The 72089-nt window shown below is 35.6% G+C and overlaps 1 long non-coding RNA gene across 1 annotated transcript; it reads right to left on the bottom strand.

The window, feature by feature from the left end:
* Positions 1-6231: 6231 nt before the first annotated feature.
* Positions 6232-24680, bottom strand: LOC134270380 (uncharacterized). The gene is made up of 3 exons (XR_009992794.1): positions 24409-24680; positions 24029-24159; positions 6232-6351 (listed from the first exon to the last, which is right to left on the bottom strand). It is a non-coding gene; the product is annotated as an uncharacterized LOC134270380 (long non-coding RNA).
* Positions 24681-72089: the final 47409 nt, after the last annotated feature.

Here is a 72089-nt window from a genome sequence, read left to right on the forward strand (position 1 = left end):
CTTAATATTTTGCTTACAGTAATGCAGCTATCCCAAGAATAGTGTTCTAACAAAATGAAGTTCTTAAATCATTGTATTTTAAAATTTCAACTAGTAAAATACATTAAAATTTAATTATACAGTGTTAATGAAAAATAATCACGTTAAGAATGCTTGAACTGATCACAATTTTCATAAGACACTATACCATGCATAACTGATAAATTTTATTCTCATTCTAAGAACTATAGTGTCATATCATTTTATACCTATACACTGCAACTCTTTAATGACATTTTTGTAACCGTTACATGTATATATGTATGATTGAGTTCTTAACAGCTTAATATCTAAATTGGAAGAAGAATATCATTTAATCTATTACTCCTCTATGGTTAGCATAAACATTGTAAACATCTATATCTGTATATATAGGCATAATATATAGTCTAAATCTGCAGCCTTCAGCTGATCACTCACATCCCAACATCACTGAGCATGAGTTAAATGAACCAATTAACCGATTAAGTGTGCCTTGTTTAATTTTCCCTTTGAAAATATAAGAATTGTAATTTAAAAATCAATAACTTTATTGTGTAAACAACAGGTTGGGACCAATCACCCAAATGGGCTATAAATTTACAGTGCAAAAATTGAAAATTTTTATTTTGGAAATAAATATCATAAATCCGAATCAGGACACTTAAAAAGGAATAACTTTTAGTTGACAAGTTTTTCTGTATGCCTATTGTTTAGGAGATTGATCTCTCGAAAATTCCTTAACTTCTTGGGGATCAATCTTACAAACGGTAGGGTTGCAGAAAAAAAATTGCTTACCAAAAGTTATGACCTTTTAAGTGTTTTGATGCGGATTTATGATATTTATTGCCAAAATAAAAAATTTCAATTTTTGCACTGTAAATTTATAGCCCATTTGGGATATTATATCCCAAACGGACTATTATATCCCATTTGGGCGATTGGTCCCAACCTGAACAAACGGTGTCATACCATGCATTGCATACAGATAGTACACAATGGTATATACACGATAAATTTAAACAATTAACTCGATAATCATGATAAAACGGAATTGAACTTTAACAAATTTCGTTCTGATCGTAATCGGTTTACTCAAAACTTACCGAAAATGATAGTTTCGCTCTATATTTCAGTTATTATTGCCACGTTTTTTTCGTACAAGTCAATGTTTACTATAGCGCAAACACCCGGATGTAAAATCTATCCCCGATTGACCTTTGACACGACGTGACGTCGGAGAGTGCAATAGGACTATTATCAATCTAAATTTTTACATCCTCTTTAACCCTTTCGCTGCCAACGTAAATTTTTAAATTGCCAAAAACGTAACGTCACACGTAAATATATACATTTGTGGTATCTCTCCATTATATAAACATACAGAGAGAAAATATCTTCAATTCTGTATGAAGTTTGTCAGAGGTCAGAGGTCAATACATTACCTAATCACACGGCGCAATAATATCTACCGGTACAAAAATTATAAAATGACCTGCTCTACTTGCTTTTCATGTATAAAAATGAACAAAATAAGCAAGTAAAATGATAATTATTTTATTAACAATGTAAACTACTATTTCATACAGTTTGTTGGCTACCGATTCAACCTGTGTACATAGAGAAAACTGGGGCCTAGCGTTTGTTTACATTTTTTTCACTTTTGTCAGCTGCACAGTCTCTAACGTTCATCATTATTTTTGGTAGACCTTTCGTTAAATTTTCTTGATAAACTATTATTTTATCTTTAAATTCTACTCACGATAAAAGTGTAAATCTGTTGGAAAATATCATTGCAATCATGCCATGAACAGCTGCCAAACACCTCGGCGTTTTCGTAGTTCAATGTAAAGTTAAGTTGTCGCCAGTGTCCATGTTAATAAGTATTTTACGATAAGTTTGTCTTTAGTTACTGAAATCGTAGAATGTTTTGGATCAAATTGCAAATTAACTGGCTCGGACAAGTGTCTCAATTCATCGGATCCATCCATCCCTTTCCAGCGACCGAAATTCCTCCAACTTTTTATCATCAAACCTCGGACGTGTTTCTTGTGAATTTTCAGCATCGATTATCAATTTTCACGAATAATTATATTCCCAAACAACAATCTGTTCACTATTACTGATCACAAGTAGCCTTTCACAAAATATTCCCTTCGAAATAGATTCCTTAGCCTAATGAATTTGAAGCGTAACCGCCATGCAAGCCGATTTACACCTTGCGTCATTTTTCAAAATGTACGACGGACGGTTAGTGCAATAATCAAATTCGAATATATTCAATTGTCTGTCTCAAATGTATATATAAGTAATAAATTACAAGTTTATAAACTTCAATGGGAATTGAAGTGGGTCGGTACGTGATCAAATCTTCTGAGAAGGCCTTCGGCCTTCACAGGATTTGATCACGTGACCGACCCACTTCAATTCCCATTGAAGTTTATAAACTTGTTATTTATTTCTTAAATGACGTTACAATAGTTGTGACGTTATCAAAAAATTGCGGGTTTACGTTGTATCAATGTCGTAAATCGCACCTGCGGTATGTGTTATTTTAACAAATTTTAACAAGACGAGGAAGATCCTGTTTCAGCGCATAATGTGAGACAAAGTATTTTTTTTAAAAGAAAGAGACATTTGTTGCCTGAAAGAGAATTGTTGTCTGAACATAACGTCATCTCCGACACGTACATGTACACGCCTGCACGCTCGATTCTTTATTTTTATTTTTAGTTAGATTACGCACTGATTGATAATATTAGTAAATTCACTGTAAAGTATATGTAGTGGAAAATGGGGTGTATTATAGCCATTAGAATTATCTGGGAAGATGAATTGGTAAACTTCCCATTATGTATACTGCTTCGTATTTACAATGTACGGAAAATAAATAAATTGTTTAAAAATACTTGAACGCATTCTGTATGAAATTTAATTTTTTTTCCTAAAGAAAAAAAAACTGATATAGCCCAACAAACTCGTTTACTTATAAAAACCTGCTAGTCTGAAATTCTACACTGATAAGAAGACCGTGTAATATAGAAGTTAACGCTTTTATCAAGAAATTAAAAACCTAAAACAAATCGCCCGTATTTTATTGCAATACCTTGTTGTTTAGAGAATTCAAATATACTGTTAGGATATTTTTGTCTTCCTGGCACCCTATACCTTTATAGTCCTCACTTTGTATGCCTCTATTGTTTTCCCAAGTAAATTGTGAATGATTTACAACAACCCTTATAAAGAGTACATATTAAACCTAAATAAATGAATATACATGTATTCGCTTTTTGCTAGAATTGCTAATATTTGAAGCATTATGCAAAAATTACATAGTTATAGGAAGTGGATGCACATTCTAGATTTAACGTGTGCAGTGACGGATATTCTTTCGTTTAAGTTAAAAAAAAATTAATAATGATAAAAGTTCATTTTTTTTCATTTTTCAAACATTTAACACCCTCTCCGGCCTCAAATCGTGGTCTGCTCTTGTATGCATTTACAATATTTTCAGAAATCGGTGGCGAGTTAAGATTTTTTTTAGTCGGATACGAGTCAGAAGCAACCAGCTCAAACGTGAAAAACATTTTTGTGTACCGGGTATACTGTAAACATATTATATTTGGCGGTGTATTCTTTTTAGCGGCTTTGGCGGAACGCAACAACAATGACAATGATTTATTCTCTTAAATGTACAAACATACATTGTAGAGAGGAGGTAGGAAAATGTACAAACACAATACAAAAAATATAATACATGCATTATAAACAGTACAAAGTATCATGTTCATGTCAATTATTTTCATCTATAATTTGTTTGACAATCAATAAAAATTTACATAATTTTTTCAATGCTGAACAATTTGTTGTTGGAAAAAGTTGCTTAAATTTCTCTATATTTGGTCTACATGTGAAAGAGTTTGAAATATATTTTAAGTACCTAGCTTCTTTAATTTCTTTTTGTGTGCATTCAAAAACATAATGGAATTCATCACCAATCTTATGAAAATCACATAAAGTACAAATTCTTTGTTCTCTAAAATCAATCACCGCTAAATCAAGTACAACGCTAAATGTCTCGCATATAAATACATACATAAGAATATGAAGAAATGCGCTAAATCAAATCTACGCTAACTTATTCAAAATTCAATTTCCGCCAAATATCGTACACGCTAAATATAATACATTTACACTACATGTACATGAATGGATGGGAAAGGGGGTGGGGGCTTGGTTAATTTTTTCTTCAAATACACGACTCTCTTCTTATACTTATTAAGTGGACTTTGCATTTCCTAAGGTTGGTTTTTCGTTTCGTTTATATATATAGATATATAATAAGTTAATAACTCAAATAGAACATTTCAAAATTAGGGACCCCCCTAAACTTGCCTCATGAATCGTACATATAGTTTTTAAAACTTAACACCCCAGGTTAGCTGCAGTCCGTCAGCTTTGTTTCCGATTCCATGCATCTTTTGATACAAGATTAAACAAAAACTGCAAATTTTGATGGATGGTCTACTCAAGCAAAGGTCAACCATAAATTATAAAAATCACCCTCGATGAGATCACTAAAGTTAAAGATTCACATACTAATATATCGCCTTAATTTTTGGTAATTACCGGGTAATCCTTCCTGTTGATTTATTATCAAATTGCAATACTCGATCGAGGCCCATATATATTTTTCAGTTTCACCAGTCCACTTGCGATCTTTTTTAGGAAAGAAAAAAAAAACATACAGTGTATTATTTTTTTTACCCGTTTCTTCGCTGCTCAACCCTCTTCCGAGTGTCCGATTATCGGGCGTTATCAAAATTTTAAATAAATGTACCGATTTCTAAGATAGCAAGATTTAAGGGTACAAAACACAAGCAAAAATTTAATGCATGGATTGATTGATTGATTTGAAATGATATAAATAATAAATCCGGGTTATCCCTAAAATATAAAGGAATCGTAGGATTTCTTTGGTGATAAGATACGAGACTTCGTTTCGCTTTTTATATAATCCTATACAAAATTTTGCACAATTATTTTACCTTATGATAAAGTTTTATAAAATTTCCCAATATACCTGGATAACATTATACTTGTCATCAATTTACATTAATCTATGAGAAATGTTGTTGATTTCTGGAAAAAAGTTTATTTGTGTTATTTATCCTTTTGATATTTTAAACATACATAAATTCACCCTGGTAAAATTTGATTTTGTATACTTTTGTCTTCACCAGAGGGAGGTGCAGTTTTACTTCCTTTGAAAAAAATATAAATAATCAGTACTTCCGGTCAAACTGACACACTAGTGTAAGGAATATATTTAGGAAATATCCTACACGATGAAAATAGAAAGATCAATAGCCTTTTAAGTTATAACAAAATAAAAATTTCAATAATTAAAAAAAAAAGCAAACAATCTTTTTCGAAAATAGATTGTCATACAAACAATTTCATTCATTCGCCGTACGTTTATATTTCATCATTAGAGATTTCAATAAAATTGCATATTCATTATTTTCCATTAAAATTCTGGATCATATCAAACATTTCAAACTGGTCATGATTACCCCTTTCACTGCATGACACTGAATTCATGCGTCTTCTTAAAAAAATTATATGAAAAATTAATAGTTTATATGTAATAAAAAATGTCAATATGAAAAAAAGCATTATTAAAAATTAAAAATTTGGAATACAATTAAAGCAAAAACAAATTTGAACTTATTAGCTTTGAATATCTTTTCAATATAGGGGGGGTGAACACAGCCCCTAGAAAATATGGGGGGATAGTAAACTTGACAATATTATATCACGGGGTCAACTGAGTGCAGCCCCTGGATGGGGGATAGGTGGGTCAATAGAGTGCAGAGTGCAGCCCCTGTGGGGGATAGCAGCCCCTGTAGGGGATAGGTGGGTCAAGGGAGTGCAGCCCCTGTGGGGGATAGGTGGGTCAAGAATTCAGTACATATAATCCCCCTAAATATAGGGGTGTGTGTTTACATTACACTACTACTACGTGTTTACATTATACATATACGCTGCTGCTACTACGATTTTGGCAGCGACTTTTATACCTGTTGCATCATCTGTAAGGGCCCTGTGCAAAAAATACGATAACCTACTACATCTTTTTTTTTATGCTGACTACACAGGTAAATACTTGGCAGCAATTCAAGTTTGTTTAGGGTCGTGTGCAAAAAAAAAAAAAATATGCTTACCTATGCATTGTGACGTCATCCACTGTATAAATACGGCTTTTCTCCTACTTTCAGCTCATTCTACAGTCAGATCCAGCTCCCTGCCTGTGGGGGGTCATGGATTCTACTAGAGAAAAACAGTTACATGCTCAACGATTATTAGAATGGAAAAAAAGGGAAAGAGAATTAGAACGAATTCTTTATGAGAAAAGAGAGCAAGAGTTAAAGCTCCGGGAAAAAAATGCTAAAATATTACAGAGAAGAGCTCAATTAGAACAACAACGACAACAACAACTACAACGACAACGACAATTACGGGAAAGAGAATTAGATCAAATTCTTGATGAAAATAAAGAGCGAGAATTAAAGCTTCGGAAAAGAAATGCCAGACTATTACAGAGAAGAGCTCAACTAGAAAAACAACGACAGCAACAGCAAAGGACTAGGGCGCATGAGGGGTCAAAGTTACCTATTCATTCACCACCCAAACCCAAGGCCATATCCCAGTATTATCGAGTCACAGTGAATGAAAGGGTGCACTCTAGAAAATTTAAAGCTCAAGAGGATTTTTACACTGTGATTTTTAAGGAGTTTCCAGAGGAAGAAAACAGAGGATTCGTTCGGCGATTATTCAGACACATGTTACAAACTTTCAAATCGAAAATGCAGTGTAATCCTAACGATTACCTCCGCCTGAACATACGCCACAAATCTCTGGAATCAGAGATTTGGTACGAGTTTACTCAATGTAAACATTTTAACGAGGACGTCATTTTAGACAAGATTGAAGCCGTGCAACAATCCAGAAAGGGGTTCAAACTGGGCGACGGGGGCATGGAATTTGATATGTTTCGGGTCAAGTATCCCGAGGGAAGTGGTGGCCAGAAAACCAAACATCTACAAGTGAATAAGGAGACTTTTAAGAACAATAAAAGAGCCATCGTTCGGATCGTCAATCCCTGGGATAAATTTTGTTTAGCTAGAGCCATCGTCGTGACTCGATTACACAGTCAAAAACCCGAACATCCAGACCCCGAATGGGAAAAACAATGGAAACGCATGAGATTAGGAGATGTAAATCCTTGACCAGAAGAACCAAGCCATAGCCCTCATGGAACAGGCCGAGTGTGATATCACTCAAGCTTGTGGATATGCAGAGTGGACGAAATTACAACAGGTATTAGCTCCTCAGTATCGACTGAAAATATTTCAGTTCAAGTCTACTTCGACTAAACTCACCTTAGAGCGCATCTTCAAAGGCTGGGGAGACGGAACTTGTTTGAACATTTTGTTAGACGACCATCATTACGATGCCATCATATCCATGCCGGGAGTAACGGGGAACCAATATTACTGTGATCATTGCGACGTGGGGTACAGTCATGTCACAGACCATCGCTCCAAGTGTCCTCATCGCTGTACCTTTTGTTTAGGACAACACCCTAATTGTCCCGATGAAGGGATCGAGATTAAATGCCAGGAATGCCATGGAATGTTTAAGAACAGGACCTGCTACGAAAATCATTTAAGACCCCATAGTAAGAAGACCACCACTACTGTCTGCAATTTAATGGAACAATGCGAGAAGTGTCAGTCCTGGATACCTAAGAAATTATTCCCTCATCACAAATGCGGAGGACAGAAACAGTGTAAGATCTAGAAAATCGTCTATACCGATCATCAGTGCTACGTACAACAGAAGCCCCAGAAGAAGAAGAAGAAGGGGAAAGGGACCTTAGAGTTTTACATCTATTTCGATTTCGAATGCACTCAGGAAACCGGCATTCACATCCCTAATCTGTGTGTGGCACACCGCGTCTGTCAACATTGCAGTCACTTACCCATAGACCAACCCTGTCCTCATTGTCAACACATGGGACCCCGTCAGCACCTATTTCAAGGACCAGACACCTTAAAGAAGTTCATGGACTGGTTATTACAACCCACTACAGGTACTAAGAATTCCACTTTAGTACACGACGAGGCCATCATCATCGCCCATAACTTCAAAGGCTACGACGGACAGTTCATTTTGAATCACCTGGTGCATTCCTCTTGCCTGAAACCTAACGTCATCATGAACGGCAGTAAGATCTTATACATGGAAATATGCGGACTGAAATTCATCGACTCGTATAATTTCTTACCGTTTGCTTTAGCCAAGATGCCCTCCGCTTTCGGATTCGACGAATTGAAGAAAGGCTATTTCCCCCACTTTTTCAATACGGAACAGAACCAGAATTACGTAGGACCTTATCCACCGGCAGCTTTCTACAATCCGGACGAAATGTCTATCAGTGGACGACGGGCTTTTTTTGAATGGTACGAACAACAGAGGGGGAAAGTATTTAATTTCCAGAAAGAGTTTGTAGAGTATTGTGTCTCGGACGTCGACATTTTACGCCGATGCTGTGCAAAGTTTAGAGCCACCCTCAAGAGTTTGGTCAATGTGGACCCTTTCCAGGAATCCATCACTTTTGCCAGTGCTGCTAATTTAGCCTACCGTCGACAATTCATGCCTGAAGACACCATTGCCATCATTCCGAACCTCGGGTATCAACCGGCACGACAATATTCGGCTAAAGCCTGTCGGTGGCTCACCTGGATGAGTCAACAGACTGGATGTCACATACAACATGCCAGAAACGGGGGCGAAGTCCAGATCGGAAATTATACCGTCGACGGATACCAGGAAGCGACTCGCACCGTCTACGAATTTTACGGGTGCTATTGGCACGGATGCCCCACCTGCTATCCCAGTTTACAGACCGAAACTCATCCTCATCGGACCCAATTTACTTACCAGCAATTACACGAAGAAACCCTCAGAAGGACTGGCGATTTAGAAAACATGGGGTATACCGTCCGTGGTATCTGGGAGCACGATTTCGATCAGCAAGTGCAAAAAGATGAGAGTTTACAGCAATTTGTAGGAAACCTGGACATTCCGGATCCTTTGAAACCTCGAGAAGCCCTGTACGGAGGTCGGACCAATGCCACCCGATTATATTGTGAGGAAGGGGACATGAGATACGTGGACGTTTGTTCCCTATACCCTTACGTGTTGAAACACCGACCTTTTCCCGTAGGGCATCCCGAGATCATCACAGACGAGTTCCAGGACGTGAGAAGTTATTTCGGTCTCATTCACTGTCGGGTCTTACCTCCCCGAGACCTCTATCACCCCGTATTACCTTATCGGACGGGAGGCAAGTTATTATTTCCCTTATGTCGCACGTGTGCCGAACGACAGGACTCTACGTCTCAAGATCGATGTCCACACACCGACCAGGAACGTAGTCTCACGGGTACTTGGGTGACGACCGAATTACATAAAGCCCTAGACATGGGATATACCTTAGATCGAATCTACGAAGTATGGCATTTTAAAGAAAGCAGTCAAGAGTTATTCAGATCTTACATCGATACCTTCCTCAAGATCAAACAGGAAGCCTCCGGATTTCCCCTCGACTGTAAGACCTCAGAACAAGAACAAGATTACATTCGAGAAGTCTTATACAAAACAGGCATCCGAATGGACATTCTCAGTATCGAGAAGAATCCAGTGAGAAGAACCATTGCTAAACTCTTTTTAAATTGTCTGTGGGGAAAATTTGCTCAACGCTTGTTATTACCCAAAACCAGATACTTGGACGAAGAGGAATTACAGCAACTCTTACAAGATTCGACTCTCGACATCAAGGGCATGCAACTCTTAGACAATAAAGAGAACCCCAATGAAGACAAGATGTTAGTGAATTATCAAGACAAACAGGAATTCGTCGAAGAATGTCCCTTTGGAAACGTGGTCCTGGCTTGTTTTACTACCGCGCATGCCCGCTTACACCTCTACGAGACTTTACAACCTTTAGGAGATCGGGTCCTTTATTTCGATACGGACAGTATCATTTACCAACATCGGGAAGGAGCCTTTAATCCTACCTTGGGCAATAGTTTAGGAGAATGGACCGACGAATTAGACGGGGATCACATCATCAAATTCATGTCGGCAGGCCCTAAAAATTATGGTTACCGGACGGCCAAAGGAACCGAGGTTCATAAAGTCAAAGGAATCACTCTCAACTATCGTACCTCCCAGATCGTGTCCCTAGAGACTTTAGAAAAAATGCTGAAAGAAGAAATAGAGGAAGTGACAGTAACTTATCCCAACAAAATCCAGAGGACTCGTGATCATGAGCTCGTGACCAAACCATTAGAGAAAAAGTATAGAATTGTGTATGACAAGAGACAAATTGTAGAGAATTATAACACTTTACCTTATGGTTATTGATATGTTGATATGTTTGACTTTTTGAATTAAAAAAAATTGAATTGTTGTTTTATGTGTTGTTATTTTTCTTCTTCCCTATAAAAAGGGGAGCAATACAAATCAAAAGTTCAGTCATGACTGAGAAATTGCTAGATCAACCCATGCGTTATCCCCAGTATGCTCGGCTCTCAAAGAGAGAAGCTACTTTTGAGCAGGGATGGCCAGAACCTCTCTTAGGAAAAATACCAGACCTAGCTCGAGCCGGGCTTTACTACAGGGGAGTGAAAGATAACGCTACCTGTTTTCATTGTGGAATGATTTTTAGTAATTGGGATCCCGAGGACGATCCTTGTGTAGAACATGCTTATTGGAACCCCAATTGTCCTTACATCAATCTGTATAAAGGACGAGGGTGGGTGATGAATGTGTTTATTGCGGGTTTAGATCAGCAGGGATATAAACCTTTACCTGAGATCAAACCTCTACTGAACCCAGAACCAGACGTCCAGGCTCGAGGAAAATGTCACATTTGTTTAGACGAGGAATTACAAATCGTTTTTCTACCTTGCGGACACGTATGCTGCTGTGCTTTGTGTGCTCCTTCCTTTCAGTTTTGCCCCATCTGTCGAGGCGAGATTCAACAGTCCAAACGCCTATTTCTGTGTTAACTATAAATAAGACCCTGAACCCAACTTTTCCTTCATTGATCAACATGTATTCCGAGGAGACACCCCTCCCTTCTTTTCAATTGAAACACGAGTTTACCATGGTGGTTGCTGGACCCTCGAAATCGGGCAAAACAGAATTCGTCAAGACATTAGTGAACAATAGAGACTGGATCACCCCCATGCCCGAAAAAATCGTCTGGTGTTATCGGGAATGGCAACCCGCTTACACTTCTTTAAAAGAGAAGGTATCTTTCATCCGAAATATTCCAGAAGACGACGAGAAATTAGTAGCCAATTTGAGTGTGCCCCATTTACTCATTTTTGACGACATGATGGGAGGAAAAGCCATCGAATCTATTGTGGATTGGTTTACCCGTAAAGCGCATCATCGGAATACCAGTGTGATTTACATCACTCAGAATTTATTTGATCGAGCCGCCTCTCATCGCACCATTAGTTTGAATGCTCATTATTTAGTCTTATTCAAAAATCCCAGAGACAAATCTCAGATCAGTGTGTTGAGTCGTCAGCTAGCTTTACCTCATTTGATGTCTGCTTATCAAGAAGCCACCCAGGTACCTCACGGATATCTTCTCGTGGACTTGAGTCCCCAGACCCCAGACCAATACCGATTGAGAAGTCGAATGTTTGAAATGTTGACTGTACACATGCCTCAAGAGTATAAATAAAAGTGTTTCACACTCTTCTGAGTCATTGTTCATTTCAATCTCATCATGGCTCCATCAGCCAAGAGTAAATTAGTGAGAACCTTACGACGTTTACAGCGGGAACGAGATCCCGCGAAGCGAGCCCATTTAATCGAATTAGGGCGTAAAGCCTTATTGAATTGGTTTGCCATGGGAGCTCGCAATTTAATGAAAGGGGTCTTACCTATCAATAAACAGACCCAAAAGTTTATTAATAATCATCGTCAAGATTTAAAGATCATAGCCGATCAATCGGCCAGTGATCAAGACAGAAAAACAGCTATTTTAAAACGCGGAGGTGCTGGATTTCTAGGTGGAGTCATCATTCGTCATTTATTCAAATGGAATAGTCCTAAAAAACGGCGGGTTCGTCGTTTAAAGAGTGTAGTGGTAAGAGTCGATAATAAGAAACAAAGAGTGTTTCCGGATTGGATGGTCCGTGTCGGAGGAGCAGCTCAAAAGAAGAAAAAAGAAGAAAGAAAAGAAGAAGAAAAAAGCCCCTCCCAAGAAGAAAAAAGCCCCACCCAAGAAAACAGCGAAAAGGCGAAAATCTGCTCCTCAAACTCTAGCTCAACGTAAAGCCATGCCCGAAAGTTTAAAAAACGAAATCAATCAGTATTATAAGGAACAAAGACAAAAGACCATAGGAGAATTGCTCAAGAAACAAGCAGAACTGAGAATGGATCGTGCTATGGGACCCATAGGTAGTCAAAGAGCCAGCGATTTAGAAGTGTTTCCTCGAGTGAATGTGGGCATTCCCTCCTCCTCCTCTACCCCTGGAATTAAAGTTCCCATTCATGTCCCTAAAATCACACGTTTTCAACCCTTGACGGCCTCCACCCCTCAACTACCTAAAGGCCTGAGATATAAATGTCGATATTGTGGGAAAATTTATGTCAGGGAGAAAGCGAGAGATAAACACGAGAGCGACAAACACGGAGGATATGCCCCTCCTTAACACTATAAAAGGGAGTGACATGAGAGACTTCTCTTCATTGTTTTCAAAGATGGCCAAGAAGAAAAAGGGATGTTGTACGCGATTAAGAGCGCATGCCCCTCTTTTAAGAGTGTTATCGGACCCTCACTATTCCTCGTCTTTAAAAACGGGGATTTTAAAACATTGTTCTGGAGATTGTATTCTGAAAATTTGTGAGATCGTCTACAACCTATTAAAAGGGGTGTTACCTCTCAATTCGGCTCAGAAACGAAAACTAGCTCCTAAGAAACACATCTTAAGGAGACTGGTCCGACCCCAATCCATACAGAAACGACGAGCTTTATTAGTACAACAAAAAGGAGGAGGTATTTTACCCCTTTTAATCTCAGCAGCACCTTTACTGTTGGATGCCGGACATTCTGTCTATAAAGCCATTAAAAAGAAGAGGAACAACAAGATACAAAAATGAGTCGTAAAATGGTGTTAGTACCTGAAGTTCTGTTGAATGAACTCAAAGGTAAACTCCCCAAACCTCCGGAATTTCAATCTACTCTGAGTATAGGTCAAGAATTGGACCAGATTACCAGACGTGAAGATTTAACTCCAGAAGAAAAAGTGGCTTTATACGGTCAAGAACTTCATCGGTATAGGAATTATTTACAACAAGCGAGAGAGCCAACGACTACCAAAAAAACCCCTGCACCCTTAGCCCCAGCAGCACCAGCAGCCCCAGCCCCCGCAGCAGCAGCAGCAGCAGCTCCAGCAGTAGCAGCAGCACCACTAGCAGCCTCAGACCCCGAGATCGATCAACAAATCATTCAAAGTGTGAATAAACCCATGCAAAGGAAAGCTGAATTATTATTAAATCATTTAAAGAAAACCAACGTCTTGACTTGGGATAAAGACGGAGAAATCAGTTATCGAGGTCAAAAAGTGCCCGATTCTAACATTGTGGATATAATGGCCGAAAACATGAGAACCAGATCCTTGAAAAATCGTCCGGTGCCTAAAGGATTAGATGAATTTGCTCAAGCTTTAAAAGAGACCCGTACTCCCATGACTTACTTGCAAAATCGAGACCTTATAAAAGCCATGCAGAAACCAGGAAAAATCAGTACTCCTAAAGGGGCTTTGAGTGACGACGACGACGAAGAGGAAGAGAGCGGATTTCAGGATGCTTCCTCTTCTTTTTTGACCCCTATTAGTCGACCTGTAGAGGCAAGATCAAGGGTGTTAAAAAAATTCACACCTAAATATAGTCCCTATCGAGCCCAAAAGCAATTAAAAGCCCAAGAAGAAGAAGCCAATAAGAAATTAGAACAAATCGAGGAAAATTGGCTATCATTGCCTAAGAAAAGAAGAAGAAGAAGAAGAAGAAGGGAGTAGAAGACATTTTAACAGAGATTTATTACGATCCTAAGAGAGGGTATGGAGGCATACAGACTTTGTATCGTCAGGTCAAAAGTCTGGGACATAAGATTTCTTTAAACACCATACGAGAATGGTTAAAAGAGCAAGATACCTATACCTTACATAAACCCATTCACCGAAAATTCCGGAGACAACAGACCAGAGTGACGGATATAGACGAACAATGGCAATTAGATTTAGCGGATGTGTCCAGTTTAAAGAAACATAATGACGGTTATACCTTTTTATTGTGTGCCATTGACGTCTTATCTAAATATGCATGGGTGGTGCCTTTAAAACAGAAAACGGGGAAAGAAATGATTCGAGGATTACAAGAGATTTTCCGACAAGACGGTCGACGTCCCGTCCGCATTCAATCGGATCAAGGCAAAGAATTTACCAATCGAGAATTCTTACAGGCGTTTAAATCCATTCATTTCTTTACCACTCGCAATACGGACACCAAAGCCAGTATCGTGGAACGATTTCAGAGAACCCTCAAAGCACGCATGTGGCGATATTTCACTCGGAATAAAACCAGACGGTATTTAGAGATCTTACCGGATTTAGTGTATGCTTACAATCATACCTATCATCGCAGTATCCAAAGAACCCCAGCTCAAGTGAAGCCCTCCAATGTGTTAAAAGTCTGGAAAACTTTATATGGGGAAGAATCATCACCTAAAACCAAAAAACCCCCCAAGTTTAAAACAGGAGATAAAGTGCGCATCAGTAAAGCTAAACGCACTTTTGAAAAAGGATATTTACCGAACTGGACCACGGAAATATTTACCATTGCTCGACGAGTCCCCGGTCGGTATCCTTACGTGTATCGAGTACAAGATTACAACCAGGAGGAATTAGAAGGGACTTTTTACGAGAAAGAATTACAACAGATCATTAAAAAAGACGACGTGTACGAAGTAGAGGAAATCTTGGGGTATAAAAAGCGACGAGTCGGGAAGAAAATCATTCAAGAAGTCAAAGTCCGGTGGAAAGGATATCCCCCTAGTTTCGATTCATGGATTCCCCAAACGGATCTCATCAAATAACACCTCATTGGAAATGTTGTGGAGAGAATATTCCTCGAGAAGAAATTGTGTATTTTGCACAATTATTCATTTGTATTTCCCTCATCATCACCAGTGTGGTCATGTTAGCTTTACACGATTCTAATCGAGAATATTGGATGGTCTGTGTGAGTTCTTCGGTCGGTTACATCATGCCTAGTCCTACCATGATACATCATACCCCTAGGGTCAAGAAGACCAATTCACCCAGTTAATCCCGGAATCTAAAAATAGATACACCCCTCTATATAAAAAGGAGACACCATAAGCCTAAGAAGATCATTTCTGATCTGAGTGAGGGACAGAGCACACATCATGGATTTTTTAAGCTCAGAGTATCGTTGGAAAATAGTAGAACCTGAAGGGACTAGTCACAAAGGAGAATGGATGAAAAACAAAGAGACATGTATTCAAGATTTCTTTGATAAGAATCCAGGACAAACAGGTCTCAATGAAATCTACCTGTATAAGAGATTCAAGTTACCGCACCGCAAAAGAAGCAAACACATGGTCTTATTAGGACCCAGATCACCTAAATATGGAGAATTTAAATGGAAAGTCAATTACGTCTTGGCTCACCGAACACAGGGACCCGAGAAGACTTGGATTCATGGGAAATGGATGAAAAAAGCTGGAGATTGTATGAAAGACTATTTGGAAGAAGTGGTCGTAAAAGGATACGATATCATGGACTGTGCTTGTGAAACAGACTATTTGTACATGAGGAGACCTTTTCCCATACAAAAAGAACTGAACAGAAGTTTTGAATGTTTGTTATTATGATGTTCTTGTTGTTGTTGTTGTTATGAATAAAAAAATAAAAAGAAAAAACCAAAAAAATTCTAGTGTTGTTAGTTATTTTTTTCCCCTATATACACACATACAACTAAACGCTCTATATACACATAACAGAGCGCTCTATATACACTAGCTTTGTCATGATGACGTCACAATCACGGATTTGAATCGCTGCCAAGTATTTACCTGTGTAGTCAGCATAAAAAACGTAGGTCTATCGTATTGATGCACACGCCCCCTAATTTTTTGCACACGGTCCTTACAGGTATAAAAAGGTAGGTCAAAGGTGCACACGGCTCACAGCAGGTATATAAAGCGGAGCTGGGAGTACCCTGCACTCATTATTTAGCCATCATGTCTTTTGTGTGGAGAATTATCTATTGGATTGATGTAGAAAAAACAATATGCTATCACTGCAATGAGAAGACGAAAGAGATACATAAATACGTCGGCTACAACGATGCGGGAGAAGTTGTTGATTGGTACTGGGGATGTAGTAAATGTAGAGAACCTATGCCACACTGGATGGTAGATGACCCCCCTTCCATGGAGACTTGTGGTTGTAGCTGGTGCCTGAAATATTTCATCTGGAAGAAAGGAATTGAGAACATACCGCCTCCCCGATGGGTGAAAATGACCAGGAACAGACCTTTGAAAGAATGTATGATGTGCTACCAGGAAAAGACTCGAGGAAAATGGAAATGCGGACAATGCCGGCAATATCCGTGTTGTGAAAAGTGTGTGAAGAAACTCTTTGAGACTTCCTACAAGAAATGCCCCTTATGCCGATATGAAGGACAATAAAATTCTTTTTTTTTTGTATTTTTTACTTGAATAAAAATTTGTGTTTAAAAATTCTTTGTTGTTTTGTTGTTTGTTTTAAAAATAAAATATAATTTAAAAAATAAAAATTTAAAAAATAAAATAAAAATAGATGAAAGGTTTTATCAAGAGGTATATAACAAACCCTCTCTCATTCTGAAAAAGGACACTGAACAAGTCAGACGTGTTTTTTTTTGTTTCAAAGATGCAGTATCGTTGGTATTGTGAGAGTCCCATTAGTCAGTGTATGTACATGCAAGGAGGGTGGATGAAAACTAAAATAGGAGCCATCATGGATTTCTTTGAAAATCATCCAGGCTATTACCTGGAGAATGTGTGGTTGGAAAAAAGAATGAAAATTCCCTATCCTCTAACAGGATCTAGAGTGAGGGTGAAAATCAACCAACATTATCAGCAATTCAAATGGGTTACTTGTACTCAAAGGAATCGACTGACACCCATCAACACCATTCAGAATGAAAGTTCATGGTACTCGGACATTGGAGATTGTCTGAAATATTATTTCAAGATGGAGAAAAAAGGACTGATGTTTCCACCTCATTATTGTCCTACAGAGTACTTGTATTGTCGCATCCCCTTTTCCCAGATTAAAGACTCGGTGGAAAAGAAAGGACATTTGTTGACTCGAGTGATTGAGGACCGATCATCATCATCAGAAGAAGAAGAAATAGATGTGTAAATTTTTTGAATAAATGTTTTGAATTTTTTTTAAAAAAGTGTTGTTATAAATACAAAGGTCTTAAGGTCTAGAGTCTCAGTCTTAGATTGAACATGGCCGAGAGCAGTGGGTTTTACATGACTTTACCCAGTGATGGGTCTATGGCCTCTTTTTCTAGCAATACGACTGCTCAATTTAAAACCTTATTACCACAATCCCTAGATTTAACCGACGGAGAATGGGAAGTGGCTTTAACAGAAATGATGTATCCCAATTCATTGAAAAACATTACAGAAAAGGAGGCTTATTTTGACATCCTGGTTCCTCAGTCTTATGCTCGCCATATCAAAAACCCCAATGTTTATGGCAGATTTAAAATGAAAACCTTAGACCCAATGCCATTACGTCAATGTCCTGTACTGCTCGATTGGGCCCATACTAAACGGCCTGCACTCGTTGAACTAGATAGCAAGATGGAAATTAGACGAATTCACTTCAGACCCGGGCCTTACACTCACCCCAAGGCCTTAACAGAGGAAATAAGTCTAGGACTAGAGAGATCATTGAAAAAAATATGGAAAACCCTTGGTGATGGAAATGAAGAAAAATCTATGAAATTAGTATATTACGAGACCTATGATCGAGTGATGTATCAAATCAATGAAAAAATGCTTACTCCCTTATGCATTCGTTTCCCCACATCCCTAGCTTATAAGCTAGGCATGGACGGTCAGAAGGTCATTCTTCAGAACGATACAGAAAACATGACCAAATGGATCAACATTAGTTACTTGGGAAACAGTACTGTGGATTTATATGAAAATCTGAAATCCATGTATGTCTATTGTGACTTGATTCAACCCCAGACGGTAGGCTCCAATGCCTTGAAACTCTTAAGAGTGGTGCCTTGTACATTTCATTTGGAGGATTCAAAACAAGCCAAATGGGAACCCATTCGAGCGGAATATTTGAAACTAAGTAAAAAACATTTCGATACCATTGAGATTCACATCATGACTCCTTTAGGGACTCCCATGCCCTTTGTAAGTGGTAAATCAGTGGTGAAACTTCATTTCAGAAAAGTATACTGAGATGAATGTACCGTTATTGTGTTCCATCTTATTGGGCGTGGTGGCTTGTCTGGTCTGCTGTCTGTATTGTATTCAGCCGTAAAGGGTATAAAAGGAAGTCCCCCGAGGATATAAAGGTCAGTTGAACAAGCGACATGAACCATGCAGTATCATCCCGGATTACTGAGACAAAGAGGACACAGTTGGACTTATCATAAAGGTTTATTACGTCAAAAAGGCGGAGCAGTAGGTTCTATCATCTCTGGATTGGTGGGAGCCCTTCCCTTGGATAATCTATCGGGAACTCCTCTTACAGGATTACTCAAATTGGGTAGGCTTTTAACTCACATGAAACCTCAAAAAGGAGGAAATTTTTTAAACTTCCTCTCGGCAGCAGTCCCTAACATACCCCTACCGGGCATAGGCTCAGGTTTGACTCTCAAAGAAGCGACCAAGTTAGCCATGGGGCCACAAAAAGGTCGAGGATTTGTCAAAGATTTACTCAAACATGGGAAACAACAAGCCATCATGGCCGGAGTGAAGATAGGCAGGGATGTGGTGGGAAAAAGAAAAAACATCAGAAATGCTCTTTTAACCCACGGACTCAATGCGGCCAAAAATACAGGTCTATTTGCTTTCAATCGAGGAGTCTCTTTACCCTTTAGAAAGAAGAAGAAGAAAAAAGGACAAACAGGTCAAGGAAGAAGAAGAAAAAGAAGAAAGCAGACAGGGAGAGGAAGAATCCTGTTAGCCCGAGGGGGTCCTAAGAGAAAAAGGAAAAAACAAGGAGGAATTCCTAAAAGAAAACGTCATTTAGATGTGTTTGACTGAGTGAGAGAGAGAGTATAAATAGACCAGTCCAGGGAACAGAAGGTTCATTTGTGAAAACTGAATCCTAGTAGACACATCATGTTACAGCCCGATTCCTGTGCGTGTGGGATGAACAATTTACAATTGTTTCAAGTCCCTCCGACTAATATTGCTTTAGAAGACTCGAAATGGGAAGAATATTACCCCATTTCCAGTACTTTAGATTCCGACACCGCTCCCATCGAATTTGAAATCAAAGGACAAGGAGATCACTATCTGGATTTATCTCAAACTTATGTTCAAATGGTATGTAAATTTACCAAAGACGATGGAAGTAATCTGACTGGGGCAAACAGCACTTCCAGTCCCGTGAATAATATCTTACATTCCATGTTTACGGAAATCGATGTCAGTCTGAATGGAAAAATAGTGACTCCAGGGACGGATACCTATCCTTACAAAGCTTATCTGGAGAAATTATTGTCTTACCGACCCAGAACTTTAAAGACACAGACGAGGGCCTGTAGTCTGTGGGAAAAAGATACGGCAGGACACATGGACGAAGTGGGGTTAGAGGCTCTTGGTGTAGCTCAAAATAAAACCTTTGATGTAACTCCGGGTCAAGATGGTGGTGCCGACACGGTGACCATTAACCAACCCATCCTCACAGCGTTACCGGCCAATTCTAAAAACGAAGGATTCCGAAAAAGACACCAAGCTATTGCTGACAGTAAGAAAATCAGTTTGCTGGATACTTTACATTTGGATTTGTTTCAACAAGATCGATTTCTACCTAATGGAGTGGACGTCCGTTTGCGATTTAATCGAGCTAGACCCTCTTTCTACATGATGATCAAAGGAGGAAGTACAGGAAAAGTGAAAATATTGAGTATGATCTTGTGGGTGAGAAAAGTCAAACCCACAGCAGTCATGATGAATACCATTAATCAGAGTTTGAATACCCACAGAGCCAAATATCCCTTGAGAAGAGTGGAAGTGAAAACCTTTACCATTGGCCCAGGACCCAGTCTAAGATTACGGATCATCTGTTTCAAGGCCAGATGCCTAAACGTCTCATTTTAGGCTTTGTGGAGAATGCGGCCTTTAACGGAGATAAAACTAAAAATCCCTTTCATTTCCAAAACTTTGGGATCAAGAAATTAGATGTCAGTATCAACGGAGAGACCATGAGTACTCGTTGTTTTGAGCCTAATTTCAACGACGATTTATATCTGAGATCATATCTCAGTCTGTATCAAGCTCTGGGAAAATTAGGAGAAGATTGGGCTCCGGACATCACCCTAGAAGAGTATAAAAGCGGCTACACTCTATGGGGCTGGGATTTCACTAAAGATCAAGAAGCGCAATCGGATAAATTCCACATCATAGAAACAGGAAATCTGAGAGTAGAAGTGCAGTTTACCAACAATACGGTTAACACCATCAATTGTGTGGTGTATGCAGAATTCGATAACTTATTAGAAATTAACAAACAGAGAGAAGTGAGCATTGATTACAAAAAAAAAAATGGATACGGGACAATTGAGAGAAGTCTTATCCAGAGAATTCAAGAGTTCTTTTGGAGGCGTGTATCCTGTAGATTTATTACCGGATCAATTAAGACCTGGAGAAAAAGCTGTCGTGGTCAATACGGATCCTCAAGATCGACCTGGAGAACATTGGGTGTGTCTATATGTGAGCAATCCCGTGGTGGAATATTTCGATTCTTATGGATTTCCTCCCTTACAAAAAGAAATTCAAGATTTTATCCAGCGTCATGCTCAACAATGGATTTATAATCCGTATCGCTATCAAGACTGGAATACCGATGTGTGTGGACAATATTGCGTGTATTATTTACATCAAAGAGACAAGAAAAGAAAGAAAACCGACGAGTGGCTATTCCCCTTTGACCAGAGTACGGCTTTACAAAGGGACAGATACGTAGCGAATTGGTTTAAAAACACTTATCATAAATTACCTACGGGTCATGGACAAAAGTGTCAATGTTTTTATCAAAATGTATTGTAAATGAGTTGTTTGTTGTTTGTTGTTTGTTGTTTGTTGTTACAAAATAAAGAATGAAAAAAAAATCAAAATCTGTGTTCTTTGTCTTGTGTTAGTGTTTTCAGAAAAAAATCCAGTTTGAACTGGTTAGGCTAGACTGAGCTTTTGACTGTGAAGCGTGACGTCATAATCTTGAATCGGTGCCAAGTATTTACCTATGTAGTCAGCATAAAAAAAAAAAAACGTAGGTAAAACGCATGTTTTGCACACGGCCCTTATCTTTCAAGGTGAGGGGGTATAAAAACAAGGTGTTAAAGACGATCCTCCTCAGTTGGGGGGCATGTGGTTGAGTAAACGACAGTTTGGCAAACGAATTCCTAGAATATTAGAAGACATGGAGATGGATAAAGATAAATTTGCCTTATTAGAAAAGAGAATGACGGAACCTATGGAGGGGGATCACGAAGCTCCTCAAACAAAAAGAAGAATAGAGTTGAAAACCCTGGATCCGGAACCTAAGAATGAATATATACCCCTGCATGAGCCTATCAATGATCCTAAATGTCCAGACAGATTTTACAGGACAGCCATTAATTGGACTTTCACCATTAAAGAGCCTAAAGAAGAAGAAGATATAGACATGTTTCTGAGCAACCAAGATGATTTCTTCTTCGGTTTCCAGTATTTGATTATACAAAAGGAAAGACATCCCTGGACAGGAGAACTGCATCAAATCAGGGGATTCATTCAAATGAAGGAACCAGAAGGAGGACTGACTATGTGCAGACTTCATATCACTGCTGATTTTGCCATGTCTCACAGTACCCCAGAATTGGAAAGTATGTTTTACAAACAAGGAGGTGACTATGAAGAATATGGGGTTCTGAAACCTGAGGAGAGAAATAAGGAATTGGAGCCCAGAGATTGGATAGAATGGGAGATAGGAGCTTGGAAGAAACCTGAAGCTATTGCAGCCAGAGAAGCTAGGAAGAAAAAGTTCTTAAAGAATGTGAGCTGGTCAAGATGTGAATAAAAAAAAAAGATTTGAACTGTTATTTATTGTTAGATCTCAATAAAAGAAAAAAAAAATTGTGGGTTTTTTGTCATTTTTGAAAAAAATAGGTTATCTCCCTTTAACCATAGATTTTTTTCAAAACACCAAAACAAAAAAAAGTGTTGAGGGGTTTTTAAAGATTGGTAAAAATAAATACAATTTTAAAAAAGGTATAAATAGTAAACATGGTATAAAACACACCTCAGTTGTGGACTGGCTTCATTAATTATGGGTAACACCTCCAGTAAAGAACACTAGATTAAAGGAAACTGAATGGTTACTTATACAGGAGGGAGGAAAAGATATCATACCACCTCCCTTGATGGTAGAACATCCTGCAGTATTTATACCACCTCCCTTGATGGAAGAACATCCTGTAGAATATAAACCTCAGGAGGAGGAGGAAAAAGAAAACATAAGACCAAACAACAAACTCTTGGAGGATATTAAGGCTCATTATCAAAACAAACAGAAAGAAAATACAGGCAATGGATATATTGCTTACTTAAAACAAGACAGAGGTAGAATAGCCAATAATTGGATATTTAATTTAACTGGGTGCCGACAGGAAGATGTAGATCAAATCATTGGAAGTGATTATCAATACTTGATCTTACAAAAAGAAAGGCATCCAGAAACTGGAAAACTTCATCATGTGAGAGGATTCATTCAAATGAAAAACATGGTTCAAGGGAGATACATGTACAGAAAGATTCATAAATTAACCTGTTTTTGAGATGTCTTACAGCACCCCAGAATTGGAAAGAACTTTTTATAGACAAGGTGACTATGAAGAATATGGAGTTCTAAAACCTGATGTGAGAAACAAAGAATTAGTTCCAAGAGATTGTAGATTTACCTGAATAATAAAAAAAAAAAAATCTTGTTTTATTGTGTTGTTGTTGTTGTTCTATAAAAACAAGGGTGTTTTAAAAAATAGATTCATTTTACATCATGAGTCTCCAGGAGATACAAGGTGATTTACTCAACTGTGAGGTAGAAGCTATTGTTCATCAATGTAATTGTTTAACTGTAAAAGCTCATGGATTGAGTCAAAGTATTGCAGAGAAATTCCCACAAGCTAATCTCTATGCCACTCGCAGACCTCTAGGGACTAGAAATTTAGCCGTAGAAGAAGATAGAGGAATTCCAGGCACTATTAAGGTGTTTCCCTCACAAACCCCTGTGGTCATTTGTTTACTAGCTCAATGGGATTATGGAAAAGCAAGTCACCGACCTAAAAGAATTTCCACTTATCAGGATACCCCACAAAACAGAGAGCAATGGTTTCAAGCCTGTTTACAAGAAATGGGGGAAAGTTTACCTTACCAGACTTATGCTTTTCCTTACAAGATTGGGTGTGGACTAGCCCAAGGAAATTGGATTCATTATAGACATTATATTGAACAATTTGTACACACTTATGAAAAACATGTGTACATTCTTCATCATCATCATTAATTGTGTGTTTTCATGTGATGTAAAAAAAAAAAAAAAAGTACCTTTTTATCTGTCATACTCTAATGTCTGTTTTAAACAGGAGATGAAGGTCCACCGCAATCCCCATGCACTCATAAGCAGATCTCTGGTGGGGGGTCAGTAGAAACACTCAAGTAGTTTTTTTTCTTTTCCCCTGTGATATAATGTCAATATTTTAATGGAAAATTCAGAAATTTATTAGCACTTAAAGATTAAAAACTTGCTATCTTTATAGTATTGATTTCCATTATCAGATTTTATTTTTTTTATCCATTTTAAAAATATAAACATTTAAAATAATTATCTTAATAATAATAATTAAATAAATTAAAATGATATCTCATTGAAACTTTTTTTTTTTAGATTCAAGTTTTTGTTTTTGTTTTTATGTTAGTTATTTCACTGTATATTTCCCAAAGGAAGACCAACAGCCAGGCTTCACTTCACTTAGAGAATGGATTGGTTAGGAACAAAACATATCTTCCAGGTTTGAGGACTGTATAGAAAAATAAAACCCATTTTTTGTTATTATGATTTAAATTACATGAGACAATGCCTCTTATAAATGTAATACAAAAATAATATCTCTTATATATATATGGATTCCTATACTCTAATCATATTAAATGTCATTTGTAAAATGTATTTTTTAAAGACAGATTTTATTTAGGATTGACTTTTTAAATGATGACATGAATAGCAGGCCATACTTTAAGCACATGACAAAAACATTTTCTCAAATTACACAGAAATGGGCTTATTTAGCATAGCTGACATTAAACATATAGGTGAGGGATAACATAATCACAATTATAAACAATTACAAGCCTTTTTCACTGGGGTAAAATCTTGCGGAGATTCGACAACATGAATAGCAGGCCATACTTTAAGCACATGACAAAAACATTTTCTCAAATTACACAGAAATGGGCTATTTAGCATAGCTGACATTAAACATATGTGAGGGATAACATAATCACAATTATAAACAATGTGAAACAACTTTAAACGACCTACAAGGTAGATTACAAGCCTTTTTCACTGGGGTAAAATCTTGCGGAGATTCATAAATTTTTTTTTTTAAAACAATGGCGGCCTAATTTACATAAAAAATTACGGCGTACTTGGAGACATAAATTTTTTTTTAAAAAGTGACCTGGTGTTATAACTTGAGAGAAACACAATGTTTCTTTTTTTTTTTTTATTGACTGTTTAAGTAGGCATCTTTTCGAAACAATTGGGTAGCCCTTAAAAGGGCTGTTTGTTGTTTTTTTTTTTTGCTTTTTTTTTCTGGTTTTTTACTGGCTAATGTTCGTTTCTGACTGTATTTTGAAAATAAGCTCCTCCATGATCTTCCTCCTAAGACGTCGGAACTTTTAAATCTGTTTCTTCTAGTCATCCACAATTGGGTGCCCTGCGCTAAAGGGCTGGCTGAGTTCCTACATAAGGGGGCAGGTTTATTCAATCAATGTGCAGCAGCACATAACAAGCAGGCCTCTTTCAAGACCGGCTGCATACAGAAGTTATTTTCCTCAGGTCTCAGACAAAGTGCAAAGGATCCTCTGGTGGGGACGGAAAACCCCCAGCGGGGAACTCTCCCCCCCTTGGAATTCCTGGCCTGGGCCTGGGGGGCGCAGGTCGTGGGTGGTGGGTATCAAGGTGCTGCACAAAAGACGGGGGTCGCTGTAAACAGCGACCGCACACTGGTTGCCTCTGTTTCAATATAAAATTTATTTATTTATACTATTCATCGTCACTTAAACAAAGAGTGCACACAATACGTTGAGTGGTGATATTCTGGGGGGAACCCGCCCCTGGTTCCTGGCTTGGTTCTGGGGGCCAATGCATTCTGTGGTGGTCGGTGATCAGTGGCCTCTCCTGACCGTGCGGACCCTCGACGATTATTAACTTGAATCCTACAACATGTTCAGGAATAATTTCCCGATCATTGTCTAATCTTCCGGACGACGATTAAACTCTCCACTTCAATTCTTCTTCTTCTTCTTGATCTTCTCGATGAATACTGGAATCAGCTACAGAGCAGAATGACACGAGAGCTCGGAGGGTCTGTATTTATACACAATAGCAGACGATTGTGCAATCGCGGCAAAACATCAACAATCCAATCATGTGATCAAATGTGATTGGCTAACACAAAAAAATCGCTTTTGATCATGTGATCAAAAAAACGCCCCATCACAGTGACAAAGCAAAATTGAAGGGGGGAAAGGCCGAACCCGAGTGCATATAGACGTCATACAATAACATAACACTGATGTAGTATTTTTTTAAAAAAAATTTTATTTCTTATAAACTAACAAAGCTTCTAACTGTCGAATTCTCCTCCGAAATCGTATTCGATCCGCTACTAATTGCATCCAGGGACTTCTCCGGTCTTCGGGGGGTAATTCGTAGATTTGATTGAGGCTGGTATTAAAAGTCACGGATTTCCTAGCCTGTGTGAAATTTCCAGGTATTTCATTCCGTATTGAATACATACTTTCTCCATCGCATCTATGTCCTGCCACAATAAAATCACTTTGCCCGCTTGGGGATGGGTCAGGAAACTGTAAGGCTTTCCGAAATAACGGGTCAGGTTCAGTCCGTACCATTTCTGGGGCAGAATTGTTTTCATATGTCGACATAGAAAATGTATGGTAGCTAGTCTCCCCATGGTCGTCGCATGATGTGATAAGGTTAGGCATTGTAACCATAAATCCTGAAGGGTTTCCATGATAGTGCTGGCTTCCTGAAATACTTGTTCTGCCTCCGGGGGTAGAGCTTCTTGGTGATTTTGTGCCCATCGTACTAAACAATCATACCCATCTAAAATCAGAGAGTGAGTGTGTATCAGGGTTGACATGATAGTCGATTGTGAAGAAAGGACCAGATTTTTCTTCTCATTTATACCCCCAGTATAAAACGTAGGTCTATCGTATATTTTTTTTTTGCACACGGCCCCCCTCACAGGTGATGCAACAGGTATAAAAAGGTAGGTCAAAGGTGCACACGGCCCCCCTGACTTGAATCGCTGCCAAGTATTTACCTGTGTAGTCAGCATATTTTTTGCACACGGCCCTTAACAAACTTGACTCGCTGCCAAGTATTTACCTGTGTAGTCAGCAAAAAAACGTAGGTAAAACGTATTGATGCACACGCCCCACAGCAGGTATATAAAGCGGAGCTGGGATTTGACGATCAGTCTTGCTTGACATTTCGAACTTGACAGACGTGAAAAAAAAAATAGTATGGCAGAAGCAATGATGAATACTCCAGACAACCCCAACTATGTGACACCTGAAGGTTATGTAGGAGCCCCCATGCCAGAGTCACAGGATGCAGTGGGATTAGATTTGGGCATGTATAATCTTCCAGAATATGCGAATAAAGAAGATATGGGCCTATTAAATACAACTCTGGATGGGATTGTTAACATGCTGTCCGCTCTTGACAACAAGATGAATGATATGAACAACAAGGTGAGTGATCTTAACAACAAGCTGAATTATATTGGTGAGAAAGTGCGACATCATGACAACACGCTGAAATATATTGCTGAGAAGGTGGGTGATCATGAAAACAAGCTGACTGATCTGAAAACTTACAACGCCAGTGAATTTTGTTTGATTCGTGCCAAATTATCCAAATTAGAAGTAAAAGTTACTAACATGCAAGACAAAATGAGAGGAGGAGGAAGCACTTACCAGAAAAAAGAAGGACAAGGGGAATCGGGAGAAAAAAAGAAAACTAGACAGACGGATCCATGCTACAGGTGCAAAGAGTTAGGGCATTGGGCCCCAGATTGCCCCAAGAAAGATTTGTGCTACAAGTGCGGGAAATTTGGCCATTGGGCTAATCAGTGTACAGAGGATGAGGAGGATCAACAATTCGTCAAAGAAGTACAAAAACTGGAGAAAAAGCCTCAGGAACCCAAGATCTCAGGGACCCACCAGACCAAACCTCCAGTGAAAGAAGGAGACAAAAAAGAGAAAAAGGAACACAACAGAGAGAATCCAGGACCCAGCACTACTCACAAGAGGAAACTATCCCTGATGACCGATAAGGCCCAGAAGAAGAAAAAGTAAATTGTTGTATTTTTTTACTTGAATAAAATCTGTGTTCTTGTTTCTATTGTGTGTTATTGTTTTTTTTTTTCAGTTTTCGGAAAATCACTGTGGATGAGTGACGTCATAATCAAATTCTTGAGTATTTGCCAAAATCGTAGTAGCAGCGTTATGAATGGTAGTAGCAGCAGCGTAGTGTATAAGTGTATAATGTAAACACAGTGTAAACACACCCCCGTATTTAGGGGGATTATATGTACTGAATTGAACCGGCTATCCCCCACAGGGGCTGCACTCAGTTGACCCAGCTATCCCCTCCAGGGGCTGCACTCCCTTGACCCACCTATCCCCCCCAGGGGCTGCCAGTTGACCCAGCTATCCCCCCCCCCCCAGGGGCTGCACTCAGTTGACCCAAGGTGAGTCTCTAAAATATAATGATATTCTAGGGAAAATCGGCAAAATCTGCATTTTTTTTTCTGTCTGAAATTTTGTATTGCTGAGCATAAAAATTAATTAAAGCCCGTATTGGCTATTTTTGCAATTTTTGTTAATATCATTCGATTCTCCTGCTCTATTACGACATTTTAATACCAGGTACTCTTGCTTTCTTTAGTGTATGGAATTTATTACAATTTTATTTGGATTTAATATTAATAGAATGAATCTTGTTTTCATTTGAAATTTGATTTTTTTTCTAGAATAACACAATCCCAAGAAATAGCGACTTTCAGCATAGTAAAAAGAAATACACGTTTCTTCCCTGTGTTTCCCATCTAGAATTACATTTTTGGAATTATTTTATTTATGCTTCTTACATTGAATTTCATGCCTATTTCGGTCAGGAATGTTAAAACCCGAACCCGATTCTCTGTTTTCCTTTTCCATAATTACAAACTGCTTTGCGTCTCTCGCTCATGTTTCTCACCATCGTCGGAAACCCACGGGTGATCTCGTCTATACTTATCACCCGTGGGCAAACTGGCTGAAATATCGCCGTAAAATATGCTAATTTGTTGTTCTTAGTCAACCAATCAGAAAGTCGGAACTCTTCAATTTTGAAAAATAAGTTTATAACCTTGCTATTTATGGTAAATATTTTGAAGCTCGTTAAAACGTGCGAAGTTTGATTTAAAACAATGAAAGTCAATTCGTACAGGTCACTGACATTAATATCCGTCAGATATAACATAGGAGTACCTGTTTCTAACTGCAAAATGCACCGGTGACTGGATTTATCAGCTGTGTTAGTTTTTCATGTTTTTGGCAATGCCGATCATTGCATACGCAATGTAAACTGTGATTCGTTGTTTCGCATCGCGACTCTGTGATGCGGCCAATCAAATGACCCATGCATATTTAATTACATACGACGATTTTTCGGTGAGTTTGCCCACGGGTGATAAGTAAAGACGAGATCACCCGTGGGTTTCCGACGATGGTTTCTCACATGCTCTTAAATAATTTATCGCCATCCATTTCAAAAATAAAACAACTCAAATCGGATATTTTCAAACATCTCTTTAATACATGTATAATGCACATATGATGCAGGTACACATGGGACATTTCACAACGTTTTCACTTACGCTTCCGTCTTGATGCGCAGATCAAATGCATGTTATTCATATTATTAAGTATATCGTAATTTTAATCAGACCCTACCCCTTACATCTTAACTCGAAAACAATCTCATTCAAGCTCATATATACACCTAGGAGCGTATTACAATGTTTTGAACGTGCTCTCTTTGCGTGATCAATGAATTCGTGGTTATCCCCGAGTCGACTCGTATAATCGTGGTTATCCCCGAGTCGACTCGTATAATCTAGGAAGTCTGTTTAGAGCATATTTATACCAACTGCGAGCCCGATCTAAAATCCTTGTAGAGAAATGAGAATTTTGCTGTTTTATTTATTTTTTTGCTTTTTTTTTTCTACTTTTTTCAGCCCAAATGATATTGAAATGCTTAAAAAGGTGGAAAGGCCGATAATTGTTCACTGAACAATTAGTCTACTACTTTATGATATGTCTGTCTTTTTTAAAATAGAAAAAAAACATCCTGCAAACAGATTAATAGAGGAGAACGGAAGACCTTCTTTGTTGCTGTAGCAACAAGAGTTTCTAGTTATTATTATTATTTTTTTCCCTTTTTGTTTTCGACGATTTCTCAGAGATGACTGGATGGATTCTCATGAAATTTTCAGAGATGATAGAGAGTAAAAATATCTTTCAAATGCAGTTTTCAGTTTTTCAAAACCCACTTCCGGTCGTCAGTTATGTCCGATTTCCGCTTTTTTCAAAAAAGTTTTGTCCGAGTCATATCTCAGAAACGGTAAGAGATTAAGACACCAAACTTATATGAGTAATAGATCTTGATAAGTAGGCAAAACCAATCGGGTTAACATTGTCCGCCGTCACTTCCGGTCGTCACAGGAAGTGATCAAAGAAATCGAAAATTTCAACTTTTCTTTAATGAAATTTTTTTTCTATCAGATTATAGCATCTTATTTGTAGTTTCGAAATATATCAGTTTGACCGGAAACAAAAACGACAACTTCCGGTTATGAGAGAAAAACTGCATATTTTCAGTATTTTTCTTTCGCATAAATATTTTTTATAGCTAAAGTATTTGTAATGATTTTTGAATATTTTATTCAGACTGCAAATGACTACAGTAACGTCAAATATCTTTGTAAAATTCACTTCCGGTCGCGTGATTTCCTGTCCTCAAAATGAAAAGTTATCATAGCTAGATCTCGTAAACGGTAAGAGATTAAGACACCAAACTTATATCAATGGTAGATCATGATAAGTAGGCAAAATCAGTTGGGATAATATCGTCAGCCGTCACTTCCGGTCGTCACAGGAAGTGATAAAAAAAATCAAAATTTTTAACTTTTCTTTCATGAAACTTTTTTTGCATCACATTGTAACATCTTATTTGTATTTTTGAAATATATCAGTCCCACCGGAAACTAAAAACGACAATTTCCGGTTATAAGAGAAAAACTACATAATTTGAGTATTTTTCTTTCCCATAAATATTTCTAATAGTTAAAGTATTTGTAATGATTTTTGGATATGTAATTCAGACTGCAAATGTCTACAGTAATATTTAATATCTCAGTAAAATTCACTTCCGGTCGCGTGACTTCCTGTCCTCAAGATGAAAAATTATCATAGCTAGATCTCGTTAACGGTAAGAGATTAAGACACCAAACTATTAGGGATGGTAGACCTTGATGAGTAGACAAATCCTTTGAGTTTAAGATCGTCCGCCGTCACTTCTGGTTGTCACAGGAAGTGATCAAATAAATCAAAAATTTCAACTTTTCTTTAAGGAATCTTTCTTAGTATTACCCTATAGCATCTTACTAGTAGTTTCGAAATATGTCAGTCCCATTGGAAACAAAAACGACGACTTCCGGTTATGAGAGAAAAACTGCATAAATTGAGTTTCTCACTATCCCATAAATATCTTTTATAAAAAGAGTATTTGAAATGATTTTGGGACATGTTATTCAGACTGCAAATGTCTAGAGAAACCTCAAAATTAGACCTTTGAACCTTACTCAAAAAGTAATAAAGAAATATTCATTGCCTTTATCTAGATTCAGCTTCAAGTGTTTATCTCAAGTTTACCCTCTCTCTCTCTCTCTCTCTCTTTGATGACCTTGACCTTTGACCTTGATAAATGACCTTGTACTTTGGCCCCAAAGGTCACGATCAAGCTTAAGGTCGTGGAGGTATTTGCAACTCTTACTCTAACAAATGCTTATAAAATATCCCCTCTCTTCTCTAAAAAAAAACAAAACAAAAAACAAAACAATCAACAGCAACGTAGAGAAAACGTCTTCAAGCCAAACGGCACGAAATATTAACATAAGATTCGGAATAAAAACAAGAAGAGACCTGAAAGAAAGTGTCCTGAGAGTTTTAAGGTGAGTCTCTAAACTATAATAAACTGCATTTTTTTTCTGTCTGAAATTTAGTTATTGCTGAGCATAAACATTCATTAAAGCTCGCATCGGCTATTTCTACAATTGTTGTTAATATCATTCGATTCTTCTGCTCTACTACGACTTTTTAATACCAAGTATTCTTGCTTTCTTGGGGGTATGGAATTTATTTATTATTTTTATTTAGATTAAAATATGAATCCACCGAATCTTGGAAATGGCGATTTTTCACATCAATTAAATTTCCACGCAATTTAGATAGGTTAAATCAATTGCAGTTACCCCGCTTGATACGATAGGGTGTTGAAAAAATGCCCATGACTCACTGTTTTTCCGGGATTTTGAATTTCCTCTGCAACTGACCACGTGTATTACTTTCGCTTTTACAACTCTGTATATGCTAAGTGTCATTACTTCACTGCAAATGTGTCCCATAATTATTCTAATCATTGTCCTACATACAATATTACATCAAACAGCCAATATCTCAGTTTGTTAAGAAATTTGAACGGGACTTTACTACGAAACTATTTCTTTCACTTCGAAACTATTTCCTTCAACCTTAAAATAATAAGCTTACAAAATACTTGAAATGTTGTGGAAGTTGGTAGCTCAGTGGTTAGCGTGTCCGACTTTCATACTAATGGTTTTGGGATCGAGCCCAGATGGAGGAATTATTTTTTTTTTTGCATTTTGTTTTTTTTTTTAAATAGAAAAATATCCTTCCTACAAATAAATAGAGAAGAACGGAAGACCTTATTTGTTGCTGTAGCAACAAGAGTTTCTAGTTATTATTATTATTCTTTTTTCATAGTACAGCCGATATCTCAGCTATGCGTGGACAGATTTCAAAGATTTTTTCAGGGAAGATGTATCATAAAAATATCTCCAGACGTGTTTTTCATTTTTTCAAAATTTACTTCCGTTCGCGATTTTTGGGGATTTTTGTATTTTTTAAAAGGCATTTTGTCCAGCAGTTTTCTCGAGAACGGCTAAAGATATGAAAGTGAAACTCACTGAGGTGATAGAACATCGAACTCTATTATGGGGAACGACCTTTATTTTTCGTCATCGGCACTTCCGGTCGTAAACGGAAGTGAATTCAAAAAGTCACATTTCTCAACTTTTTTGTTTTTCAATATTTTTCTTTAGTATTTACAGGGTTTGTAGTGTGTCTAATGAGAATTCTAAATATGTGTTTAGTATCTTGATGCGTGCATATATTGAAAAGATATGACCAAACCAAACTTTGTCCCACTGTCGGGGGTTCGAATCCCGCTGTGGGCGTTGAAATTTTTTTTCTTTGTTTCTGTTTTTTTTCAGTTGCAAATAACTTTTCTATCTTTTTTAACATGTATGGAAGATTTTGCCGATTTTTAAAAGCTATTTTTGAGATATTTTGAGGAATACATGCAATAATCATGAGATATGTTAAGAGGCTGCTGTAAATGAACGTAAACGAAAAAAAAATACATTCTGAAATTTTATGGGATGACGCAACATAGAATTCTAACGAAAATCGGTCGGAAGACCTGCTTGTTGCACCAGCAACAAGAACGCATCTAGTTATTATTATTATTATTAAGGTCTTCCGACTTCCTTCGGAAGACATTGTTTTCCTTCTGTTTTTTATCATTATTCCACTTTCCATAGTACAGGTGATATCTCAGCTATGCGTGGACAAATTTCAACGATTTTTTCAGGGATGATGCATCTTATTAATATCTCCAGGGGTGTCCCTCACTTTTTTGAAATTTTTCTCCGTTCGCGATTTTTGGGGAAATTTGTATTTTTTAAATGGAATTTTGTCGCAAAAAATTCTCGAGAACGGCAAAAGATATGAAACTGAAACTTGCTGAGGTGATAGAACATCGATTGTAGATGTGTTGATCGACCTTCATTTTTCGTCGTTTTGACTTCCGGTCGCAAACGGAAGTGAATTCAAAAAGTCCAAATTTTCAACTTTTTTGTTTTTCAATATTTTTCTGTAGGATTCATAGGGTTGATAGATAGGGGTGTGCAATATTACCGGTATATCGGTATATTGCGATATTACCCACCACGTTAATATATCGCGGTATGAAAATCAGATACCGGTATTTCACGATATTTATAAAAAAAATATAAAAACCTCCTTTATTGTAGAAACTGTTAAAATAAAACTGGAAACTTCTAAGTCTTTTTCTTTCTCGTTGAAAGAATTCTTCGTTAGTTTCGTTCGAGAGAGAGAAAGAGAGGAGAGAGAGGGGGGTGGAAGCTTTTAATTCACTGTTGCAGTTTTGAATATCTTACTTTGAAATAACATTACTAATTAATAAGACTTTAAAATAAAATTTATAAGAAAGAAAATATACAAAACATTTTTACAGGGTGTATACCATATGCATTGCAGTTCTCAAAATCTCACATTGAATCTACACGATCGACATCGCGGTGAAATGTCAAGTTCAATATACATGTACATATTACAAGTAAATGGTCATCCATGTTTTCACTTGCAGCAGTGTTGTTTTAATTATTTTTAATAACTTTCATCCCATTTTAAACACCTTATGCTATAGCAGGAGCATGTATATATTAAATCAGGCCATTTCCTGATTGTACGTCTTGATGTGAAATTAGGTCGGGTTAGACTAAATTACCAAAACGCATGAAAACAGGTCACAATTTCTTTCTGTTTTTTTAATTTTATTTTGTAACCACAATAAAATTATTTTCATATAGGCCTAAAATGTATATTGTTTTAATCTTTAATAACATTTTATGCTTCTTCATTAACCCCCCCCCCCCCCCCTCAAAAAAAAAAAGAATTCAATGAAAAAAGAATTATATAATCTGTAAAAATTTTTATTTCAATGTGAAAATTCTCCAAGAGAGTTCATCTTGTTTTTACTATTTTACCTGGAATTTGATTAAAAGTAAAGTGTTAATTTGGTGTGCAATCAATGTCTTATCCCTCCTCCCCCTTTTAAACTTAAAGATAAATTCAAATAGTCTTTGAACTTGACAAGCTTAACTGATAAAGATTAACTGATTAAGCTTAACAATCTACAACTATACATAATGATTTTCATGTCGTATGGTACATAATTAGGGGCCACAAGGGGCCAGAATGCTAAATCTTTGATGCTTTATATCTCGAAAGGGAGAAATATTTTGATAAGCAATATTGAACAAAAGATGTTCAAAATAATGTTCTGAACAATATGCAACCTTTCATTTTTTGCTAAACGTCCCCATTAAGGAGTTGAAGGGTTGGCCCCTAAATATTTCTTTTGCTAATACCTCAAAAACGAAAAAGAATTTCTGAACAGTTGTTGAACACAAAATGTTCAAAATCTTAAGATCTTTAAGATGAGATCCCGAAAAGGGGGCTGGTCACTCGAATTAGGGGCCAAAAGTCTTCAATCGATAACTCTTTATCAGTTAATATTTTGTAATACATTACTGAAGCAAAGATCTTTATCTCAACCATCTACAACTATATATTATGATTTTCATGTCGCATGGTACATAATTAGGGGCCACAAGGGGCCAGAATGCTAAATCTTTGATGCTCTATATCTCGAAAGGGAGAAATATTTTGATAAGCAATATTGAACAGAAGTTGTTCAAAATAATGTTCTGAACAATATGCAACCTTTCATTTTTTGCTAAACGTCCCCATTAAGGAGTTGAAGGGTTGGCCCCTAATTATATCTTTTGCTTATAGCTCAAAAACGAATAAGAATTTCTGAACAGTTGTTGAACACAAAATCTTCAAAACCTTAAGATCTTTCAAATGAGATTCTGAAAAAAGGGCTGGGCTCTCGAATTAGGGGCCAATAGGGGCCAAAAGTCTTCAATCAATAACTCTTTATCAGTTAATATTTTGTAATACATTACTGAAGCAAAGATCTTTATCTCAACCGTCTACAACTATATATTATGATTTTCATGTCGCACGGTACATAATTAGGGGCCACAAGGGGCCAGAATATTAAATCTTTGATGCTTTATATCTCGAAAGGTAGAAATATTTTGAAAAGCAATATTGAACAAAAGTTGTCCAAAATAATGGTTTGAACAATATGCAACCTTTCATTTTTTGCTAAACGTCCCCGTTAAGGAGTTGAAGGGTTGGCCCCTAAATATTTCTTTTTTTTAATATCTCAAAAACGAAAAAGAATTTCTGAACAATTGTTGAATACAAAATGTTCAAAATCTTTAGATCTTTAAGATGAGATCCCGAAAAAGGGGCTGGGCACTCGAATAAGGGGCCAAGAGGGGCCAAAAGTCTTCAATTGATAACTCTTTTATCAGTTAATATTTTGTGATACATTACTGAAGCAAAGATCTTTATCTCAACCGTCTACAACTTTATATTATGATTTTCATGTCGCATGGTACATAATTAGGGGCCACAAGGGGCCAGAATGCTATATCTTTGATGCTTTATATCTCGAAAGGGAGAAATATTTTGATAAGCAATATTGAATAAAAGATGTTCAAAATAATGTTCTGAACAATATGCAACATTTTATTTTTTGCTTAACGTCCCCATTAAGGAGTTGAAGGGTTGGCCCATAAATATTTCTTTTTTTAATATCTCAAATACAAATAAGAATTTCTGAACAATTGTTAAACACAAAATGTTCAAAATCTTAAGATCTTTAAGATGAGATCCCGAAAGAGGGACTGGGCACTCGAATAAGGGGCCAAGAGGGGCAAAAAGTCATCAATTGATGACTCTTTATCAGTTAATATTTTGTAATACATTACTGAAGCAAAGATGTTCATCTCAACCATCTACAACTATATATTATGATTTTCATGTCGCATGGTACATAATTAGGGGCACAAGGGGCCAGAATACTAAATCTTTGATGCTTTATATCTCAAAAGGGAGAAATATTTTGATAAGCAATATTGAACAAAAGATGTTCAAAATAATATTCTGAACAATATGCAACCTTTCATTTTTTTTGCTTAACGTCCCCATTAGGGAGTTGAAGGGTTGCCCCTTAAATATTTCTTTTGTTAATATCTCAAAAACGAAAAAGAATTTCTGAATAGTTGTTGAACAAAAAATCTTCAAAATCTTAAGAGCTTTAAGATGATATGAATAAAGAGGGCCAATTCCTAAAATTAGGGGCCGTTAGGGGCAAAAGGCCGATTTTTTAAAGTCTTTAATGTTCAATGTCTTTTTACAGATAGTGGTAAATCATTATTTTAGAGTGAAAATCGCAATCAAAATCTTATCTCATCTCATCAAGAATTGGACGGAAGACCCACTCGTTGCTCGCAACGAGATCTCATCTAGTTATTATTATTTTTCTATTTTTTCCTTACCGATTTTGTGCAGAAGATTTCTCAAAGATGGCTCGATCGATTTGGTTCAAATTTTCAGAGTTGATGTCTTTCTATCTGAAGTTTGTACCGGCCCTTCGATTTTGAAAAAATCACTTCCGGTCGGAAGTTATCGCCCTTTGATCAAAATTAAGATGACCTTCATGTCTGTGATGGAACTCAATAACGGCTCAAGGTAGAAAGCTGAAATTTTCAGGGATGATAGAGGACATGTTCCCATATTGCACCTGGGTCAGGATATTTTCCGGAGGTGCCTAGTATGGAAGCTCGGTAGGGGTCAAAATTTAGGACACGACTCATGACTGATTTTTTGAGACATTTCGCATCATATCTTTTAAATTATAATTATTTTGTAAGGACATACTGAACATTATTTGTGCAGAACTACAAGATCTTTCATATGATACCAAGAAAAAAGTGCTGACTCATCACATTAAGGGCAAAAAGGGGCCAAAAGTCTTTAATCGATAACTCTTTAACAATCAATATTTTGTTATACATTACTGAAGCAAAAATGTTCATCTTAACCATCTACAACTATATATTATGATTTTCATGTCGTATGGTACATAATTAGGGGCCACAAGGGGCCAGGACGCTAAATCTTTGACGCTTTATATCTCGAAAGTGAGAAATATTTTGATAAGTGGTATTGAACAAAAGATGTTCAAAATAATGTTCTTAACAATATGCAACCTTTCATTTTTCGCTAAACGTCCCCATTAGGGAGTTGAAGGGTTGGCCCCTAAATATTTCTTTTGCAAATAACTCAAAAACGAACAAGAATCTCTGTATAGTTGTTGAACAAAAAGTGTTCAAAATCCTAAGAGCTTTAAAATGACATCAAGAAAAAGGGGCTGGGCGCTCAAATTAGGGGCCAAGAGGGGCCAAAGGTCTTCATTTGATTACTCTTTATGAGTAAATAATTTGTAATACATTACTGAAGCAAAGATGTTTATCTCAAGCATCTACAACTATATATTATGATTTTCATGTCGTATTGTACATAATTAGGGGCCACAAGGGGCCAGAAGGCTAAATCTTTGACACTTTTATATCTGGAAAGTGAGAAATATTTTGATAAGTGGTATTGAACAAAAGATGTTCAAAATAATGTTCTAAACAATATGCAACCTTTCATTTTTCGCTAAACGTCCCCATTAGGGAGTTGAAGGGTTGGCCCCTAAATATTTCTTTTGCAAATAACTCAAAAACGAACAAGAATCTCTGTATAGTTGTTGAACAAAAAATGTTCAAAATCCTAAGAGCTTTAAAATGACATCAAGAAAAAGGGGCTGGGCGCTCAAATTAGGGGCCAAGAGGGGCCAAAAGTCTTCATTTGATTACTCTTTATGAGTAAATAATTTGTAATACATTACTGAAGCAAAGATGTTTATCTCAAGCATCTACAACTATATATTATGATTTTCATGTCGTATGGTACATAATTAGGGGCCACAAGGGGCCAGAACGCTAAATCTTTGACGCTTTATATCTCGAAAGTGAGAAATATTTTGATAAGTAATATTGAACAAAAGTTGTTCAAAATAATGTTCTAAACAATATGCAACCTTTCGTTTTTCGCTAAACGTCCCCATTAGGGAGTTGAAGGGTTGGCCCCTAAATATTTCTTTTGCAAATAACCCGAAAACGAACAAAAATCTCTGAATAGTTGTTGAAGAAAAAGTGTTCAAAATTCTAAGTGTTTTCAGAAAAAATCACAGAAAGGGGCTGGGCGCTCAAATTAGGGGCCAAGAGGGGCCAAAAGTCTTCAATGGATTACTCTTTATGAGTAAATAATTTGTAATACATTACTGAAGCAAAGATGTTTATCTCAAGCATCTACAACTATATATTATGATTTTCATGTCGTATTGTACATAATTAGGGGCCACAAGGGGCCAGAAGGCTAAATCTTTGACACTTTTATATCTGGAAAGTGAGAAATATTTTGATAAGTGATATTGAACAAAAGTTGTTTAAAATAATGTTCTAAACAATATGCAACCTTTCGTTTTTCGCTAAACGTCCCCATTAGGGAGTTGAAGGGTTGCCCCCTAAATATTTCTTTTGCAAATAACTCAAAAACGAACAAGAATCTCTGTATAGTTGTTGAACAAAAAGTGTTCAAAATCCTAAGAGCTTTAAAATGACATCAAGAAAAAGGGGCTGGGCGCTCAAATTAGGGGCCAAGAGGGCCAAAAGTCTTCAATGGATTACTCTTTATGAGTAAATAATTTGTAATACATTACTGAAGCAAAGATGTTTATCTCAAGCATCTACAACTATATATTATGATTTTCATGTCGTATTGTACATAATTAGGGGCCACAAGGGGCCAGAAGGCTAAATCTTTGACACTTTTATATCTGGAAAGTGAGAAATATTTTGATAAGTGATATTGAACAAAAGTTGTTTAAAATAATGTTCTAAACAATATGCAACCTTTCATTTTTCGCTAAACGTCCCCATTAGGGAGTTGAAGGGTTGGCCCCTAAATATTTCTTTTGCAAATAACTCAAAAACGAACAAGAATCTCTGTATAGTTGTTGAACAAAAAGTGTTCAAAATCCTAAGAGCTTTAAAATGACATCAAGAAAAAGGGGCTGGGCGCTCAAATTAGGGGCCAAGAGGGGCCAAAAGTCTTCATTTGATTACTCTTTACGAGTAAATAATTTGTAATACATTACTGAAGCAAAGATGTTTATCTCAAGCATCTACAACTATATATTATGATTTTCATGTCGTATGGTACATAATTAGGGGCCACAAGGGGCCAGAACGCTAAATCTTTGACGCTTTATATCTCGAAAGTGAGAAATATTTTGATAAGTAATATTGAACAAAAGATGTTCAAAATAATGTTCTAAACAATATGCAACCTTTCGTTTTTCGCTAAACGTCCCCATTAGGGAGTTGAAGGGTTGGCCCCTAAATATTTCTTTTGCAAATAACTCAAAAACGAACAAGAATCTCTGTATAGTTGTTGAACAAAAAGTGTTCAAAATCCTAAGAGCTTTAGAATGACATCAAGAAAAAGGGGCTGGGCGCTCAAATTAGGGGCCAAGAGGGGCCAAAATTCTTCATTGGATTACTCTTCATGAGTAAATAATTTGTAATACATTTCTGAAGCAAAGATGTTTATCTCAAGCATCTACAACTATATATTATGATTTTCATGTCGTATGGTACATAATTAGGGGCCACAGCACGAACTTACGCGCATGCACGTGCGCTTCGCTCTGATTGGCTGAAACAAAAATCTCAATATCTTTTCTGTTTTTTGACGAAATGCTTTGAAATTTAAAACATAGGCATACTTTAGGATGTCCTACAAAATGATATATAACAATTGTCATGAAAGCACACGCATGCACGTGCGCTGCAATCTGATTGGCTAAAACTTTAAATAGCGATAACTCCCTTGTTTTTAAACCAAACAGGATGGGATTCAGAACATAGATAGACATTATGGACTCCTACAAGAGGGTATGGTCATTATGCACATGCATGCACGTGCACGAACGTGCGCTTTGCTCTGATTGGCTGAAACAAAATTTTCAATATCTTTATTGTTTTTTGAAGAAATGCTTTGAAATTTAAATCATAGGCATGCTTTAGGATGTCCTACAATATGATATATAAAAATTTTCAGGAAATCACGCGCATGCACGTTCGCTGCAATTTGATTGGCTGAAACTTTAAATGGCTATAATTCCCTTATTTTTCAACCAAAAAGGATGGGATTCAGAACATAGATAGACATTATGGGCTCCTACAATAGTGTATGATCATGATGCACATGCATGCACGTGCGTGCACGTGAAATGAGTAAAATTACAAATACACCGGATTAAACATATTTTTAAATACGTATGGAATAAATGTTGTAATATTTAGTATATTAAAATATACGAATAGTGTAGACAAGATGATATGGTCATTACGCACATGCATTCAAATGCGCATGTGTGCAATGCTGAAATTTGAATAAACTTGATATACTTCTGGGTAAATAATGTTAAAGTCTAAAATGCATCGTGTTTGTCTTATCTAATGGAGCGTACAGAGAATATGCCACAATAGGAAGTTGGGGAGCGTTTGGGGAACATCTGTAACGGTTCCCGTTACAATTAGCCCTAGTTATGTTCCCCAAACGGAGTTTGGGAACATATTGTTTTTACTCGGTTTCTTATTATTATTAAGGTCTTCCGTCTTCACGGAAGACCTTATAGTGATTCTATTGTTTCTTATTATTATTATTATTCTTTTTTCTTCTGACCAAATTTTGTGCAGGCGATTTTTCGAAAACTATTCAGCGTATTTCAATGAAATTTTCAGGATTTATAGGTCATTATATGAATTTTTATATAAAATTCCGTTTGTTGGAAAATTCGGCACCAGTGCCAAGTTATGGGCAATTTCCTGATTTTAAAATGCAATTTTGTCTTCGAATGTTCTCGAAAACGGCTCGACATATTAACTGGAGACTTGTTAGAGATGATAGACCATGAGATATAGATGTGCAATTTTGCCTTCGTTTGCGTCGTCATTACTTCCGGTCGCTACAGGAAGTGAATTTCAAATGTGCACTTTTTTCAACTTTTTTGTTTTTCAATATTTTTCTTTGATATAATTAACAGTAATGAAGACCCTACAGGAAAGGCCTAATATATGATTTATTTTTGAATTGATAAATCCACACACTAGATATTTGCATTTAAAAATCTGAAGCGTGTCCAAGATGGCGGCGGTCTCCGTAAACTCCACCATTAAGCAAGTCGGGTTCTAGAAGGTCAGCTGAGCGTTTGGATGAAAGAAACTTCTACCAAAAAGATTAATGAAATGTAAAGGATTCTTTGGATTGCCACGTCGCAATTACGTAGCATTGATTATAGTTTTAATATAAGGTTTCTTCAAACGTCTATTAAAATTGCTTTTGCCTGCATCTCAAAGTAGAATACAACATTACAAGTGGAAATACGATAACTACAACCTTTTCTTTTGCACCAGGGAAAACTTATCCTAAACCATGGTTATAAGTAATAGCTTTTCAAGAAACTTGCTTGACTTAACATTCACCATGTTTCTGAAGTATTACTTGACTTCTGTTTATTTTTCCACGCAGGCTTGTGACATATTGAATGAATAGAAAAGACAAAAATAAGAAAAACATTTTTTTTAAAGATTGTTTATTAAAGGTAATATAAATATTCTTGTAATAAATGCAAGTTATAGAACATAACTAGTTTCAGATTCCTTGAGCGTCGGAGGACGAGTGATTTTTTTTTGCAGTGAAACATTCCAGTCTTTTCATGAACGTGTAACTCATCTCCACTTTTGGGGTAAAGAGGATACAAAGTTCGTGGAAAATCTTACCGAATTCACTGCTTTAGTGTTACTTGACCGTATACGATATCATATTTGTACAATGTAATAAATATACTTTCTAACGCTCGAAATTTCGGTCATAAGAACATACATTTTCATTGAAGCTATCACATCCAATCAATAGATCAAACATTACAAAGGAATAGCGTTAAGACCTACTTGCGACGTTTGGCACGAAATAATGTATCGTGACCCGACTTAAGTAGTAGACAAATGGCGACAATAGTGCAGAAATATATAACATTGGCATGCCTGTATATGGAGTTGCATCGAATAAAAAATTGAATACATATCGAAAAAGGAAAGAAAACAGTATCATCTGTTCATCAATAATAGATTATTTATCCTAAAAATTACTGTTAAAACTGAAGTAACAAAATCCGATGTGATCATCTTGAGCAAAGTTTGGCAAGCTAGCTCTCATTTTATAATTCAAACTGAATTTCTTTTTTAAAATGTAATTTATGTTGGAATAAAAAAAAGCAATCTCGCGATAATCGAATGTTAAATTTGAAGCGGGTTTCAAAAGGTGTAATGGGTACCGCAATGGATGTCGACCCGGGTTCGATCCCCCGTGTGTCCGATTTATAAAATCCCTTTTTCAGTTTGATTTTACGTTTTTTTTTTTTTCTGAATCGGACGGAAGACCTCTCGTTGCTCGCAACGAGTTTCTTTCTAGTTTTTATTATTAAGGTCTTCCGTCTTCACGGAAGAATCTTGTCGGCAAGATTTCTCAGAGATGGCTGGACAGATTTTCATGAAATTTTCAGGGATGATGGAGAACTTAAATACGCCCAGGTGTTTTTTTCATTTTTTCAAAATTCACTTCCGGTCGTCAGATATGTCCGATTTCCGCTTTTTTCAAAAAATTTTATCCCAGTCAGATCTAAAAAACGGTAAGAGATTAAGACACCAAACTTATATGAGTAATAGATCTTGATAAGTAGGCAAGTCCATTTGGGTTAACACAGTCTGCCGTCACTTCCGGTCGTCACAGGAAGTGATCAAAGAAATCGAAAATTTCAACTTTTCTTTTTTGAAACTTTTTTTGCATTACATTATAGCATCTTATTTGTAGTTTCGAAATATATCCGCCCCACCGGAAACAAAAACGACAACTTCCGGTTATAAGAGAAAAACTGCATATTTTCAGTATTTTTCTCTCCCATAAATATTTTTTGTACGTAATGTATTTGAAATGATTTTCGGATATGTTATTCAGACTGCAGATGTCTACAGTAACGTCAAATATCTTTGTAAAATTCACTTCCGGTCGCGTGATTTTCTGTCTTCAAAATGAGAAGTTATCATAGCTAGATATCGTAAACGATAAGAGATTAAGACACCACTCTTATATAAGTGGTAGATCTTGATAAGCAGGCAAGTTCAGTTGGGATACGATCGTCCGCCGTCACTTCCGGTCGTCACAGGAAGTGATCCAAAAATCAAAATTTTTAACTTTTCTTGCATGAAACATTTTTTGCATCACATTATAACATCTTATTTGTATTTTTGAAATATATCAGTCCCACCGGAAACTAAAACGACAACTTCCGGTTATAAGAGAAAAACTACATAATTTGTGTATTTTTCTTTCCCATAAATATTTTTTATACATAAAGTATTTGTAGTGATTTTTAGATATGTTATATAGACTGCTTATGTCTACAGTAACCTCAAATATCTTTGTAAAATTCACTTCCGGTCGCGTGATTTTCTGTCCTCAATATGAGAAGTTATCACAAAGAGATCTCGGAAACGGTAAGAGATGGAGACGCCAAACTTGAATGAGTAATAGATCTTGATAAGTAAGGAAACTCATAAGGGTTAAGATCGTTCGCCGTCATTTCCGGTCGTCACAGGAAGTGATCAAAGAAATCAGAAATTTCAGCTTTTCTTTTTGGAATACTTCTCGGCATCACATTATTGCATCTTATTGGTTGTTCTGATATATGTCCGTCCCACCAGAAACAAAAAACGGCAACTTCCGGTTATGAGAGAAAAACTGCATAAATTGAGTATCATACTATCCCATAAATATCTTTTATAGAAAGAGTATTTGAAATGATTTTAGAACATGTAATTCAGACTGCAAATGTCTAGAGTAACTACAAATATCTGTTAAAAATTGATTTCCGGTCTCATGATTTCCTATCCTCAAACTGAGTAGTTAACATAGCCAGATCTTGGTTATGGTAACACATCAAGACACTTAACTTATATGAATAATAAACCTTGAAGAGTGAACAACAGATATAGGGATAAATGTCTCCGCCGTCACTTCCGGTCGTCACAGGATGTGATTTGAAAAATCGAAAATTCCAACTTTTTTCTTTCCAATTTTTTTTTTCATTACTTTATTGCATCTAATTAGTAGTTTTGAAATATGTCAGCTCCACCAAAAATAAATAAAAAAAAATAAAAACAACGAAAACTTCCAATTATAAGAAATAAAACAACACCAAAGGTCAAAAGGTCAAGGTCATTGGAAAAGTATTTAAATTGCTTATATATGCCACATGACCTTGACCTTTGAGTTTGATGTTTGACCTTGACCTTTGACCTTGACCCTTACCCAAGAGTTATTTTTTTTATATTTAGCTTGATACAGCTTCAAGTGTTAAAGTCGAGTTTAAAAGGTTTTTGAATGACCTTGACCTTTGACCTCGATAAATGACCTTGACCTTTGACCCCATTGACCCAAAGGTCACAATCAAGCTTGAGTCCGTGGGGATGTTTACATCTCTCACTTTAACAAATGCTTATATACCCCCCCTTTTTTTTCTTTTTTTTTTAAATCAATAGGAACCTAGAAAAATTTTCTACAGTTCAAACGACGCCACAGATCGACATGAAATTTAAGGATTGCAGTAGAAGACACATCAAAGAAAGTGTCCTGAGTGTTTAACAGTGAGTCTCTGAAGTATATAATGAAATTCTAATGAGTATCGGCAACAACTACATTTTTTTCTGTCTGAAATTTAGGTGCTGATGAGCATGAAAATTAATTAAAGCTTGTATTGGGTATTTCTTCACTTTTTGTCAATAACATTCGATTCTCCTGCTCAAATACGAAATTTTAATACCAAGTATTCTTGATCTCCTTTGTATGTAGAGTTTATTTCAATTTTATTTACATTGAATATTAATTGAATGAATCTAGGAAATAGCGATTTTTCCCTACCAAATCAATTTCTACGCAATTTAGATAGCTTAGATAAATTGCAGTTACCTCGCTTTGAACGGCGTGGTGTAGAGAAAATGTCCATGACTCACAACTGCATGAGATGTTTTGACCTTTGACCTTGAAGAGTAGGTCAAGGTCATTGGAAAACTAGAGAAATTGTCGATTTAAGCTTAAAATCCAAATGACCTTGACCTTTGACCTTGATATTTGACCTTGACCTTTGACCCCTTACTCAAAAAGTAATAAAGAAATATTCATTACCTTTATCTAGATTCAGCTTCAAGTGTTAATCTCAAGTTTATCTCTCTCTCTCTTTTTTGGATGACCTTGACCTTGATAAATGACCCCCTATTGATCCAAAGGTCACAATCAAGTTTAATGTCGTTGAGGTATTTGCAACTCTTACTCTAACAAATGCTTATATCCCCCCCCCCTCCTTTCTTAAAAAAAAATCAACAGCAGTATAGAGAAAATGTCTACAAGTCAAACGACACGATATATCGACATAAGATTCGGAGTAAAAGCAAGAAAAGACCTTAAAGAAAGTGTCCTGAGAGTTTTAAGGTGAGTCTCTAAAATATAATGAAATTCTAGTGAAAATCGGCAAAATCTGCATTTTTTTTTCTGTCTGAAATTTTGTATTGCTGAGCATAAAAATTAATTAAAGCCCGTATTGGCTATTTCTGCAATTTTTGTTAATATCATTCGATTCTCCTGCTCTATTACGACATTTTAATACCAAGTACTCTTGCTTTCTTTAGTGTATGGAATTTATTTCAATTTTATTTGGATTTAATATTAATAGAATGAATCTTGATTTCATTTGAAATTTGATTTTTTTTTTCTAGAATAACACAATCCCAAGAAATAGCGACTTTCAGCATAGTAAAAAGAAATACACGTTTCTTCCCTGTGTTTCCCATCTAGAATTACATGTTTGGAATTTTATTTATGCTACTTACATTGAATTTCATGCCTATTTCGGTCAGGAATGTTAAAACCCGAACCCGATTCTCTGTTTTCCTTTTCCATAATTACAAACTGCCTTGCATCTCTCGCTCATGTTTCTCACATGCTCTTAAATAATTTATCGCCATCCATTTCAAACATAAAACAACTCAAATCGGATATTTTCAAACATCTCTTTAATACATGTATAATGCACATATGATGCAGGTACACATGGGACATTTCACAACGTTTTCACTTACGCTTCCGTCTTGATGCGCAGATCAAATGCATGTTATTCATATTATTAGGTATATCGTAATTTTAATCAGACCCTACCCCTTACATCTTAACTCGAAAACAATCTCATTCAAGCTCATATATACACCTAGGAGCGTGTTACAATGTTTTGAACGTGCTCTCTTTGCGTGATCAATGAAATCGTGGGATCAATGAAATCGTGGTTGTCCCCGAGTCGACTCGTATAATCCAGGAAGTCTGTTTAGAGTATATTTATACCAACTGCGAGCCCGATCTAAAATCCTAGTAGAGAAATGAGAATTTTGCTGTTTTTTTTTTTCTTGCTTTTTTTCCTACTTATTTCAGCCCAAATGATATTGAAATGTTTAAAAAGGATGGAAAGGCCGATAATTGTTCACCGAACAATTAGGTTACTAGTTTATTATATGTCTGTCTTTTTTAAAAACGGAAAAGCAAAAAAAGGTCTTCCGTTTCAGACGGAAGACCTTATATCCTGCATACAGATTAATAGAGGAGAACGAAAAGACCTTCTTTGTTGCAGTTTCGAAATATATAGTCCCACCAACAAAAACGATAAGTTGTTCAGTATTTTTCTTTTATTATTTTTTTATAAAGTATTCTTTTTTTTCATTTTGCAAATATCTACAGTAACGTCAAATATCTTTTTTATGTAAAGTTTCTTTTCTGCTATTATTACAGTAACGTCAAATATCTTTGGAAAATTCACTTTCGAAATTTTTCAAAATTAGAAGATGATAGAGATCTCGTAAACTAAGAGATGAGACACTAAACTTATGGGAATTAGATTTAATGAGTAGATAAATTCATTTTATTACAGTCCGCCGTCACTTCCGGTCGTCACAGGAAGTGATCAAAGAAATCGAAAATTTCAATTTTTCTTTATGGAACCCTTTTTGGCGTCACATTATTTCTTAGTTGTTGTTTTGAAGTATGTCAGTCCCACCGGAAGCAAAAACGACAACTTCCGGTTAAAGAGAAAAACTACATAATTTGAGTATTTTTCTTTCCAATGAATATCTTTTATAGACAAAGTATTTAAAATGATTTTAGGGTATGTATTGTTATCTAGACTGCAAATATCTACAGTAACGTCAAAGGATCTTTTTAAAATTCACTTCCGGTCGTGTGATTTCCTGTCTTCAAAATGAGAATATATCATAGCTAGATCTCGTAAATGGTAAGAGATTAAGACATCAAACTTTTACAAATGGTAGATCTTGATGAGTTGACAAAACCAGTTGGATTAAGATTGTCCGCCGTCACTTCCGGTCGTCAAAGGAAGTGATCAAAGAAATCGAAAATTTAAACTTTTCTTTTTGGAAACTTTTTTGCATCACATTATAGCATCTTATTTGTAGTTTTTGTCTTTACCACCGGAAATAAAAACGGCAATCTTGATGAGTAGGCAAATTCATTTGGGTAAACATTGTCAGCAGTCGCTTCCGGTCGTCACAGAAGGTGAACAAATAAATTAAAAAATTTATTTTTTTATGGAATTTTTCTTAAAAATACATTATAGCATCTTATTTGTAGTTATGAAATATGCCAGTGCCACTGGAAACAAAAACGACTACTTTTATGAGAGAAAAACAATATAAATTTAGTTATGTACTATACCATTAATATTTTTTTATAAAAAGAGCAGTTGAAATGATTTTAAGGCATGTTATTCAGACTGAAATGTCTATAGTAACCTAAAAAAATCTCTTTAAAAATTTACCACCGGTCACGTGATTTCTTGTCCTCAAAGTGAGAAGATAACATTACGAGATCTCTTAAACTGTAACAGATCAAAACACCAAACTTTTATATGAATAACAAGAAGATTGGGCAACAGATATAGGATAAAGTGCGTCCTCCGTCACTTCCGGTCGTCACAGAAAGTGATAACAAATTGAAAATGATTTTTGTAAATGTTATTAGGACTATAATTGTCTAATGTAACGTTGAGAATCAAATCTTGGTAAGTTACACCTATGGCCGTTTGTTTTCCTGAATCATTTAAAATATTATATGCCTTTTTAAAATAGATAAAAGTTCATTCATGCAGATAAATAAAGGAGAACGGAAGACCTTCTTTGTTGCTGTAGCAACAAGAGTTTCTAGTTATTATTCTTTTTATTATTTTTTTTCCAAATTTTGTGCACGCGATTTCTCGCAGACTACTAGATGGAATTACATGACATTTTCAGAAAAGATGTGTCGTAAAATGAACTTGATTATTGAGCGATTTTTTGAAAATTTTTTTAGGGGACATTTCCTGATTTTAAAATGACATTAAATATCTCAAGAACGGTAAAAGATATCTGTGAAACTTTCAGGGATTATAGATCGTTACTATATAACCTTTGTCGTCGTTGTAAATGCGAATTGAAAAAAGCGTATTTTCTAACTTTTTTGTTTTTCAATATTTTTGATTAATTTTAAGAATGTTAATAGAGACCCTTCTATTGATGTTTACTATATAAGTTGTTTGAATATTGGGTTAATAGATATTAAAATTTGAAAATCTGAAGCGGGCCCAAGATGGCGGCTGTCTCTGTCAACTCCGCCATTTCGCGAGTAGGGGTTTATGGGGGCAGCTGAGCGTTTGATTAAACCATTCTGACATAAGGATACATGAAATGTAAAAAAACTAGTTGGACTTTCACATAGTAGTACGTTGTAATTACATGTCATTCTTAAAACTTAATTTCCGTTTCACTGCTTTAGTTTTACTGGGCTAGATACGATATGTAATGAGTACAATGTGTTAAATATACCTTCTTAATGTCGAAATAAAATAAAGGCGATAAGAACGTTTTATTTATTTAATTTCATTGAAGCTATCACACCTATTTAATAGATCAGTCCAAAGAAAAGGCGCGAATATTTACTCGTGGCGTTTGGCGCGAAATTATCAATAGTGGCCCGCCTTTTATAATTCTTAGACAGGTGTACTGTTGCAAATGTATACACAAGTATATTTAGACCAGTGCTCCCAATAGCTTAATGGTTTGTGCGTTAATAGATCACGTAGTAATTACGTTACAATTCTGCGTCAAACTAAAGATTTATTCCAGGGTCTTCTCAAACGTCTTCTGTAACTGGTTTTGGGTGGTTCTCAAAGTAGAAAAATGTGCAAATGAGAGATACCTGTTATCATTTGTTTTGCAAGACGGAAAAACAGATCTTAAATCATAGTTATTAATTATAGTTTTTCAAGAAACAATATCGATGCATGTATATAGTAAGTATAAAACGTATAACCACTGTTTTTTCCCATGCACACTTGTGTGATATTAAACGAATAGAAAAGACAAAAATAAGAAAACCATTTTAATAAGATCGTCTAATGGAGTTTATATTAACATTCTTTTCTCAAAGATCTGAATCAAGTTATTGAACATAAATGGTATTTGATTCCTGACTGTTGTAGAGCGAGGCATGTTTTTCGGCGAAACATTTAAACCTTTTTATGAAAGTATAACTAATCGGCATAGTTCACTTCTGAGACGGGAAATAAAAAAAATTAAATGATAGTCATTTCACTGCTTTTGTGTTACTTTTCTATAGAATGTGTACAATGTGTTAAATATATTTTCTAAACCTCGAAATGTAGGCTATGAGAACGTTCTTTTTTCTTAATTTCATTGAAGCTATCACACCTATTGAATAGATCAGTCCAAAGAAAAGGTGCGAAGATTTAATGTGGCGTTTGGCGCGAAATTATGAATAATGGCCCGTCTTTTATAATTATTAGACAGGTGTACTGTAGCAAAAGTATACACAAGTACATTTAGAGCAGTACTCCCAATAGCATAATGGTTAGCGCGTTGGGGATAAAAGGGGAAAAAAGCGGATTGGATTTTCACGCTGGCGACCTGGATTCAATTTGTGATCAAAATTTTTAATCACTTCTCAGCTCGACTTTACAATTTTTTTTTTTCCAGAATCGGACGGAAGACCTCTCGTTGCTCGCAACGAGATCGTTTCTAGTTATTATTATTTTTCTTATTTTTTTGACTTTCTAATTTTGTGCACGCGATTTCTCAAAGACTACTGGATGGAATTACATGAAATTTTCAGGACAGATGTGTTGTAACATGAATTTATAATACCTGAGCAGAAATTTTGAAACTCACTTCCGGTGCCAAGTTACGGACAATTTCCTGATTCTAAAATGACTTTTTGTCCACGCTATAACTTTAAAATGGTAAGAGATATCAAAGTGAAACTTTTAGGGGTTATAGATCGTGATAGATACTAGCCAGGACGTGACCTTTCGTTCGTCGTCAATACTTCCTGTTGTAAGGATATGCGAATTGAAAAAAAACGTATTTTTAAACTTTTTTGTTTTCCAATATTTTTCATTCATTTTAGGAATATTAATAGTGACCTTAAATGCTTACTATATAATTTGTTTTAATATTTGTTAATCTGAACTTTAGATATTAATATTTGAAAATCTGAAGCGGGCCCAAGATGGCGGCTGTCTCTGTCAAGTCCGCCATTTCGCGAGTAGGGGCTTATGGAGTCAGTTGAGCGTTTGACTAAATGATACATGGAAAGTAAAAAAAACTACGTGGACTTTCACCTATTAGTACGCTGCAATTTAGTGACAATCTTAAAACTTAACTCCCGTTTACTGCTTGAGTGTAATTGGGCTAGATACGTGTGTACAATGTGTTTTTATTTTCTTAACGTCGAAATAAAATAAAGGCGATAAGAAGTTGTTTAATTAATAAATTTCATTGAAGCTATCACACCAATTTGATAGATCAGTCCAAAGGAAAGGCGCAAATATTTACTCGTGGTGTTTGTTGCCAAAATGAATAGTGGCCCGCCTTTTATAATTTTAATGGTTGAATCTATTGAGCTATAATGAAATTCGTTAGGGAATATCGGCAAAAACTGCATTTTTTTTTCTGTCCAAAATTTATATTCTGAGCATAAAATGAATTAAAGCTTGCATTGGCTATTTCTTCATTTGTTGTTAATATCATTCGATTCTCCTGCTTTAATACGACATTTTAATACCAAGTATTCTAGCTTTCTTTGGTATGTGGAATTTATTTCAATTCTATTTAGATTTAATATTGATTGAATGAATCTTGATTTCATTTTAAATTTGATTTTTTTTTTTTTCTAGAATAACATAATCCCAAGAAATAGCGACTTTCAGCCTAGTAAAAAGAAATACACGTTTCTTCCCTGTGTTTCCCTTCTAGAAATACCTATTTGGAATTTTATTTATGCTACTTACATTGAATTTAATCCACACACATATTCCATACCTATTTCGGTCAGGATTGTTAAAATCCGAACCCGATTCTCTGTTTTCCTTTTCTATAATTACAAACTGCCTTGCATCTCTCGCTCATGTTTCTCACATGCTCTTAAATAATTTATCGCCATTCATTTCAAACATAAAACAACTCAAATCGGATATTTTTCAAACATCTTTTTAATACACGTATAATGCACATATGATGCAGGTACACATGGGACATTTCACAACGTTTTCACTTACGCTTCCGTCTTGATGCGCAGATCAAATGCATGTTATTCATATTATTAGGTATATCATAATTTTAATCAGACCCTACCCCTTACATCTTAACTCGAAAACAATCTCATTCAAGCTGATATATGCACCTAGGAGCGTGTTACAATGTTTTGAACGTGCTCTTTTGCTTTGATCAATGAAATCGTGGTTATCCAAATGACTTTCGACTCGTATAATCCTGGAAGTCTGTTTAGAGTATATTTTGAAAGCTTTATTTTGAGACAAATGAGAATTTTCCTATGTTGATTAAGACTGCTTGAATAAACGTAAACAGCAAAATGATATTGAAATCTAGTTAAGGTCTGATGCAGCCGTCTTCACGAAAAGTCGGTCTAAGATTCTTGTTGTTTAGCAAAATAGAAAAATTAAGGTCTTCCGTCTTCAGACGGAAGACCTTATATTATTCTTATGTTTCTTTTTATTTTTATTATTATTATTATTCTTTTTCTCTACACAAATTTTGTGCAGAAGATTTCTCAGAGATGGCTGGACGGATTCAAATGAAATTTTTAGGGATGATAAGAAAACAAGTAGACTACACTAAGATGCTGTACATAATTCTGTGGTTTTTGATTTCCATGAAAGGTGTTGCTCTGGTTACTTAAAATAGAAATTTCTCTGAAATACTTTGAAAATGCTACTCCAAATACAGTTTTAGTCTGATTACAATATAATTTGGCATGCAAGTAGAATAAACTGAGATACATAAGTATCAGTTTTGTGTTTTTGATTTTGATGATTGATGTTGCCATGGTAACTAACATTGAAAATTCTGTAAAGTTTTATTGAAATCTACTCCTACAGTTGTAGTCTTATTGCAGTCTTGCCACAAAAAGAGACTTAATCAAGGATCATTGTTCTATTTATTGCTTTTGTAAAGTTTTAAGCCCCAACTGCTGCTTTCTCTTCCTTTATTATAAGTATAAAACAATAGAACTTCAGTCTCGACAGAGACTTCTGGTTTCATATTTTAAATGACCTTGACCTTTCATGTTCAAATAAATTTCATGGTCAAAGAATTTACTACACTCAGTTCAGTCTCTTCCAGATATGTACACATTAACAGAATTCACTGATCCCATGGTTCCATTAAGGGAGGAAACAGCCACTGAAATGGATATAGGCCTACCACTGTAAGAACCATCACTACCTGATACAAGCCTACAGTAAAGTCTACATGAAAAAGTGTGCAAAATTTTACAGACTATATCAATTGAACACCAGAGGAAATTCAGGCCATTGATTAGCACAAAAGGTCAGGCAAATAACATGTTGTGGCATGATTACAGTATGAAAGCCGGACAAAACACCAAATGTCAGCAGCTTACTAAAAACACTTTTGGGGAAAAACATTTAAAGGAAACAAATGCTACTGATTATGGCAATAAATCTGAAACAGTAGCACTGCGAAAATTCAAGATGATAAGGACAAGAGGCCCATGGGCCTTTAATATGGGTCACCTAAGCATCATGCAACAACATTCTAACCTTTGAATTTGGTTCATGTTTTAAACCAGAGGCCATGGAATTCACAGTTTTGAAAGAGGCATCATTGCTCATCATAACTATACACTAAGCAAGCTTAGTATGGTTACTTAATAGTTATACCCATAGGCAGAGAAGGGTACAAAGAATGCATTACAACTAAATAATAATATTTAGCAATAATCAGTAGTTCCCCATCCCACAGGAACCCCTGACCCTGGAATCACACTTTTCACAATTTTGGAAAAGGCACCCTCACTCATCATAAATGTTTGATCAATACCAAGGAGCAGATTTCAGAGCATTGATTTATTTTCAGTATATACAGACAATTCTCGAATTACTGCCATTCGATTCATCACCATTTTCACTATACCGCCATGATTTTCTAAGAACGTTTTTCCTGCTATATAAAATTCTCTTTATAACACCAAATTTGCATACCGCCATCTTTCTACCCTGTTTTCACAACAAACATCCATTTCCAAGTGTCAATCATCTCGATATACCACCACAGGGAAGCACTAATTGGTTGACAATATCACTGTTGTAAAGCAGGCAAAGCCAGACAAGGTACTTCCAATTAAATAATTAAATAAAAATTAAATAAACAATAATTTTAACATGAATTGTATAATTATAAATTTTTTTGTTTAATAAACATAGGTAATCAAAGATTACAAAGCTCAACTCAACGAATGTAATCAGTCTAAGTAATGCAAATCTCAAATCATATTTTCTTAACAGTTAGTATTTTTTCTGGCAACAATATTCAAGCAAGTTCTGTTTAAATAGGTCTTAAAGTTCATTGGGATTGATCTGTTCCAAAAACGTTAACCTGGTCACTCGTTTGGAAAATGTAGGTCAGATCCAGCATCCGAAGCAAGTTTTGACTGTTCATCCTTAGATGCATCATCCATGCAAATTTGGTCTACGCAGGGCTTATAGTTACTTGGGAATAATCTAGTCACTTATCTGGAAAATGTATGTCAGATCCAGCATCCGAAGCAAGTCTGGTAGTGTCCATCCCTAGATGCATCAGCCATGCAAGTTTGGTCCGGGTAGAGCTAATAGTTACTTGGGAATGGACTTGCTCCAAAAACTTTAACCTGGTCACTCATCTGGAAAATATAGGTCAGATCCAGCATCAGAAACAAGTCTGGTAGTGTCCTTCCCTAGATGCATCAGCCATGCAAGTTTGGTCTGGGTAGGGATAATAGTTACTTGGGAATGGACCTGTCCAAAAGCTTTAACCTGGCCACTCATCTGGAAAATGTAGGTCAGATCCAGCATCTGAAGCAAGTCTGGTAGTGTCCATCCCTAGATGCATCATCCATGCAAGTTTGGTCTGGGTAGGGCTTAAAGTTACTTGGGAATGGACCTGCTCCAAAAACTTTAACCTGGCCACTCATCTGGAAAATGTAGGTCACATCCAGCATCCGAAGCAAGTCTGGTAGTGTCAATCCCTAGATGCATCATCCATGCAAGTTTGGTCTGGGTAGGGCTTATAGTTAGTTACTTGGGAATGGACCTGCTCCTAAAACTTTAACCGGGACGCAGACGCCGGGGTATAGCATTTATTTAAGCTCATCTCGACTTCGTCGAGGTGAGCTAAAAATGATTTAGTCACAGCTTCCCACGAAAGCAGTTTTAAATTTGTTAAAATTTGCTGCTAACGATATTATACTGAGAGGAAAAAGAAATGCAGGGTAAACTTTTTAGGTGAATTAAATTTATTTTTTTTTTTTTTTTTCAGTATTCCTATCTAACTTTTAAAATAAACTTTCAAAAAGATATAACCAAAATCCCATTTTATTTTGTCTTATAATTCATCAGTTATGGAAGCTCATATGACAATACCCCCCAAAAGTGAAAATCGCAAGCTCTCATTATCTTCAATGTCTTTCCCGCGCATCTGTCATGAGCATTATTTCTCTTTTGCATGGAATTCATCAGTGTTAATCTTTCAAACCCTGGCTATATTGGGCATTTTGGGCATGGGTAACCACGCCAAAAACGTCATACGACGCGCGCATGCACCAGTAAGTTGACTGGCTCAAAAAACCAAACTGCGGAATTGTTTTCTTTCATTTTTCGTGTGAATGTAATGGTTATAATAGTCTACTGTATAAAAGGCATTTTTGTGGTAGTAAGGTGGCGATTTAAGAGATGGCAGGATGAAAAACCCGCTTGTAACATGACTTTGTTTCACGTTTACGTCAACGACACGTTTGATTAAAAACCATTCCAGGCCTCTTTGACAACAAGTAACAAGTTTTATGGGGGAAAATTTACAAGAAACTGCTTATAGTTACTCGTTGTTGCCTTTTCCAGTAATTAGGCATTTCGAAAAACCAGACCCCATGAAACTTCCGTAAACTGTACCAAATTGCAAGAAATTCATATCATCTCTAAATATTGAAAAACAATGTGTATACCTCGGATGCATCAAATGGTGCAACAAGATTTGTTGATAAACTCGTCGTCATCAAAATGCACATTTTGGGCTGTTTAGCGTTTTCCCAATGTGACGTCATACATTTTACGGTTGAGTAATTCTGAACTCAGATTTTGGTGCATAGTAACTTAATTTCTTATCTGACCAATTTTTGTAATTTTCGGTCATATGGTCAAAAAAAATATTTTAATATTATGCTACCCTGCATTTCTTTTTCCTTTAAGTATATTTTGATGATCTCTGCTTCAAACAAAGCAAAGTTTGCTTAAAAAATGATAAGATATAAATTGTGAACATTTTATTAACAATGATGCTACAGTCGCTGAAACGTTCTACTTTTTTTTATTTTTTCATCCGCTCACCATTTGTTCACTGTTCGTTCATCGTGCATTTACCGTTCGCTCTCCATTCACAGTTTTGCATTCACCGTGCACTTGTGTTCACTGTTCACAAAACGTTCACCGTTCGCTCTTCATTCTATTTACCTTGGGTTCAGCGTTCACTTATTGTTCAGTCTTTATTGTCATTCAGAATTCGAAAGTGAATGGACTTATCTTTTTGATGGTAAGGATTTACACGCTGTTTTTAATTTAATACCTAAGATATCGTTATATGTTTGAAGAATCATTATTTCATGGCCAAAATTATCTATGATATTTATATTTTTACTTTATAATTTCTTACTTTATTCATTGAAATTGGCTCTCTCCTATATATCATTAGGTTAAAATAAATGTTGTTAAAATCTCATTAAGTACCTACATGCAGCAAAGATACAAAACAAGAGGCCCAACGTCCACATCACTCACCTGAGCACATCGGCTAGGAAAAAGCAAATATCATCAGAAATGAAAGTTTACCGAGTTCTATGTAGTAAAGCAACCCCAGGGAGCATGATTTGAACAAATTGAAATCTACACTATAAAGTAGATGATAAACATATTAATATCACTAATCATGGCTTTGAAATACTTGAGAAGGAGATTTTAAAAGATTTCCCTATATATTCTTATGAAAAACTTTGATCGACCATTTTTGCCCCTACCTTCCCCAGGGGTCATGATTTGAACAAACTTGAATCTACACTACCTGAGATGATTCCACATTAGTTTCATCTTTCCTGCCACCAGTTTCATTATGTAAAGAAGACAAAAAAGATTCATTTCCTATATATTTTTTTGAGAGCTGTAAAGAAACACATGATGTTGATCTCCTAATTCAAATATTTGAACAAATTTCAATGTACACTACCTGAGAACAGAAAAGACATATTTTTCTTTCCTGTCTTAATGGACTCGAGAAGAAGATTTTTAAAGATTTTTCCTATATATTCCTATGTAAAACTTTGCTCACTGGCCCCACCCTATACCGCGGTCACCATTTTACAAACTTGAAAAGCGCGTTATTTTCTGTGATTTTCCACATGAGTTGTATGAAACTTTCCTTTTAAGTTAGTTCTTGAGAAGAAGATTTGTTAAAAGATTTTTCCAATATATTCCTATGTAAAATGTGTGTTAACATTTTACACAAACTACCCAATGTGTTCATGTAATAGTAGGTTTATCAAAGTGTTCTTTCTTACACTTTGAAACAAAATATGGATTTCACATGAGTTTTATCTTTCCTATTCGCAAAAACGTTATTTTTGTAAGATGAAGCATTTTCGAAAATGATTTGTCTATATATTTTATGTAAATATATAAACATATAGCAAATTGTGAAAATTACCCCTCGCTTATAAATACTTTTTATATACCTTGAATCTAAATACCTGAAATAACTTCACATGAGTTTTATCTTTCCTTTCTTAATGGTTCATGAGAAGAAGATTTTTAAAGATTTTTCCTATATATTCCTATGTAAAACTTTGATTGGCCATTTTGGCCCCATCCTACCCCCAAGGGTCATGATTTGAACAAACTTGACATCTCTTGTCCTGAGCATAATTCTCTCATGATTTATCTTTCCTTTCTTAATGGTACATGAGTGATTTTTAAAGATTTTTCATATATATTCCTATGTAAAAGGTTTAGCAGAATTATATGAAAAATCCTTATCCCCGCATGTCTTCGTTCTTTGAACAAATGTTGCTCATACTTCACTCACAATTTGTCAATGGATTTGCAGTGACCTTGAAGGAAGTTTCAAGGTCAAGAAGATCATAATAAAAAATTTTTCCTATATATTCAATTCTTGTCTGGAGCATATTTTCTCTCCCCTTACCCAATATAGCTCATATTTCACCAACAGTGTCCCTTTGGGTAAAAGGTTCACAGTGAGTTTAAACCCGTTTCGATGGTTTAAGGTTACGGTTTTAAAGAATCCTATATATGCATATGAAAAATCCACGACTGGAGCATATCATTTCTCCACTCACTTACAATTTGTCAATGGATGTGCAGTGGTCTTGAACGAAGTTTCTAGGTAATCTTTTTTAAAATCTTTTTTTCCCTTAAGTCCAGTCAGCCTCAAACTTTACCAATTGACTAAGGGTACGGAAAATTTGTGATTTTCCTTCTCTTTGGGAAGATATTCAACAGTTGTCATAAAGGCTATGTAAAATTCGGGATTTTGGTGCCGTTTTTGATAGAGGATATGGCCGGTGCACTCTTGATTTTTGAGCCATTTTTAGAATATTTCTTTTCATGATACAAATACTTTTCTAAAAGTTTTTTTTTCTTAGAAAAGCTACCTGTTGTTTTCCTTAGACTCAATACATCCCTTTATAGTACACAAATGTTCCTCTTCAAAATAAACCCTTATCAGCCACCTTACATTTTCATGTTCGTTGCTAAAAGCGGGGTCCCATATTAATGATATCTAGTTTCTGTTAGAAACATTATATTATTTAGTTGTACAATGATTGATATTTTAGGGTAATGTGATTATAAAAGTGTAAGCGTCACTACTGTTTAATGACAACCACTGGTTCTGAAGGCCAAGCATATGTTACACACCAAGAGTTTTTAAACCATTGTATTGTAAAAAGCAATAATTGAAACGATGATTTAAAAATAGCGTAAAAAACTCCTAAAGCAAATGTCATCTTTCTTCCAATAGCTTGTTGAAGTTTGTGAACGCAGTGAAAAGCGCGAAATTTCATTGGCCAAAAAAATATATCACTTCATATAATCATTTGGAATTTCTTTGTCTATTTTGGTGCAATGTAAAAAGACAATTTTATATTTTACTTAGCCAAACAAAGTCTATTTGTAACTAACTGTACAGCTAAATTAAAATAAATGTTTTCCGGTTATTGTGTAGGACAAAAAATTTAGGTGGAAACAAAAGATATTTTTGAAGGACATTTTTATTTTTAAAATGTGCAAGCCAGTGGTGGTTTCCCCCGGCACAATCGTCGTTATCTCTTTACAATAAAAACATTGTTTATGAATATACAATTGATGCGATTTCTATTAATTTGATCAGATTTAGTTTTGCTACAAAATTTTAAAAAATCTCAAATGCGAGCGACACATCCTAACATGTACAAAGATATTCCTTTGTATATATTTACAAAATCGTAGAATCTGAAAAACAAAAAAATAAAGAATGTGATTTAGAGAAAATTTGTATTCAGAAAATGACAAGAAAGGATGTAGTCTCATTGAATAATCCACGAAGACATGCTTTGTTTTTATAATTATAATTCATTCGTGTATCAAACTGACCCCTACTTTCCCTTAACTATCAAGATCAACATGCCATCCGGGAAATAGAAAAACGGAAATTTTCTTCGATATGATCTGAGTTGCAATAAATCTGATAAACAGGGCCGTAAAGTGGACTTAAGGCGCACCGATATGGTAACAGTCAGGTGTTCCTGAGTCGAGCTTGTCGATAACATAGATCCTGATTCATGACGGCGCTTTATTCCACTGACGTCCATTGTGTGCAAAGGATGGTGGAAGCAAATCGATTAAGATTTATCTATTTTATTTTGAATAAATGTCATCTCAAGAATACGTCTTCTTATCGGTTTTTGTCCGTTTACTCCATCTAAAATATGGCAAAAAATTTTGGTTACAGTTAATAAATTAATATCTAAATTGTCTTTTTAAATTCGAAAAGAAAATGCCGAAAAAATGTGACGTCAAAACAAGTATTGCATTCAAAAACTATCTGTGTTTGTTTATCACGGCATATAAATAATCACGTAATTGTTTTTTTTTTTTTTTTGGTAATCTTTCCTACAATGTTTAGTAATAGTAATAAAAAAAAGTATTTTGTACTTTACTACCGAAAATTATATAATTTATATCTCTGTCTTGCAATCTGTTTTGTTATATGGGTGGGATCGACTTCATTTGTCAAACGCCGAATACGCCTATTGACCTTTGGTAACCCGGCTTGTTACTTAATTCGCCTGTCTTAAGAAATATGGCGGGAAAATAAAGCATGTTAAAAAGGAGATTCTTTGTTTCAATTCCTGATGTTCTTTAATTGTTTGCATTTCTTGAACAAGTAATCATTTAAACATAAATTAAAAACCTGTTGATTTGTTCAGTTATTTTTTTTTTCGCCGGTTATTCCCATTTTATAAAGGTGGTATCACCTGCAAATGATGTCTGTCCATTGTCTTTATTCAATTTTATTTTAAACCTAAGTTTGTGTTCAGCAAAGAGTCCACTAAAGTTTTGGAAGTAAACTATTTGTAAAAAAAAAAAAAAATTAAATACACTGGTTTTTTTCCTGTGTAATTATTTGCCAACATCTAACACTCTCAGATTTGTCTTTTCAAACGCCCACCCCTTTTTTAAACAACGTAATATTTTAAGTTGACTTTCAAAAAGACATTGCACGCTTTTCTTTGTCGTCATCGATTATATTTTGTATCATCCTCAAAATGTTTTGTTTCATTTCTTTTTGGATAATGAGGGCCCACAGCTACGTCTTGTTTTCTAACGACATTTCTGGTGTTATTTCAATTCCTTTACTATCAAAGAAGATCATTTCAAATTATCCCTTAATGAGTCTACAAATCGCAAAATTACGTCTCTTCGGTCAAGTCTTGATAAGATGGAACATCTTTAAAGTCCAAATTACTGACTTGTAATGGCATATTCGACTTGTGGAATGATGAAGACACAATATGAACACTAATGATTTAAAACAAGGTATTATGACTGACGATTTCTCATGGAACATTTAATTTTCTTAACAGACCGCTAGTTTTCATCCAATGTAATAACTGTACAGTGCTTACTAAAATTTATTACAAATTTATCTATTTCAATTGGGCTTTTTTGACCATTGTAAGAAGATAATTGTTTATGCAAAAAACCGATTTTAATTAAATGAGACATTTACTCACGAAGAATCCGTTTTAATGACACCTACTCTAAAAGCCTGAAATGTCACTATAAGTCCCAGAAATCGAGACCTACAGTTGCGTAGCTACTAATATCGAGTTGATAGGTTTAGAGTTTCAGCTAATAAAATTATGATATATCTTGACGATAATTAAATTAGCAATAATTTAAATATTACTATGTTAAAGTACAGATGAATCCGCCGTATTAAAATTTAAAACTCAATATATTGAATATAGAATATTTTGAGGGCTTTTTAGCTCAAAGGTGCTGATAGCCTAATATATTAAAATATGTGCAGGGATCAGAGCGTTTACTCGAAAGTCGCGAATTATTCTTAATTGTCAAAATGTACTTGACGAAGGCAACAAAATATCCATGTATCACACAAATATTTTTATAATGCATATGTATGTTCACAATTTTTCTGAAATATTTTCAGAGGAAAAAAGCGAACAATTTGCAATTAATTTTTATCATTACAATTACCTTTAGGACGTAAAAAATTGGACTTCACAGATATCTAATAAATATGTCTGAAACTTCATAAAAAGAGAAAATATTGACACTATAGACACATTTACCATGGTAAAAAAAAATACTTAAAAAGAGTGATAAGAACCAAATTCGTAGTGACAAAACTGGGACTTCCCATATTTTCAACTCGCCTTATTCCTAAGATGAAACAAGAGGCCCACGGGCCATATAGGTCACCTGAGTATTGTGCAACAACTTTCAAACAATTAAATTTGGTTCGTGTCTTTAACCAGAGGCCATGAAATTCACAATTCACAATTTTGAAAGAGGCACCATTGCTTATCATAATATAAATACTTAGCATGCTTACTCTATTTGTAATACGTAATATCCAGAGGAAGATCAGAGTAACATAAGAGAAAATGCACTTCCACTTTATAACCAGTTGTGCACCTCATCCCAAAGGAACCACTGAACCTGGGGCCACATATTTCAAAATTGTGCAAATTTTATCATAAAATGGTTGATTAATACCAAAGAGCAGATTTCAAAGCATTAATTTATTTTCAGACTTTATATCCCCCCCCCCCCCCCCTCACCCCCAACCCCGGGGGGGGGGGCATAAAAAAAAAACAATTTTGCTAGATGCAACTTTCTTCATCATAAATATATATACTTGGATCATTGGCATAAATTCCAGGAGCAAAGGAAAGATTTTCAAAGAATAAATGCATTTTCACTATAAAACCAATAGAGCCCCGCCCTAACACCAGAACCCCTGACCCTGGGGTCATAAAATTCACAATTTTGGAAGAGGCACTCTTGCTCATCATAACTATGTGCTTGGATAGTTTATTTAATACCCAGGAGCAGGGAAGAAGATTTTCAAAGAATTAATGCATTTTCACTATATAATCAATAGGGCCCCGCCCTAACACCAGAACCCCTGACCCTGGGGCCACAAAATTCACAACTTTGGAAGAGGCACTCTTGCTCATCATATCTATGTACTTAGTTAGTTTATTTAATACCCAGAAGTAGAGAAGTAGATTTTCAAAGAATAAATGCATTTTCACTATATAACCAATAGAGCCCCGCCCTAACACCAGAACCCCTGACCCTGGGGTCATAAAATTCACAATTTTGGTAGAAGCACTCTTTCTTATCATAACTATGTGCTTGCTTAGTTTATTTTATTCCCAGGAGCAGAGAAGAAGATTTTCAAAGAATTAATGCATTTTCACTATATAATCTATATAGCCCCGCCCTAGCACTAGAACCCCTGACCCTGGGGCCATGAATTTCACAATTTTGGTAGAGGACTCAATGCTCATTACATTCATGCCATCAGTTTGCCTGCTTGATGTCCAGGAGTAAAGAAGAAGATTTTTAAAGATTGCAATAATTTTAGTGGTTTTGGCCCCACCCCTCAGGCCCCAGGGGGGCGGGGACCATAAAATTCACAATTTTTGTTCCCCTTTACCCATAGATGCTATATACCAAATTTGGTGGAAATTGGTTCAGCGGTTTCAGAGAAGAAGCTGAAAATGTTCAATTGTTAACACACGACGCACGACACACGACGACGGACGAAAACGGATAGCAATAGGTCACCTGAGTTACTCAAGTGACCTAAAAACCGAAATTAGATCGCACATTTTTTTTTCATAATTAAATGTATTTGTTAAACGTTCCGAAAATGCTCGTATTAAACATGATATCTCGACTATCTGTGAAAATATTGAGAATATTCTTATGAATTTTTTTAATATATTCAAATTATATTTTCATTAAACTTGAAAAATAAATCGCAAGTGCAGACAATAGCATTTGCACGTGCATGTTATCTTCGTGAATGGTACTATATGCTATTCGTTGACTCTTTGCAAATAATTGCAGTGATTGATCTCGATAAAATCTGCACAAAAATACAAATCGGTAAATAAGGCATAAAAGCAGACAAATAAAATTCCAGACGTTGAATGAGGTGCCAAGAACGGGTTCGTTTCCCCTATCGATTTGATATAGGTATATACCTATGAAGTGAACTATGTGATAGGCGGAGTATAAAGTTAGAAAAAGCTACAGTTGTATATCCCTGTTCGATTTGAATTTGATGTTTTAAAGGGTTTTTATCATACATCATGATTTTTTGATATAACAAAGTTTATATGCTATTATAATCATCCATCAATTTTTTTGTTAGAAAATTAATATTTGGGTGTTTCAGCGATTCAAAGTTTAAATTTCTCAATATGCATATTTTGATCGCCGATGTTGCGCGCCTTTGCTCTGACGTCATAGGTGTCAGTCCTGGTCAAGCGAAGTACTTATTGTGTTTACAAAATGGCTCAATGGCTTCGTCTATAAATCCTACTAGAAATTAAGTAAACTAGAGGTACTGTTAGCGATGAGCTCACTAAATGATACCCCCCGCCTTCATATAGTTATAATGGCAAAGTCCATGTTTTGCTGTGGTCGTGAAACCCAAAATATGTGTCGGATCAAAAAGTAAAATAGATGGTGCTCAATGGCAATATGTAATAAAGATTCTGTGAAAGTTTCATCAAATTTCATTCAGTGGTATGATAGGAGTTGCGGATAAGAGATGGGTACCCCAAAGCGTAACGGAGAGACGGACGTACAGACGGACGGACGGACGGAATTAACGATTACTATATACCCTCCCGCTTTTCAAGCGGGGGGTATAATGATATTGGTTAATTGATAGATAATTAGATATAATTTGTGGTGTTTGGATTAAGAATAAGCACAGGAAAGATTTTAGGAAGTTTTTTTTTACCTGCCAGGGACTTGGTCGGTGCGTGGATTTGTCTCCATTCAGAGCATTCGTTAATGTACGATCACAATTTTTTCTGTATTATAGAAAATATCTTTGTAATGGAAATAGTATTTTTCAAAAAAAAAAAATAATTTATCAATAGGCATTTTAAAAGTCAGGCACACACATGCACTAAGTGTTGTGAAGTTCGTAATGGCGCACGACGCCATTGAAGATAGAAGTGTCCTTTCTGGAACAGATAGAAGATACACAAGATCTGTTTATTTATAATTCATTAAAATAACGAAGAAAGAAAACTATAACGACCATTTTTATAATTATTTAAGACGTCAAACGTTAATAATTCGATCTTTTCAGACGAAGCCAGGAGTTGTCATTAACGGTTTTGTCTTAAATGCCCTATCCTCAATCCACGGTATGTTTTTTTTATTTTTTTGTTGTAGAAGTTAATACATATAAGATCCATAGCCATAGTTATATTGTCAGTATCAAAATTTCTTCCAACCTAGTGGTGTATTTTTATTTCATGCAAATATCTATTCTGTAGATGTTTTCTTACGATACGCTTTACGAGGTCTAATTGTCCATTGACACCTATGACGTTTCAGTGCCACGTGACCCCTATCTAATTAGTGGAGATTTTCAATCCGATGACCCTTCATTACGGATGTATTATGGCTTAAATACGACAATTTAAAGCATTATTTTATAATTAAACGATAATTATATGTTTCAAGAATATAATAGTGTTTAATTTTTAAGAAATTTCGATGCGTGATAAAAACCCTTTAAAGGTTCTTCATAATTAAGGCGCAAAAATACTTGTTTGAAATAAGTTAATGCAGGCAAAAGAAGTTGCGTATGAATCCGACCTCCTTTGAATGAGATGGATTTTTTATTTAATATCAATAACCTAGCCCTCGTGCATCAGCCATGATAGTTACTGCGTGATGTACATGTACGGAGACTTGCGCTTGAAATAAAAAAAAATGATAAAGATAATATTTATGCTGGTAAATGATTGTTTTGTATGTTGTCATTCAATATCGATAAACAAAACAATCGGCGCTAAATAAAATCAATTAAGCCTGTGAACATGGCAAAATATTACGTTGTGAAATTGACATATCAAAAAAAAAAAACGACCTGTGGGGTTCAATCCATTTACATCTTGCATAACTGCATTTTTGCTGTTCAGGTAAGAAATGTAAATAAATGAAATAGTGACTGGTCATTTAATGACAGTTTGAGCCGAAATCTGTGCGATTTTGAATCAATCCCACGCCTGCATCATTACAGATGTCCCAAAAAATACTAAATAAGGGTCTTGCATTTGGTATGAAAAAAAATATTTACCAAAAAAAAAACCGCCTGATTGATAGGCTATACTAGTATTCGTTATTTGCAGACTTTTTTGCATTTAAATCAAGCAGAATTTAATCAAAATCTTACACTTGAGGGGAAAAATATTTGCCATGACCTTCAGCTCGTCATTAGATACATGTATACTGACGACTTATTATCAATCAGCAGTTAAAACTGTTGTTGTTTCCATTCACATCTCGACAAAATATATCCCAGCGAGCTCGAAATTGAAGATACCATAGTCTGAATCATCTGTTTCACACCTGGATATTTTACTGGTAAAAAAGAGGTTAATGGTAACAAAATAACCAAGCTTTATGATATACGTGATGACTTATTTAATAACCTTTCCTAACTTGTGCAGCAATACACCCTTATCACCTGCATACGAGGTTAATATTTCTCAAATGACTTTTTTCGCATGAGCATGCGATAAGTATTAACAATTTATAAGACGAGGTAAGCTATTGGCAAACAAGTTGATGGAACAAAACTAATAACAGCATCGATTAAAGCCACCATTTCGTAAGTTCTGTGGCCGAAACAATGACCTTGTCAGCAAATACAATATATAATTAAGTCAAATGCTAGCATAATTATTGCTAGGCCATCATTTATAGACTGAATTTTTGTCGACGGATTTTTCCGTAACTTTCCGATCATCACAAGGAGCATTCGAAGATGTGACCGTCGGCAGGGGAAGGGAAGCTCACTCCATATGACCTCCGATACCACTTCTGATGTTCTTGAGGTTCGTGTTTGCTGAATTGCTTAATATGATTTTTTGTATTGTTTGAATACACTTCCATGAGCTTGAAGGTTGTTCTTTATATTTCCTTAAAGGTTATTAAAATGACCACAAAAGATAAGAAATGCGAACTTGAAAGGAGTTTGTTAAAATGCCGGTAACAAAAACTCATAGGTCAATAGTCAGCCTCGTTTTCATTTTTTTTTATTGATAGTACTCCGAGCAGGCTCTTGAGTATCGAATAATTTTAAGTTGGAAGACGTAATCTCCATTGCAAACTGAAGCGGAAAATTAATGCAGAAATTAAGGAAAAAGCGTAAAGAACTATATTTTCAATGCGTGTTTGCCTGTTGTTTAATGCCTCTTTCCTCAAAATTCAGACATATTGTCAATGAATATAAAGCTAAGAAGAGCTCGGTAGAGCAGTCAGAATGGTCTTTTTGATATATTTCTTGGATATCCGTTAGAAATTAAAACAATTTGGAACTTTCTGTTTCTTCTTCTTTCTTGAAAATTCGACCATATTTGACAAGACGGCGTATTAGATTTACTCATGCCGAAAGGATTCTGTTTAAAGATGAGGATTCAATACTAAGAGTAACGTCACAAATTTGTCTAGTGGACATGTTCAGGAATCTGAAATTCTGCTTGCTTATAATATTTATTTTGTAATCAATATCATACGCTGAATTATGAAACATTTAAAATAAGACTAGTCTTAAAAAAAGGGCTAATTGAAACCCTTCTTCTGCCAGGGAAAGCAGTCTTATGACAGAATTGATTTGATGTATTCGCCGAGAATCTAAGATTGAAAATTAACCCAAGACCACTACTGTTTGTTCTCCATAAATTAATCTTATAAACGGCCTCTTTAAGTACTCTTTGTGATGCATATTACGCTAAACGTTCAGTTTAATAGGAAATACTCTTTGGAAACTGTTACAGCGTCTGAATATAGATAGGCGTTTTAGTGTATTAGGAATCGTAATGCTGTACACATAGCGTATAGAAATTTTTTATGTAAAAATAAGAACAATAAGAAAGTAGCTAATTATTTACGAATTAATTAAGGTATTCAATGTATAACGAAGGGGTTTTGATCAATTTTGAATAAATTTAGACTAGTTAAAATTGCATTGTTACATATCGATAAAAGTGAAATAAACCAAATTCATACGACTGATTACATGTAAGACGCCGGTCATTTTGCACCCTGAAAATTTTTAATTACTCAAATTTTTTGTGGTAAATGAGTAATTCTTTTTCTATCATAATTTAATAAGGAGAGAGTTTATATGCACATTTTCACCAAGAGGGGGATCTGCTTGAAATTCAAATTACTTTTTACAATATCTTTAAAAAACATGCGCCGCCCATAGACTGCACTGTAAAATTCAAGGTGCAATCAATTGGACAATAATCAATATTTTGTAAATTCCTTTGGTGGAGCATTTTTATTTGGTAACACCTTAAAAATACTACCATGATTAAAAACATCGGGTCAATTATTTATAAGTAATAAAATATGTTCGTTATACATCGAATACCTTAAGCAAATGAAATTTTGAACTAAATAATATTTCCGACGGAGAAACCGTAAGGGCGAGCGCAGTTTCATTATAATAGTAATCTTACCCAATACATGTACCCGTATCAAATGTCATGTATTCTGCAAATGACGTACATTTTTTGTAAACTTCCTAAGCTGCGTCTACTGCCTATCCTCAGTTCATTAAAAAAAGAAAGAAAAGAGAAAAGAAAACAAAAAAGAACTCACTCATGTATCGGGATCGAGCTTCCGAGCTTCTCGGAAGTTTCCGACAAAATCGGAAATCCCCGAGCCGTAATGTAATGAAAATATGACATCACATAAAAGGTCATGTTTACTGAGGACGCAAAAACGATTTTTTTTAAAAATGGAAATTATACAGTCATGAAATGTTGTTTTAATTATCTTGTACATGTAAGTAAGTTGTTGCCATGCATAAGCTGCATGTACCATATTGCTATGCGCCTCAAAGGATTATTTGGAGTTTGGAATTTTTTCATGTGGCCGGGACAATAAAAATTTCGTGGAACAATGCAATCGGCAATCATCAGCTTGCTCTGCACGCTCCCTTGAAACCTCGGATGTGATAGGTGGAGGAATACGCATCAGGTCGATACATTTCTCCTCCGGAATTTGCCTTGTCACTCATTTCATATTTTGCTATGCCTAAAGTTCTTCAAAAAAGTTTCTTTATTTGTCTAATTCTCCATTGTATTGTACTTTTAATTACAATATATATTAGTAGTCTTTGAAAACAAGAACATAGTGTTGGGCGTGCAACAAAGTAACTAGAATTTCGTAAGTATAACATTTGAATGAAATTCAAATATGAACACATGACTGAATCAGCAAGATGGTAGAACGCCTTTGACATCCGAGGTTAGTGTGCGAGGTACAAGCCACCCAAGGAGCTCCGAGGGGAAGATGTGCAGATGCCTACCCGAATTTCCTCCATGAAGACAAGATGTCTTCGCGAACTGGGCTTCGCAGCGCCTCGCTATAAGTTAATGGGTACTTTTGTAAATACCAATCTTTGTATTTATAAATAAAGTGATACGTGTTCAGAACCCTTTTTAAGGCGATTAGAACTAAAAATAATTTTTACTGGAAAAAAATAGTTTTAGACTTAGAAAAACTCTACACACGGCACATGATAAATATCCACGGCAAACATTATTTTCTTCTGGTTTAAAAACAGATTGAACTAAATGTCTAATGTCAAATGATAAAAAAAAATAGGCAAAAACTAACAGAAGCTCAAATTTTCATTACATGTCTGATTGAATTGACAGCTCTCCATTGTCACACTCAGATAATAAGGACTTTGTACTTGAAAAGTTTTACCTTTCTTATTTTATCACAGGGTCGGTCCTCCTTTAAAAAAGGTAAATGAATGAATTGAACGACAATTATACGATATAGAATATGGATAGCTGCAGAACTGTACCTCTCCGAAAAAATATATTGACAGATCGGAAAGCTACAGTGCCATCTCAAAATATTACCACTGAGAAATAGTGTGTTCCAATTATTCTTGTACTATTTCCACAATAAAACATTCCTTATAATCGTTTTAAATTGCCTTCCTGGGTCTGAAATTGAAACCACCGAAAACTTTGCCTATGTGTACACTGCCGTTTTGAACGGCAAGGTAATTTGTTCCATGCGCTTCGAGAAGATATAACATATGAGAATATAGTTGATAGGGTCAAAGGAATAGTTTGAAATCGAATTTTTTGTACAGTTAAGGGAAGAATTTAGAGAAATCAATCAAAAAATGACCGCAACTTTTCGTGCGAAATAAAATATAGTTTTATTTCTATGGGTGGCACAGTAGCTCTCTGGTCATCTATTCCATTTTCAGAACAGTGAGCTACAGATCAGCGGCTAGAATGTGGAGGGACATTGAGCGAAATTCGAGTTTTTTATTTAAATAAAAAATAAAATATCCATATTTCTTTATGCATAACAGTTATGCATATATAAATGATTAAAATACATTCAGTTAAATTCTCCATCAACGATATCAATGAATTTAAAATGTTTCGTAGCCTTATTCAAAAACTATTTGCTAACATTTGCCATACAGTAATTTAGAGGAAATCCATGAAGATCACTTGAAGATTTTTTTTATTAGCTGTCTTATTTTCAGAACATTAAATGTTACTTCGCTCGTCACATTCCCCAGTCACACGATTTTAAGAGATGTAGTCAATAAAAGTATAATTGAGGCTTTCTTAACCTTTATTTGATTTCCACTGTGCATCAGTTTATCTTAATCGATTTTTAAGTAAAATACAATTTACAACTGTGTTATAAGTGCTTACAAATAAATTAATAAAATTCTTAATCACATCCCATTTGGACGGTACGTGTACTGAAAATTTATTTCAACCAGACTTGCTTCATGAAATATTCAGATGAACAATGAAAGTAATATTATCTTACCAAGTTTGTTTGGTGAATGAGCTTTGCAAGATTTCTAGATTGATTGATGCGAATAAGACATGCATAAAATCACAGGTACACAAATCTTTTCAGTAGACTCGACAACCAGTGATTGATAATCCGAAAATAAAAAAAATATTTTAAAGTCACTTTGATATTGCTTATTCATTCATCCCCATTCTTATAATCAAGGAATTAGTGAAAATCGACTGACGAGATTTGAAAAGTATCTAAACACTCTATGAAGTAGGTGTAATTAACTTCTTTGGAGCAACTTGAGTTTTTTCTTTTGATGAAATGAGTGCGAAATTTAGTGTTCACAATGATGATATATCACTCGGGGATTCATCTACCGTCGATAGAGAGGGGTGACAAATCGCTTTCCGTATGCAATATGCCAACCTTGTTGGCGTTTGTTTGGAGTTGGATTCCAGGAATTCATTCTTGTCATTGCAAAAGGAGTTGCACGTTTTGTGATTATATAATTTGGCCTCGAATTAGAATACTCTTGAAGGTCCTCCATTGGATTTCGCTTGCCGTACGCTATGGACCACCCAGGTGAAGCTCTTTTACCGTACGATATTGCCCAACCTTGGCCCCTTTTCTGAGAATCCTTATCGGGGTTATGAAGATTTTTATTGTATATTCCTTGGATCAAGTTTAACAAAGTGTCGTCTGCATCTCTTTGAATTTCTCTATCCTCCGATATTG

The sequence above is a fragment of the Saccostrea cucullata genome, unplaced genomic scaffold (genome assembly GCF_032062105.1).
Source record: "Saccostrea cucullata isolate Sc308-1 unplaced genomic scaffold, CSIRO_AGI_Scuc_v1 ctg2737, whole genome shotgun sequence".
Taxonomy (NCBI): Eukaryota; Metazoa; Mollusca; class Bivalvia; order Ostreida; family Ostreidae; genus Saccostrea; species Saccostrea cuccullata.